The 72,089-nt window shown below is 41.5% G+C and overlaps 2 protein-coding genes and 2 pseudogenes across 4 annotated transcripts in view; 2 read left to right on the top strand and 2 right to left on the bottom strand.

Annotated features, from left to right (window-relative positions):
* The window catches only part of ZNF823 (zinc finger protein 823), a 17,523-nt gene extending 7,248 nt beyond the window's left edge, over window positions 1-10,275 (bottom strand). The window contains exon 1 of the mRNA XM_030820749.1: window positions 10,076-10,275. Within this exon, the coding sequence (XP_030676609.1) occupies window positions 10,076-10,078 (3 nt within the window). The 5' untranslated portion in view covers window positions 10,079-10,275. The remainder of the gene's footprint in view (window positions 1-10,075) is intronic.
* LOC100605838 lies at window positions 3,744-24,257 on the bottom strand (annotated as a pseudogene). Its single transcript, XR_001116348.2, has 3 exons — window positions 23,847-24,257; window positions 11,983-11,985; window positions 3,744-3,757 (listed from the first exon to the last, which is right to left on the bottom strand). The product of XR_001116348.2 is annotated as a 40S ribosomal protein S24 pseudogene (transcript).
* A 16,524-nt stretch (window positions 24,258-40,781) lies between these two features.
* Window positions 40,782-57,155, top strand: ZNF441 (zinc finger protein 441). Of its 2 annotated transcripts, XM_003275768.2 has the most exons (4): window positions 40,782-40,972; window positions 50,714-50,840; window positions 51,436-51,499; window positions 53,116-57,155. In XM_003275768.2, the coding sequence occupies exons 1-4, from the start codon at window positions 40,970-40,972 to the stop codon at window positions 55,001-55,003; spliced, it is 2,082 nt and encodes a 693-aa protein (XP_003275816.1). In that variant the 5' UTR covers window positions 40,782-40,969; the 3' UTR covers window positions 55,004-57,155. The 2 variants fall into 2 exon arrangements, with proteins under 2 accessions (XP_003275816.1, XP_030676604.1); XM_030820744.1 differs by lacking the exon at window positions 40,782-40,972 and having other exon boundaries at window positions 50,641-50,840.
* A 5,972-nt stretch (window positions 57,156-63,127) lies between these two features.
* On the top strand, window positions 63,128-66,177 carry LOC115836975 (annotated as a pseudogene).
* Window positions 66,178-72,089: the final 5,912 nt, after the last annotated feature.

Below are 72,089 nucleotides of genomic sequence, written 5' to 3'. Positions count from 1 at the left end.
CCAATAGGGCAAATGAATAACAGTGATGTTATATGAGATGGGAGGAAGGAATTTGGAACAGTAATACCAGCACTACTCCCAAAGCCAGTATAGCATTATTTGAAACTGAAGGTCCATTAGTTATAAATGGTAGACTACAAACTATAGGGAATTCACTAACAAAATTTAAGAAACAAGTAGACTTTCTATACTAATAGAAGCAAGCAAATAGAATCATAGAGAATGCTCAGTTAAAATGAAAGCAGAAAAAGTGGAGAAGTTGAAAAAACAGTCAAGTATAAGAATAGACAACAATTAACATATGTACATATTAATCCAATTATGTCAATACCACTTTGAATGTGTATTATCTCCATATACCAGTTAAAAAGACGTGTACTGGCTGAATAGAATAAAAAAACAAGGCTGGACGGGCACAGTGGCTCACGCCTGTAATCCCAGCATTTTGGAATGCTGAGGCGGGTGCCTTGCTTGAGGCCAGGAGTTTGAGACCAGCCTGGCTAACATGATGAAACCCTGTCTCTACAGAAAATACAAAAAAAATTAGCCAGGCGTGGCAGTGCGTGCCTGTAGTGTCAGCTACTTGGGAGGCTGAGGCATGAGAATCACTTGAATCCGGGAGGCGGAGGCTGCAGTGAGCCGAGATTGTGCCACCTCATTTCAGCCTGGGCAACAGAGCAAGACTCTGTCTCAAAAACAACAACAACAACAACAAATAAAACAAGGCCCAGCAATGTGTACATGAAAACCATTTTAAACTGAAAGATACAAATACATTAAATATAAAGGTATGGAGGAATATATGCCATTCTAGCCCTAATCAAAAGAAATATGGACTAGCTATTTTAAATTCAGATAAATCAGGTTTTAGGTCAAGGAAAGATACAAGGGATGAAGAGATTTCATAAAGATAAAGAAGTCAGTTATACAAGAAGACATAATAATCCTTAATATCTATGCTCATAAAACTAATCATCAAAATACATAAGGCAAAACTTATAAAACCACATGGCAAAATACACATGTACTAGATGGCTTCCCAGTACCTACTGGCTTTCGACGTGTGCTAACCTCTTCTTTCTGGGATCTCTAAATAATACATAGTTTCTGTTATTTCTTGCATTTTGTTGAGTTGCTTCCTCTGTGTCTTACCTGACCAATATACCTGAATCTAATTTCTACCCAGTCAGGGCTTTCTTTGTAAGATTATTTTGGCAGTGGCTATCTCGGTAGTAATAAAAGAAAAACTGGTTAGACAATGGGCCATAAGGTGTCTACCAGGAAAAACAAGTTTCCTCTAAGACGGAAACTTGGTCACTGGTCTGATATTTAGGCATTAGGTCACCTTGTACTATCCTACAAGTTACGTTTGGAAGGCTTTCAAATTAACCTGTTTGGGGAGGTCTTATGATCCAGGGCTTACATCTTGTCCCTGAGTAAAGAATTTTTTTTTTTTTCCTTTGAGACGGAGTGTTGCTCTTGTTGCCCAGGCTGGAGTGCAATCATATGATCTTGGCTCACTGCAACCTCTGTCTCCTGGGTTCAAGTGATTCTTCTGCCTTAGCCTCCTGAGTAGCTGGGATTACAGGCCTGTGCCATCATGCCCAGCTAATTTTGTATTTTTAGTAGAGACAGGGTTTCACCATGTTGGTCAGGGTGGTCTCGAACTCCCGACCTCAGGTGATCCGCCTGCCTCGGCCTCCCAAAGTGCTGGGATTACAAGTGTGAGCCACCGTGCCTGGCCGTTTTCTTATGCAAGAAAATAAAGTAGGTCCCAAAGGAAGAGACTGAGAAATTCAACTCTGAAAATTAAGAAGAGTTGTGCGTGACAGTTGTAAGTCACCTGTCATCCCAATACTCTGGGAGGTTGGGGTGGGAGGACTGCTTGAGTTTGAGACCAGCCTAGGCAACATGGCAAAACCTCATCTCTACAAAAAATTTAAAAATTAGCCAGGGATGGTAGCATGTGCCTGCAGTTCCAGCTACATAGGAGACTAAGGCAGGAGGATTGTTTGAGCCCAGGAATCTGAGGCTGTGGTGAGCCATGATCCCAGAACTGCACTCCAGCCTGGGTGACAGTGCAAGACACTGACTTAAAAATTAATTAATTAATTAATTAATGAGAAAATGGCTGAAAATTATTTCACAGTAGATGAAAGGCCATATAGAAAAAATGCTCAACACCAATGTTAATCAGTAAAAAGCAACATCTAATCACATGGAGATAAATATTTATAAGGAATAAACACACATGCACACATGGTCTGCCAGTTAATCCATACATGCCAACAGGTTTTCCTAGTACATTTAAATTTATCCATAATCTACAACCCAGCACATTTCCCCCCATATGTACAAAATGTATAGTGTTAGCATTTGGGGACAAAAACAAAGATGACATTGTCAACAAAGTCCAGCAAAAATGAAACAATTCAAGTCCTATGAGCCGTGGAATATGAGAGTGAAGTGGGTGACCCACGCCTCAGACAGCAGCACGAATCAAACAGACTGAGGCAAAGAAACTAAACAAAAACCGCCCGCGGCCGGGCACGGTGGCTCACGCCTGTAATCCCAGCACTTTGGGAGGCTGAGGCGGGAGGATCGCCTGAGGTCGGGAGTTCGAGACCAGCCTGACAAATATGGAGAAACCCTGTCTCTACTAAAAATACAAAATTAGCCAGGCGTGGTGGTGCATGCCTGTAATCGCAGCTTCTTGGGAGGCTGAGGCAGGAGAATTGCTTGAACTCGGCAAGCAGAGGTTGTGGTGAGCCGAGATCATGCCATTGCACTCCAGCCTGGGCAATAACAAGAGCAAAACTCCATTTCAAAAAAACAAAAAAACCTTTTCAGCATCATATTAATGGAATATTAAATGTAATATTAATTAATTGAAAACTCAGAAGAGAGAAAACTATGCATCTGGATTCATACATGATAAACATACACTGAGTAACAGTCGGTCAGTTAAAACTCTGACCTGTGGTGCCTCTGACTTCTGATAACAAAGGTGTGCTGTTCGCTGAACACCAACCAATTCTCCAGCAATAACTGGGTGTCCAATAGTTCAATTCTTATACCACCCAGAATTAACACAGATCCCACAAGTTTCTTGCTAGAGGGCTCAGTCCCACAACAGGCCCCCACTGCAGATGTCATTTGTAAGCCCCAGGAACTAACCTTTTAACCAACTGTGTATAAATACAACAGCACCATCCTCTGGTTCAATAACTGGCTAAAGGCCAGGCGCAGTGGCTCACGCCTGTAATCCCAGCATTTTGAGAGGCCAAGGCAGGTGGATCACCTGAGGTCAGGAGTTCGAGACCTGCCTGGCCAACACGGAGAAACCCCACCTCTACTAAAAATGCAAAATTAGCCAGGCATGGTGGCGCATGCCTGTAATCCCAGCTACTCAGGAGGCTGAGACAGGAGAATCGTTTGAACCCGTGAGGCAGAGGTTGCGGTGAGCTGAGATCGTGCCATTGCACTCCAGCTTGGGTAACAAGATTGAAACTCCGTCTCAAAAAAAAAAAAAAATTGGCTAAAACAACTCATGAAACTCAGCAAAACACTTTACTTAAGGTTACTAGTTTGTTATAAAGGATTTCTCAACAATAGCCAAGTGGAAAAGAGGTATTCAGCAAGGAAAAGGGCAGGGATGGGTAAAGCTTTCCCTTTTTTTTTTTTTTTTTTTTTGAGACGTAGTCTTGCTCTTTGGCCCAGGCTGGAATGCAGTGGTGTGATCTCGGCTCACTGCAAGCTCCGCCTCCCGAGCTCACGCCATTCTCCTGCCTCAGCCTCCTGAGCAGCTGGGACTACAGGCGCCTGCCACCACGCCCAGCCAATTTTTTTGTATTTTTAGTAGAGACGGGGTTTCACCATGTTAGCCAGGATGGTCTTGATCTCCTGACCTCGTGATCCACCCGCCTCGGCCTCCCAATGTGCTGGGATTACAGGCGTGAGTCACCGCGCCCAGCAAAGCTTTCCCTCTTGACACCACCTTCCTAGCACATCGACATGTTCACCAACCTGGAAGCTGTCCCAATGTCTTTGTTCAATACATTTTATACAACTTAATTTCTAGCCTCCCTCCATTTCCTGGGGTCAGAAGATGGGGCTTAAAGTTCCAGTCCTGTCATCATGTGTTTGCTCTTTCAGGTCACCAGTCCCCATCCTCATGTTAGTTACCTAGTGACCTCATGCTGAGTCACCTCATTAGCATAACTTCACCTAAGGTCTGACAAGAGCTTGCTGGGAATAACAAAACACATTCCCATCACTGGGAAAAATCCAAGGAGTTTAAGACTACTTTGCCAGGACCTAGAAATAATGACCAAGGCCGTGCGCAGTCGCTCACGCCTGTAATCCCAGCACTTTGGGAGGCTGAGGTGGGCAGATCATGAGGTCAAGAGATCGAGACCATCCTGGCCAATATGGCGAAACCGTGTCTCTAACAAAAATACAAAAATTAGTTGGGCGTGGTGGCACGCGCCTGTAGTCCCAGCTACTCGGGAGACTGAGGCAGGAGAATAGCTAGAACTCAGGAGGCGGAGGTTGCAGTGAGCTGAGATTGTGCCACTGCACTCCAGCCTAGCGACAGAGTGAGACTCCATCTCAAAAAAAAAAAAAAAAAAAAGAAAAGAAAAAAAGAAGCAATGAGTGACCAAATATTTTTTAGGCTGGGCATGGTGACTCACGCTTGTATTCTCAGCACTTTGGGAGGCCGAGGTAGGAGAGTCATCTGAGGTCGGCAGTTCAAGACCAGCCTGGGCAACATGGAGAAACTCTGTCTCTACAAAAAATACAAAAATTGGCTGGGCATGGTGGCACACCCTTGTAGTTCCAGCTACTTGGGGGGCTGAGGCAAAAAGATTGTTTGAGCCCAGGAGATGGAGGTTGCAATGAACCGAGATCATGCCACTGCACTTCAGCCTAGATGGCAGAACAAGACTTAGTTTCAAAAATAAAAAAAGACCAAATATTTTAAAAAATTATATCACAGACCCAAATAAACTCTCAGATTAATAAACCCTTTGTCCAGCAGGCAGAACCAAAAGGTGTCTTTTTCTAAGTCAGCCCCAACAGACTTTTAAATTTGTACAATACTCTGATTAAACAAACACAGTGAATGTAAAACCAGACTTCTAATAATGTTGAATTTAACCCCAGCTCTGTAATCCTGGTTAATAGCTAGAAGTAAATAAATCACCTTAGGCCAGATGAGGTGGCTCACATCTGTAATCTCAGTACTTAGGGAGGCCGAGGCAGCCGGATCACTTGAGCCCACGAGTTCAAGACCAGCCTGGGCAACATGGTGAAACCCCATCTCTATGAAAAATACAAAAATTAGCTGGGCCTAATGGTGCATGCCTGTAGTCCCAGCTACTCGGGAGGCTGAGGTGGGAGGATCACTTGAGGCTGGGAGGCGAGGTGGAGTTTTGCAGTGAGCTGAGATCATGCCATTGCACTCCAGCCTGGGAAACAGTGAGACTCTGTCTCAAAAAAAAAAAAAGAAAGAAAGAAAAGAAATCACCTCAGTCTTCTACCACCTAAGTCCTGTGTGTTCTGAACAAGCAGCTGAATGCAATGTAACACCCTCAGCATTGCTTCGACTATGCCCCCCTTTTAACCTGTAACAAGACCAAAAACCCCACCAAATTCCCACTTTGCCTCAGAAATGATTAGCTGAAACAATTTTATCTTCACCAACCAGCCTGCACAAAATTAATGTAGAGCAAACTTTCCTTAAGTTTCTCTCCCTCCTGCTGGACTCAGTCTGAGCCAGCATACAATTCTTCTTATTTATTTATTTATTTTGAGATGGAGTCTTGCTCTGTCACCCAGGCTGGAGTGCAGTGGCACGATCTCAGCTCACTGCAACCTCCACCTCCCGGGTTCAAGCGATTCTCCTGCCTCAGCCTCCTGAGTAGCTGGGACTATAGGCGTGTGCCACCACACTTGGGTAATTTTTGTATTTTTTAGTAGAGATGGGGTTTTGCCATATTGGCCAGGCTGGTCTTGAACTCTTGACCTCAGGTGATCCACCTGCCTCGGCCTCCCAAAGTGCTGGGATTACAGGCGTGAGCCATGCGCCCGGCCACAATCCCTCCTTTTTAACTTCTCCTAAGAACTGACTGAAGTCAAGGTGAAATATTCTGTGATGTAGGATCTGATTTTCACCTTCCATCTTACTCTCTCTCCTACCTTCTTTCTAATATTGTTTGCTCTTCACTTTGAAAAGCAATTTTCTGGCTGGGTGTGGTGGCTTATTCCTGTAACCCCACCACTTTGGGAGGCCAAGGCGGGCTGATCACTTGAGGTCAGGAGTTCGAGACCAGCCTGGCCAACATGGTGAAACCCCATCTCTACTAAAAATACAAAACTTAGCTGGGCATGGTGGCGGTCACCTGTAATCCCAGCTCCTCAGGAGGCTGAGGCAGGAGAATCACTTGAACCTGGGAGGTGGAGGTTGCAGTGAGCTGAGATCGCGCCACTGCACTCCATCCAGCCTGGGCAACAGAGCGAGACTCCATGTCAAAAAAAAAAAAAAAAAAAAGGAAAGCAGTTTTCTGCCTAAACTTTGAGATCCTTGTAGACCTTATAGTTGGTAGTTTTCTCCTTTTGTAATATGCTTTTAGAATGAAGTCACTTCTTACCCAAATCCAGATTTATTTTACTTGAGAATGTCTAGCAACAGCCCCACAACAGTAACAAAGACATCCTCAGACAGGGCATCACCCCAAATGGCTCTGCCTGTGGATCTCCAACTTTCCAGTGCTCTGTAGCATCTCTCAGTATAAAGGGCTCCTCCCATGTTTGGAATGAACAGGTTGGGACACCTGCCAGGGAGGTGCCCCAGGAAGAACCAACTCAACTGGGTCTTCAATGACCTCCCTTTGCAGGCTCCAGATTGACCTTAGCTCAGAGTCAGTGGCCTCAGGCTTCTCCACCCCAGTCAAGGCTACTCACTTACCCTTACATGCCTTACATGGGTATTAAAAAAAAAAAAAAAAATACCCATGTGTGATGAATCCAGTAAAATCACTCCAATCCAGGGTTTATGTTTATAGGAGGGAAGAAAACTACAACACATCTATATTTTATAGTTCAATAGAAAAAGCACAAGCATCTATCCGTTTCAGAAAACAAATGTCATTAATTTATCATTTTCCATAATAATAAATCATTTAGTAAATGAATAATGATATTTGAGTTCTTCGGCTGTTGGAAAGTCCTGTCCCACAGAATTTAGCATTAGTCTGTCAAGTCCACATAACAGGAACAGAAAGAGTTATCTATCCACTGTCTCAAATTCTCTACTCTACAAAGGAGAGGAACTAACATTTTGGTAAATCTTTATAATTCATCAATATATCCACCACACTTTCTTGCAAAAATGTATTCATTTTTCTGCAGTCATAAAGGAAAAGAGTTTTCCCAATTTCTTTTCACTGCTAGGCCTTGAAATTCCATTTGAAATTGTCCAATAAAAAAACAGACCTGAGGCTGGGCGCGGTGGCTCACTCCTATAATCCCAGCACTTTGGGAAGCCAAGGCAGGTGGATCACTTGAAGTCAGGAGTTCAAGACCAGCCTGGCCAATATGGTGAAACCTTGTCTCTACTAAAAATACAAAAAAATTTAGCTGGGCATGGTAGCATACGTCTGTAATCCTAGCTACTCAGGAGGCTGAAGTGGGAGGACTGCTTGAACCCAGGAGGTTGAGGCTGCAGTGAGCCAAGATCGCGCCACTGCACTCCAGCCTGGGTGACAGAGCGAGACTCCATCTCAAAAAAAAGTAAATAAAAGTTTAAAAAAGAAATAAAATATAGGACTAAATATGTAATTAGTTTTCTGAAACCCAACTTGTTTTTGCCTCTTTGAACATACTTTATCTTCTTTATTAAGCTCTAATGATAAAATGCATTTTGCAGTTAATAAAAGGCTGAAATGAGGGAACAAATCTTTTCAAGATGACAAATGCAGGGAGGGGCTGACTGGAACACAGACAAATCTGACTCAAGTGTCAGCTCAGGTCCTCTTATCACTTGGGACATCTCCCACCCCCATGCTGCTCACTGAACTGCTGAGTAATTACCCTCCAAGGAGAATCTCCCTCAATACCACCAACCAGCTGGCTCACCAGCCATGTGTCCCCAGGGAATGGAAACTGGGGTTGGGGAAGAAAAGCTGAATGCCTTAAGGGCTTTGCTTTTTGAGGAACAGTATACCAGGGAACTCCTCCCACCCCACAGCATCCAGCCGCTCCCCTATAAGGTCCCACCCCCCACCTCTGGCTGTCCTCTGGGAGGAGTGACTCAAAGCTGATATTCACTAGACACTACAAAAGACTTAGCAGCTATGAGCATCTTGGAGCAGCCCCAAACAGTTCTGTAACCCAGGACCAGGACACCACAGAGGGTGGGCTGAGGACAGATCACCCTGTGCCACTTGCAAAGAGGAACCTCGACTGAAAATATTCAGGTATCTCTGTGTAGACAAGATAAAGGACAGCCACACATGCACTATTTTTTTTTTCTTTTTCTTTTTCCTGAGACGGAGTTTCGCTCTTGTTGCCCAGGCTGGAGTACAATGGTGTGATCTCGGCTCACCGCAACCTCCGCCTCCCGGGTTCAAGCGATTCTCCTGCCTCAGCCTCCCAAGTAGCTGGGATTACAGGCATGCAGCACCACCCTGGCTAATTTTGTATGTTTAGTAGAGACGGAGTTTCTCCATGTTGGTCAGGCTGGTCTCGAACTCCCGACCTCAGATGATCCGCTCGCCTTGGCCTCCCAAAGTGCTGGGATTACAGGTGTGAGCCACAGCGCCCGGCTTTTTTTTTTTTTTTTACACTGGAGTCAAGTGGTTATTCTTTGCTTCCTCACATGTGAAATGTTCACAAACACAAAACACATCTTTTAAAAAGAGCGATACATTGCTATGTGAAAAGAAAGTGACAATTAAAATAATGCCTCCGTTTGAAATATTGCCTGAGGGACAAAGAGTTCATAAAGTTGCTGGGAATTGATGAGAGCAAGTTAGCCTGGGGAAGGCTCTGAAAACCAAGAGACTTGCCGCCAGCCCTAGGAGGAGTTAGGATGAGGGGATAGGGTGGTGGATTTGAGACCCTGCTGCCCACATCTTTGGAAGACTCGGAGGGGAACCGGTCACCTTTGGGAAGAAAGAAGGGACTGGGGAACCCACAGATCACAGCTCCTCTTCCAAAGCACAAAGCCCACACACACGAGTCTGGATTCTGCCTGGTGACCCTCCGTTGTCACCGTGCAGCGTCCTCACCGGGTTCACAGGAACTGCGAGCCAGGCTGGAGGCGCGATTGCAGTTAGATATTAACCAGGTGCCCTCAGCCCCGCTGCCTCACGGGGCCGCCTCCCTGATAGTCAGGTCACAGCAGACGCTGACCACCGGCTTCCTCATCGTGCGTGGGGATAAGATCTCTGAGAGTTGCTCAAGAGTCGCCTGAGTTCTTTCTCGAATCCTGAGTTGCAGCCGAAAGGCTGGCGCCAAGCAGGCTGAAGAGCCCACGAGGGAACCCACTCAGCAGAATGCGGTTTCTTCACCTCCAGTCCCAAGAGTCACCCCTCACTTCCCCACCAACCAGCGACCCCACACCCCAGCCGCCCCTGTCCACACCTCTAAACGCCCCATCCCCAAACCTCTCAGGGAGGCGGATCTGGGGTGTCCTCCCCTCTCCCCCATTAAACTGTTTCTGCTGCAGCCTTCGGCGTCTCGGTGCAGTGACTCGGGCCGCGAACCGGTGCCGGTTACAACCGCACAATATGGGGAGACGCGGAGCTGCGGGAGCGGAGCTGCCCAGAGAGGGCGCCGGGGCCGGGGCTGCAGTGGCCGCGCAGGGACGGGACAGGACGCCCGGGGTCCCGGCTGCCGCCCCAGCCCCATCTTGCGGCCCAGGGGACCAAGGGCAGAGCTGCGCCAGGGGCACTCGGGTTTGCAGACCCCGGAGTCGCCCAGGGCGAGGCCCGGGTCCCCTCACGGTCGGTTTCGGCCGGTTCCAACCTGCCCCTTCTTTGCCTCGGGACGCCGGGCCCCGCACACTCACCATTTCCCGGCTTCCAGGTGTCCGGGTGTCCTCCTTAAAAGCCAGCGTCCAGTGTGGGTCCCGGCGCGACAGACGCTGATACAGACCTTCCAGGGCGTCTCTCTCTCAGCCACAGAGCCGGGACTCAGAGCGCAGGGGCGTGGAGAAGACTCCGCGGGCTCTTTGAACGTCGCACCCTCCTCCCTGCAGCGTGCCTGATTGACAGTTCTCACAACCCCCGCCCCCTCGGCCCTGATTGGATAGTGCTCCAGGTCCCGCCCCTTGGTGGCTGATTGACAGAAGAAGCGATCTCACAGTGCTGAGTGGAGCCGGATGAACAGGTTCCAGACACGACCCTTGGCAAGGCGGGCTTCCTCCCAACGCAGTGACCTGACCCCTCCCGAAGTGACGTTTGCATTTTAGAATTTCCTGATTGTACTCAGTGGATTCTTCCTGCTTTTTCCTCCTGGACAGGGACTCACAAGTGTGTGCAGGGAATTCCAGGCTCCCTGTCCAGTGGAGCCATTCCCGGACCTCGGAGCAGGAGGGGAGCCCAGGGCACACAGGCCACCCTGCAGCAGGAGGGAGGGCCTGATGTCCTCCAGGGATCAGGAATTTGGGGTGAGGCTGTTGGCGACGTGGCCAAGCCTTTCCCTCACCTTATCTCTCAATCTACTCATTTTCAGCCCAGAAGATAAAAACAGGACGACAAAATAAAATAGTTGAGTATGTGGAAAAACTGGAATTATATGGCAGCAATATTTCATAAAGAATCAAAAGAGAAGAAAAGCAAAAACTTGAGCAAGCTCAGAGAAGCAGTCTACTGCCCTCACAGTTCACAAGCAGACCCCCTTTCAGGAGGTCAAACATATGCCCAAGCTGGGAAGCCAGATAATGATTCCTAAAATGGAGCCCCGGGGTGGATCAGAAGCTGATGATAAGGGAGGGACAATTAAGAATTTAACTCTGAGATCTCAAAATACCTGTCCCTTCTGCACAGCGTGGAAATGCTCCCTCTTTATGCCATTAAATGTTAATAAATTAAACGCTCCAATCAAAAGCCAAGACATCACACTTTGAATTTGAAAACATTAGCCTTTCTCCATATGTTTGTGAAGTAAGAATACTAGACTTAAAAGCGTTATGGCCGGGCGCGGTGGCTCACGCCTGTAATCCCAGCACTTTGGGAGGCCGAGGCGGGTGGATCACCTGAGGTCGGGAGTTTGAGACCAGCCTGACCAACATGATGAAACCCCGTTTCTACTAAAAATACAAAATTAGCCGGGTGTGGTGGCACGCGCCTGTAATCCCAGCTACTCAGGAGGTACGAGAGGCCGGAGAATTGCTTGAACCTGGGAGGCGGAGGTTGCGGTGAGCCGAGATTGTGCCATTGCACTCCAGCCTGGGCAACAAGAGCGAAACTCCGTCTCAAAAAAAAAAAAAAAAAAGAGGATCACGAGATCAGGAGTTTGAGACCAGCCTGACTAATACGTGTAACTCCGTCTGTACTGAAAATAGAAAAATTAGCCGGGCATGGTGGCGTGCGCCTATAATCCCGGCTACTCAGGAAGCTGAGGCAGGTGAATCGCTTGAACCCGGCAGGCAGAGGTTGCAGTGAGCCGACATCATACCACTGCACTCCAGCCTGGGCAACAGAGCGAGGAAGAAAAAAAGCCATCTCAAAAAAAAAAAAAGCGTTATGAACTAGAAGCTGGTACCCATGGCTAAATAGAAAGGAGCTGAACATGAGATGTCAATAGATGAAATGAAATCTTCAATTAACTTGTAGAAACTATAGCATTTTCTGCCAGGACAAATGGTCATGTTTAGAAAATGAATGAAAACAATGACGTCTGAGTATAACTAATGCATAAACTATACTGTTTCCTTAAAAAAAAATAAGCACACACACACACACACACACACACACACTCCCACAGTCTATTATGCTAGAAACTGCTCTCTGAAGAATAAACTACTATTTTATGAAATGCTCCACCCCTCACTCCTCACATTAACTGCTCCTGGAACAATGTTCTATTTATTTGTTTCCACACATATTAAAAGAGGGCACAATGTATCAAACTAACTGATTGTCAGGGGTTTATATACAGATTCTGTATATTTTTACAAATGGCAACAAGTAAGTAGTTGATTTCTGCAATGATTTAAATACATATAAAAGCTTCCAGACAAAAATAGCTGTTCACATTACCATGATGAAGGAAAAATCAACAATGGTGAGACCCACACCCCCTCCCCCAGAGAAAGTATAAAAGAAATCTTAAGAGAAGCTAGAAAGCCCAAAATTTGTATGTGCAAGTTTAAACACAATATAGAAAGTATTGCTGTTAGTTTCCTCACAGTCAGTTCTATGGCAACACCATTCTTTTCTGAGTTAGGATGTTTATTTCTGAGGTTTTTTGTTTGTTTGTTTGTTTGTTTTTTTCCTGAGATGGAGTTTTGCTCTTGTTGCCCGGACTAAAGTGTAATGGCGCAATCTCGGCTCACCACAACCTCTGCCTCCGGGTTCAAGTGATTCTCCCACCTCAGCCTCCTGAGTAGCTGGGATTGCAGGCATGTGCTACCACATCTGGCTAATTTTGTATTTTTAGTAGAGACAGGGTTTCTCCATATTGGTCAGGCTGGTCTCGAACTCCTGACCTCGGGTGATCTGCCTGCCTTGGCCACCCAAAGTGCTGGGATGACAGTCGTGAGCCACTGCACCCGGCTATTTCTGAATTTTTTAAAAGAAAACGAAACACATCTCCTTCCCCCAACCCTCTGTCACAAAAATATCCTCTAATATCTGCTGCTAAATGTACCATTTCAGTGTGAGTTAACTTTAATGCATGCAGTAAGGAGCTCAGTTCATGTTTCTGAAGGTCAATATTCAACTTCCTTAGTAGCTTGTTGGAAAGACTTTCCCCCTTTAATTTGTCTTGGTCTATTTGTTGAAAATTAATTAACTATCCATGAAGAGTGTCTTAGTCCATTTGTGCTGCTATAATGAAATACTGCCAAGTGGGCAATTTATAAAGAATATTAATTAGTTTTCTCATAGTTCTGGATACTGGGAATTCCAAGATAAAGGTGCCGGCACCTAGGGAGGGCCTTCTTACCGCGTCTTCTGGAGGGAAGGAACACTGCATCCTCACAGGGCAGAAGACAGAAGGGCAAGAGAGTGTGAGCCCCATCCATCAAACCCTTTATGGTGGCATTAGTCCATTCATGAGGGCTCTGACAAAAGACTGAAAGTACCTGCCTCCCAAAATTGTGGTGCTGGTGATTGAGTTCTAACCTATGAATTTTGAGGGGACACAAACATTCAAATGATAGCAAAGGGGGTTTTTTCCGGACTCTCAATTCTGTCATATTGATTTATTTCTGACATCTTCCCAGTAAGTCTGGCTACTATACTACCTTGACCTGATGATGGAGAGCCCCACCCCATTCCTGACAGTCATGCGTGACAATGACTGTCATGCACAGATAGAAAGGGTCCTAAAGCCACAGGAAGATCTCCTAGACGCCTCCTTGGACGACCTAGACTTACTGTCATTTTGAGAAGGCCTCTCTTAACACAATTGTAGGGAAAACATACTAACTGGTTTTGTTATAATTTCTCCACATGAAACAATTGAGGCACACTCTTTACTCACTGTAAAATCAGCCTGAGCCTCTAGCTCATTGCTCTTACTAGATCTCGCATGTTGGCAAAGGGGAAACTGCCACCATTGACACTGATTCCAGATATGCTTTGGAAGTCTTTTTTGCCATTGGCACAATCTGAAAATCCTTTGCATTTTCAATTTGTTCTGGTACACCCATTGCCAATGAACACACATAACTGGGGCACTATTAGAGGTTGTTCACCTCTCTACTAAAATGGCTATTGTTCACTGTCTAGCCCATACGAAGGGGACTTCTACTACATCTCTGGGCATTAAAAGACTGCTAAACAAGGCGGGGCGCAATGGCTCACGCCTGTAATCCCAACACTTTGGGAGGCCGAGGCAGGTGTATCACCTGAGGTCGAGAGTTCAAGACCAGCCTGGCCAACATGGAGAAACCCCATCTCTACCAAAAATACAAAATTAGCCGGCGTGCTGGCTCATGCCTGTAATCCCAGCTACTTGGGAGGCTGAGGCAGGAGAATCACTTGAACCTGGGAGGTGGAGGATGCGGTGAGATGAGATCACACCACTGCACTCCAGCCCGGGCAATAAGATCGAAACTCCATCTCAAAAACAAAACAAGACTGCTAAACAGGAAGCCAAAAATGGCACCTTATCTCCGCTGAATTTACAAACCTGCCTTTATCCTTGACTTATACTATCAAGTAAAAGTTCAATAATTGGAAAAACATCAATAGGTACAAAGGGGAGACAACTATTGCACAGATTATACATTAGGCCAATCACACTGTAGCTCCTTTCTTTTGATGTTTTGCCTTGTGCTAATCTTCCACTGGATTGGACATAGATGCAAATGATGGATACTTAATAGTTTAGAAGGCAACTGGCTCTGTCTGCCTTGGCATGCACAAAATTTCTGACCCAATTATTTCCCAGTGCGCTACTTGTAAACTTGCCCAATTGCTGGATGAAACCAACATACCTCAGAGAATCCTCCAATGCCCATGCTGCCCCTCACAGTATTCCAAATTGATTAGCTTCTCTCCAGCTTGAGACCATTCCCATTGTTTGGTGGTTGTCTGCATGTTTAATGGATGTGCTCAGTGCTGTACAGCTACACATGCTCATGTATGAATGGTGAAGTAATTAATAACTGAAATTATTTCTCATTTTAGCATGTCTTTGTAGGCTGAATCAGATCATGGAAGTAATTATTATTATTATTATTTATTTATTTATTTTTTTGAGAAGGAGTCTCACTCTGTCGCCCAGGCTTGAGTGCAGTGGCGCGATCTCGGCTCACTGCAAGCTCCGCCTCCTGGGTTCAGGCCATTCTCCTGCCTCAGCCTCCAGAGTAGCTGGGACTACAGGCGCCCGCCACCACGCTCGGCTAATTTTTGTATTTTTAGTAGAGATGGGGTTTCACCATGTTAGCCAGGAAGGTCTCGATCTCCTGACCTCGTGATCCTCCCACCTTGGCCTCCCAAAGTGCTGGGATTACAGGCGTGAGCCACTGCACCCCATGGAAGTAATTTTATAGCTGATATAAAACACATTCTTCCAAAAACTATGGAGGACTTATTAAAATTTTACACCAGCCTTAATCATCAGGGCAAATGTAAAAATCTAAACACACAGGGCAAGAGGTGCTTTAGGCTAATATCTGTCAGAACACTGGATATCAATGGCCAGAAGAAGAAAATATGAGCTGACATCTTGCTGGATGGAACATTATGATGTACCCTTGCCTGCCATCAAAATAAGAGCCATCGTCATTCAAAATAAGAGCCATGTTTTATATATAAGAGCCATAAATTCATGTAAGCCATGTCAAACTTGACATGTATCAGCATTTCAAGGACAATTGGAAGAACATTTCTACAGGTAACCACCAAGGAAGATCGTCAGAGCCAATTCCCAGGCTCCAGAAATAAATGACATCACAAAATATAGATAAAAACAAACAAACAAACAAAATGACCTGATTCAAAATAAACAAAGGACTTGAAATAAAGTTCTTCAGCCAGGCACAGTGGCTCACTCCTGTAATCCCAGCACTTTGGGAGGCTGAGGCGGGTGGATCACCTGAGGTCAGGAGTTGGAGACCAGCCTGACCAACATGGTGAAATCCCGTCTCTACTAAAAATACAAAAATTAGCCAGGCATGTTGGCGCATGCCTGTAATCCCAGCTACTCAGGAAGCTGAGGCAGGAGAATTGCTTGAACCCGGGAAGCGGAGGTTGCGGTGAGCTGAGATCATGCCATTGAACTCCAGCCTGGGCAATAAGAGGGAAACTCCATCTCAATAAATAAATAAAAAAATAAATAAATAAATAAATAAACGAAGTTGTTCAAAGAAGATATATAAATGACAATTATATACATGAAATGATGCTCATCATCATTGGTCGTTAAGGAAATGCAAATCAAAACCACAATGAAATTCCAATTCACAGCCATTAGCATGGCTATTATACAGCCAATGTGAGAGAAGATGGAAGAAATGGCAACTCTTGTGCATTGCTGGGGAGAATGTCAAATACTGCAGCCACTGTGTAAAACAGTATAAGTATTCCTGAAAAAGGTGAACTTAGAATTTCTCTGTAACCCAGCCATTCAACTCCTAAGTATACACCCAAAGAAATAGAAATCAGCAACACACACACACACGTAACCCAATTTCATGGCAGCCTTATTCACAATTCCCAAAACAGTATTGTGGATATAACCCATATGTTCATCAGCCTATGAGTGAAGAAGCGGAGTGTGGTTTACCCATAAAATAGAATATTCAGGCATAAAAAACTGAATCACTGGTACATTCTGCTACATGGAAGAAGCTTGAAAACATTTTGCTAGGTGAAATAAGTCAGACACAGAAGGACAAATATTGTAGGCTTTTACTTAGAAGTACCTAGAATTCATGGAGCAAGAAAGTAGAAGAGAGATTATCAGGGCCTGACGATAAGGTGGAATGAAGAGTTCTTTTATTTACTGGGTAATGAATTTCTATGTGGAGTGATGAAAAGTTCTGGAAATAGCTGCAGTGGTCACACTGAGTCATAAATGTATTTAATGCTACTGAATTGCACACGCAGTCGCTCACACCTGCAATCCCAGCACTTTGGGAGGCCGAGGCGGGCAGATCATGAGGTCAGGAGATCGAGACCATCCTGGCCAACATGGTGAAACCCCGTCTCTACTAAAAATACAAAAATTAGCCGGGCGTGGTGGCAGGCACCTGTAATCCCAGCTACTCAGGAGGGCTGAGGCAGGAGAATCGCTTGAACCTGGGACGCAGAGGTTGCAGTAAGTTGAGATCGCGCCACTGCACTCCAGCCTGGCGACAGAGTGAGACTCCTCCTCAAAAAAAAAAAATTTCAATGGCAAATTTTATGTTAGTATGTGTTACTTCAACACAATTTATAAATGAAAGACAAGACACAATTCCAGTTATTAGAGATGAACGTAACTATATCTGGGATAAAAACCATACACTGGATAGGACTGTGCATATTGGTATCTACCTGTAGCTACTCTGGAGTCTGAGGTGGCAAGATCACTTGAACTTAGGAATTAAAATCCAACTGTGGCAACGTAGCCAGACCTCACCTCTAAAGAGAATAATAATAAGATAATAATAATACACTGGCTGAAGCCACACATGGTGGCTCATTTCTGTAATTCCAACTACTTGGGAGGATGGTGTGGGAGGATCCCTTCAGGCCAGGAGTTCAAGACCTGCCTGGGCCACATAGTGAGACCTTGTCTCTAAATAAATTTTAAAACTTAGCACAATGTGGTGGTGCATGACTGTTGTCCCAGCAACTTGAAGGCTGAAGTGGGAGGATCACCTGAGCCCAGGAATTTGATGCTTCAGTGAGCCATGATCACACCACTGCATACCAGCCTGGGTGAGAGAGCAAGACCATGACAAAAAAAAAAAAAAAAAAAAAAGCAGAGAGGGACAGAATAGCAGTAGAAGGTATTTAAAATGAAACACCCACCAAAATATGACCAAAAAATATGAACAGAACATCAATGAGCTGTGTCCTGATGACTACACAGCTACAAGTAACTTTTTTTTTTGAGACAGAGTCTTGCTCTGCCGCCAGGCTAGAGTGCAGTGGCGTGATCTTGGCTCACTGCACCCTCCACCTTCCAGGTTCAAGCAATTCTCTGCCTCAGCCTCCTTAGTAGCTGGAATTACAGATGCCCACCACCACACCTGGCTAATTTTTGTATTTTTGGTAGAGACAGGGTTTCACCATCTTGGCCAGGCTAGTCTTGAATTCTTGGCCTCATGATCCACCTGCCTTGGCCTCCCAAAGTGCTGGGATTACAGGCGTGAACCACTGGCGCCCGACCAACAAGTAACTTTTAAAAAATGATCAGAGGCCGGGTGTGGTGGCTTACGCCTATAATCCCAGCACTTTGGAAGGCTGAGGCAGGTGGATCATCTGAAGTCAGGAGTTCAAGACCAGCCTGACTGACATGGTGAAACCCCATCTCTATTAAAAATACAAAATTAGCTGGGTGTGGTGGCACATGCCTGTAATCCCAGCTATTTGGGAGGCTGAGGCAGAAAAATCGCTTGAACCCAGGAGGCGGAGGTTGCAGTGAGCTGAGATCACGGCATTGCACTCCAGCCTAGGCAACAAGATGAAACTCCATCTTAAAAAAAAAAAAATTAAATAAATAAATAAATAAATCAGACTGTCAATGAGTTGTGTGATGGGACAACTACAAGGACTCCTAAAAAGGCAGGAGGAAGCATAGAATAAAAATTTTTGTTAAAAATATATCAGCCATGGCCAGGTGCAGTGGCTCATGCTTCTAATCCGAGCACTTTGGGAGGCCAAGGCAAACAGATCACTTTAAGGCCAGGAGTTCGAGACCAGCCTGGCCAACATGGCGAAACCCCATCTCTACTAAAAAATACTAAAATTAGCCAGGTGTGGTGGTGCATGCCTGTAATTCCAGCTACTCCAGAGGTTGAGGCACGATAATCTCTTAAACCTGGGATGTGGAGGTTGCCAGTGAGCTGAGATTGTGCCACTGCACTCCAGCCTGGGTGACAGAATGAGGCTCTGTCTCAAAAAAAAAAAAAAAAAAAAAATCAGCCACACATTTTCCAAATTGGATGAAAACTATAAACCTTGAAATACAAGAAGCTCAACAAACCACAAGCACAAAATATATGAAAAAAATCTACACTAAGACACATCATCGTCAAACTGCTGAAAGTCAGAGATAATGAAAAAATTTTAAAACTGGAGAAAAAAGACACCTTAACTATAGAGACACAAAGACTGATTACATACTTATTATCAGAAGCAATCCAAACCAGAAGACCAGAGAAAAATTTTTAAGAAACTAAAAAAACAAATATGCCAACCAAGAATTCGATATTCAGCAAATATCTTTCCAAATAAAGGGAAAATAAATACTTTACTCAGTCATGCTAAAAGTGTTTGTAATCAGCATACTTGCTGATTGTCAATTGAATTCCTGGAGCAGAAGAAAAATGTTACCAAATGGAAATCTGTGAAGAATGAAAAGCACCAGAAATGCTAACTACTTGAGTAAATACAAAGGAGTTTTTACTATTGTCTATTTTAAAAATAAAAGATCATTGAATCTGTAAAAAAAAAAAAAAAAAAGTTGGGGGGCAAGAAAAGGAAAGACAAATAGCAATTTATTATGGCATTAAACAATATGGAAAGGATCTGCAATAGGCAAACAAATAGCCAAACAATTCTAAGCAAAACAAATGAACAACAAAAAGATTGGAGGACTTAATGCTGAATCAAGATAATGTGGCTTTGGCACAAAGACAGATGAATACGTTGATGGAATAGAATCATACCAGAAATATGCTCACACATATGATCTAGTGGTTTAGGATGAAGATTCAATATAATATTGTAGAGTTACACTATGAATTATGAATCTATTTAAAAATAAGGGGTATGTGTATGAAATGTTAAATGAAAATAGCAAGATGTATAGTAACATGTATACAATGATCCCATCCTATGTGATTTCTAGTTTGAACAAGCACTAAGAAGTGGTCTGGCCGGGCGCAGTGGCTCACGCCTGTAATTCCAGCACTTCGGGAGGCCGAGGTGGGTGGATCACCTGAGGCCAGGAGTTCGAGACCAGCCTGACCAACATGGAGAAATCCCATCTCTACTAAAAATACAAGAAAATTAGCTGGGTGTGGTGGTGCATGCCTGTAATCCCAGCTACTTGGGAGGCTGAGGCCGGAGAATTGCTTGAACTTGGGAGGTGGAAGTTGCGGTGAGCTGAGATGGCGCCATTGCACTCCAGCCTGGGCAGCAAGAGCAAAACTCTGTCTCAAAAAAAAAAAAAAAAAAAAAAAGAAGCGGTCTCACAGAAGGGCAGTTTCAGTGATTACACCTGGCAGTTCCAAGGGTAACACTGCCCCCAGGCAACATCTTACCATTTATTTGGAATACATTTCAATATAAGCTATTCTCATGAATACTCTAATGAAACAGTTCTCCAAGGTCCCCAGTGACCAAGCACTTGCCAAACTCTACAGTTAACCTGCATTCCTTATCTTATTCAAATTCTCAGTGACCTGTGACACAGTTGACCACTGTCCCCATCTTGAAATGCCTTCTCCTGCAAGCTTCCAGGATAGGACACCCACCTATTCTCCCTCCCACCTCACTGGCCTGCCCAGTCTTTTGCAGGTTCTTCCTCTTGCTACGCTCAGAGGTGGACAGCCTCTGGTCTCCTTCTGAACCCTTTTCTTCTGCTGTATTTTGTCCGTTACTCTGAAACCAGGTGACCTCTTCCAGAACCAGGGCTTTAACTAGTCTCCATGGTAGGGTGCAGTGGCTCACGCCTGTAACCCCGGCACTTTGGGAGGCCAAGGCAGGCGGATCACTTGAGGTCAGGAGTTTGAAACCAGCCTGGCTAACATTGTGAAACCCCGTTTCTACTAAAAATACAAAAAATTATCCGGCTTGGTGGTGCGTGCCTGTAATCCCAGCTACTCGGGAGGCTGAGGTAGGAGAATCACTTGAACCTGGGATGTGGAGGTTGCAGTGAGCCGAGATTGCGCTATTGCACTCCAGCTTGGGCAATAAGAGCGAAATTCCATCTCTAAATAAATAAATAAATAAATAAATAAATAAATAAATGGTCTCCATATGCTAAGGACTTTCAAAGTTGCATCCAGAACTTTCTCCCAAGCTCCAGACTCCTAGGTCCAATGGCCTGTTCAACACCTCCCTTGTTTGGCTCAAACTTATCATGGCCAGATGCAAATATAACCCTTGACTTCCCCTCCAATAATCTTCCTTGAGCCTTCCTCCTCTGAGTAAGAGGCAGCATTCAGGGACTCTGGAAAATAAAATTTATCCTTGACTCTTCTTCACTACATCAGAAATCCTATAAAACCTATCTCTGCCTGTTTAATTCTGATTTATTTTCGTTTGTTTTTGGTTTTATTCTTTGTTTTTCTAAAATTATTATTTGGTTGTTTAAAATTTTTTTATTTTTAATTTTTCTGAGTACATAGTGGTGTATATATTTATGAGTCACATGAGATGTTTTGAAACAAGCATACAATGTCCAATAATCACATCATGGGGAATGATTTATCCTTCCTGGGGCAGAAGAAATATGTTACCAGATGGAAATTTGTGAAGAATGAAAAGCACCAGAAATGCTAACTACTTGGGTAAACACAAAGGAGTTTTTACTACTGTCTAGTTTTAGAATAAAAGATCATTGAATTTGTAAAAGAAAAAAAAAGTTGGGGGAAAGCATGGGAAAAAATGGGAGAAGCATTTATCCTTTGGGTTACAAACAATCCAGTTTTATGCTGTTAATTATTTTAAAGTGCATAACTAGATTATTGTTAACTATAATCACCTGTTATGTTATCAAACAGTAGGTATTATTTAATCTTTCTATTTTTATGCCCATTTGCCATCCCCACCTCTCCATTACCACCCCACTACTCTTCCCAACCTCTAGTAACCATCCTTCTACTTTCTATCTCCATGAGTTCAATTGTTTTGAATTTTAGATCCACAAATGAGTGAGAATATGCAATGTTTGTATTTTTGTGCCTGGCTTATTTCATTTAACATAATGATCTCCAGTCACATCCATTTGTTGCAAATGACAAGATCTCATTCTGTTTTCTTAAGGGAAAATAAATTTATTAAGAAAGTGAAGGAATAAAACAATGGCTACTCCATAGGTAGAGCAGCCTCATTCTTTTTTATGGCTGAGTAATACTCCATTGTGTATATATATAGTATTTTCTTTATCCATTTATCTGTTTATGGACACTTAGGTTCTAAATATTAGCTATTGTGAACAGTGCTGCAACAAACATGAGACTGCAGATGTCTCTTGAATATACTGATTTCCTTTCTTTTGGGTATATACCCAGCAGTGGGATTGCTGGATCATATAGTAGCTCTATTTTTCATTTTTTGAGGAACCTCAAAAATGTTCTCCATAGTGGTTGTACTAATTTACATTCCCGCCAACAGTCCATGATGGTTCCCTTTTTCTACCTCCTCTCCATCATGTGTTATTGCTTGTCTTTTGAATATAAGCCATTTTAACTGGAGTGAGATGATATTACACTGTAGTTTTGATTTGGATTTCTCTGAAGATCAATGTTGTTGAGCACCTTTTCATATGCCTGTTTACCATTTATTTGTATGTCTTCTTTTGAAAATGTCAGGCTGGGCGTGGTGGCTCACACCTGTAATCCTAGCACTTTGGGAGGCCTAGGCGGGTGGATCACCTGAGGTCAGGAGTTCAAGACCAGCCTGACCAATATGGTGAAACCTCGTCTCTACTAAAAATACAAAAATTAGCCAGGCATGGTGGCTTGCGCCTGTAGTCCCAGCTACTTGAGAGACTGAGGCAGGATAATTGCTTGAACCCGAAAGGCAGAGGTTGCAGTGAGCCGAGATTGTGCCACTGCACTCCAGCCTGGGTGACAGAGTGAGACTCCATCTCAAAAAAAAAAAAAAAGTCTATTCAAATGTTGTCCCATTTTTAATTGAATTATTAGATTTTTTCCTATAGAGCTGTTTGAATTTCTTATATCATGTGGTTATTAATCTCTTATCAGATGAGTAGTTTGCAAATATTTTCTCCCAATCTGTGAATTGTTTCTTCACTTTGTGGATTGTTTGCTTTACCGTGCAGAAGATTTTTAACTTGATGTAATCCCATTTGTTCATTTTTGCTTTAGTTGCCTGTGCTCATCAGATATTACTCAAGAAATCTTTTCCCAGACCAATGTCTTGGAGAGTTTCCTCATTGTTTTCTTGTAGTAGTTCCCTAGTTTGAGGTCTTAGATATAAATCTTTAATCCATTTTGATTTTATTTTTGTGTGTGGTGAAAGGTAGGGGTCTAGTTTCATTCTTCTGTATATAAATAACCAGTTTCCACAGCACCATTTATTGAAAAGACTGTCTTTTCCACAGTGTATGTTTTTGGCACCTTTGTCACAAATGAGTTCACTGTAAGTGTGTAGATTTGTTTCTGGATTCTCTATTCTGTTCTAATGATCTATGTGTCTATTTTTATGCCAGTACTGTGCTGTTTGGATTACTATAGCTCTGTAGTATAATTTGAAGTCACGTGATGTAATTCCTCCAGTTTTATTCATTTCACTTAGGATGGCATTGGCTATTCTGGGTCTTTTATGGTTCCATATAAATTTTAGAAATTTTTTTTCTGTTTCTGTGAAAACTGTCCTTGGTATTTTGATAGGGATTGCATTGAGTCTGTAGATTGCTTTGGGTAGTATGAACATCTTAAAAATATTGATTCTTCCAATCCATGAACATGGAATATCTTTGCATTTTTTGGGTGTCCTCTTCAATTTCTTTCATCAATGTTTTTATAGTTTTCATTATACAGATCTATCGCTTCTTTGGTTAAGCTCATTCTTAGGTATTTAATTTTATCTGTGGCTATTATAAATGGGATTACTCTTTGGATTTCTTTTTCAGACTGTTCTCTGTTGGCATACAGAAATGCTACTGACTTTTGTATGTTGATTTTTTTTTCACATGAAGTTTTTAGTTTATTAATGTTCTCGTGAAATCCACAGTGGCCACAGATAACATCATTGCAGCACCTTTACTCCTTCAGCTTTTTGCCAGCACCAACATTGGCCATTGCAGTCCCCCTGACTTTCTTCATTCTGTTCTTGCGTTCCTTTCGTTGCTTTCTTGAGGTCTTTTTCTTCTCATACAGGCCATGTCTTGCAAGTCTATGTTTGGGTTCATTTTTCTTTGCATAATCCATAATCCAGGGAATCATAAATCACGCCAAAGCCAGTTGTCTTGCCACCACCAAAATGAGTTCTGAATCCAAATACAAAGATGACATCTGGTGTGGTCTTGTACAGTTTGGCTAGTTTTTCCCGAATTTCTGTCTTAGGCACTGTTGCCTTCCCGGGGTGAAGGACATCAATGACCATCTGTTTCCTCTGAAGTAGTTGGTTGGTCATGAACTTTCTAGTGTGGATAGTTACGGTGTCATTCATGATGGTGATCTATCTTCAGACAGCCAAGGAGGAAAAGAGCATATGTTGATTTTTTTATCCCACAACGTTACTAAATTTGTTCACAGCTCTAATAGTTTTTTATAGTCTTTGGGTTTTTCCAAATAAAAGAACCTATCATCTGCAAACAAAGATAATTGGATTTCTTCCTTTCCAATTTGGATGCCCTTAATTTCTTTCTTTCTGTCTTTCTTCTTGTCTGCTTCAGCTAGGACTTTCAGTACTTTGTTGAATAACAGCAATGAAAGTGGGCATCTTTGTCATGTTCTGGATCTTAGAGAAGACTCAATTTTTCCCCCATTCAGTATGATACTAGCTGTGGGTCTGTCATATATTGCTTTTTTTATGTTGATATATGTTCTTTCTAAACCCAATTTTTTGAGGGCTTTCATCATTAAGGGATGTTTAATTTTATCAAATGCTTTTTCAGTATTAATTGAAATGATTATTTGTTTTTTGTCCTTCATTCTATTGATATGATATATTCTATTGATTGATTTGAGTATGTCAGACCAAACTTGCGTCCCAAGGATAAATCCCACTTGGTCATGGTGAATAATCTTTTTCATGTATTGTAGAATTCAGTTTGCTAGTATTTTACTGAGGATTTTTGCATCAATCAGATCAGAGATATTGACCTGTAGTTTCTTTTTCTGATGTTTTTTGTAGTTTTGGTGTCAGAGTAATACTGGCCTTGTAGAATGGGTTTGGAAGAATTTCCTTCATCTCTATTTTTTTTGGAATAGTTTGGGTAGGATTGGTATTAGTTCTTCTTTAAATGTTTGGTAGAATTCACCAGTGAAGCCACTGGGTTCTGGGCTTTTTTTTTTCCTGGGAGAATTTTTATTACATCTTCAATCTCATTACTTGTTATTGGTTTGTTCAGGTTTTGGGTTTCTTCATGCTTCAGTCTTGGTAGGTTGTATGTGTCTAGGAATTTGTCCATTTCTTCTAGATTTTCCAATTTATTGGCATATAGTTGCTACAGTAGCCACTAATGATCCTTTGAATTTCTGTGGTATCAGTTGTAATGTCTCCTTTTTCATACCTTATTTTATTTATTTGGATCTTCTCTCTTTTTTCTTAGTGTGTCTAAAAGTTTGTCAATTTTGTTTAATGTTTCAAAAAACTAACATTTTGTTTTATTGATCTTTTGTGCTGTTTTCATTTCAATTTCAATTATTTCTGCTCTGATATTTATTATTTATTTTGTTCTATTGATTTTGGATTTGGTTTGCTCTTGCTTTTCTAGTTTGTTAACATGCATTTTGTTTATTTGAAGTTTCTCTTTTTTGACTTATAGCTTATAAACTTATAGCTACAAACTTCTCCGTCAGTACTGCTTTTGCCATATCTTATAGGTTTTGGTATGTTGTGTTTCCATTAGGGTTTTTTTTCTAGAAAGTTTTCAAATTTTCTTCTTATAGTCTTTTTTGACTCACTGGTCATTCAGGAGCCTATTTTAAATTTCCATTTATTTGTATAGTCTCCAAAATGCCTCATTATTGATTTTTAGTTTTATTCCATTTTGGCCAGAGAAGATGCTTGATACTATTTTAATTTTTTGAATGTTTTAAGACTTGTTGTTTGACCTAACATATGGTCTGTTTTTTTAGAATTATCTATATGCTGGGGAAAAGAATGTGTATTTGGCAGCCATTTGATGAAATGTTCTGTAAACATCTATTAGGTCCATTTGGTCTACAGTGCAGACTAATTCTGATGTTTCTTTGTGGATTTTCTGTCTAGAAGATGTGTCCAATATTGAAAGTGGGGAGTTGAAGTCTCCACTATTATTATATTATTGTATTGGTGTCTATCTCTCTCTTTAGCTCTAATAATATTTGCCTTATATATCTGGGTGCTCCAGTGTTGGGTGTATATGTATTTAAAATTGTTATATACTCTTGATAAATTGATCCGTTTATCATTATATAGTGACCTTCTTTGTCTCTTGTTATAGTTTTTGTCTTGAAATCTATTTCATCTGATATAAGTATATCTGCTCCTGGTCTTTTTTTTGTTTCCATTGGCATGTCATATCTACCTTTTTCCATCACTTGCTTTTCAGTCTGTGTGTGTCTTTATAGGTGAAGCATGTTTCTTATAGGCAACAGATCATTGGATTTTGCTTTTTTATCCATTTAGCCAGTCTATGTCTTTTTACTGGAGAGTTCAGTCCATTTACATTCAATGTTATTTTTGGTAAGTAAGGACTTACTCCTGCCATTTTTTCATTTGTTTTCTGGTCTCCTTTCCCTTCTTTCCTTTCTTCCTGTCTTCCTCTTTGTGAAGGTAATTTTTTTCTAATGGTAGAATTTAATTTCTTGCTTTTTGTTTTTTATGTATCTGTTGTACATTTTTAAAAATTTAAGGCTACTGTGAGGCTTGCAAACACTCTCTTAGAACCCATTATTTTAAACTGATGACAACTTAACAGTGATTGTATAAACAAACAAGAGAAAAGAAAACTCATGAAAACTCTACACTTTGTCCCCCACTTTAGAACTTTTTGTTGTTTCTATTTATATCTACCATACTGTCCATGTCTTAAAAAATTATAGTTATTATTTTTTGAGTGATTCATCTTTTAGTTTTTCTACATAAGATTAGGTCACACACCACAATTACAGTATTATAATATTAATATTTTGTGTTTTTCTATGTACTTACTACTACCAGGGACTTTTTTTACCTTCAGAGGATTTCTTTTTGCTCATTATCATCCTTTTCTTTCTGATTGAAAAACTCCCTTTAGTATTTCTGTTGGGATAATCTGGTGTTCATGAAATCCCTTAGCTTTTGTTTGTCATGGTAAGCCTTTATTTCTCCTTCATGTTTGAAGGATATTTTCACCAGATATACTACTTTAGGGTAGAAGTTTTTTCCTTCAGCACATTTAAAATATGGCCATGCCACTGTCTCCTGGCCTGTAAGGTTTCCCTTAAAAAGTCTTCTGCCAGACATTGGAATTCCATTGTGTTTTATTTGTTTCTTTTCTCTTGATGCTTTTAGGATCCTTTCTTTATACTTGACCTTCGGGAGTTTGATTATTAGATGCCTTGAGGTATTCTTCCTTGGGCTAAATCTGCTTGGTGTTCTACAACCTTCTTGTATTTGGATATTGATATCTTTCTCTAGATTTAGGAAGTTCTCTGTTATTAAATCTTTGAATAAACTTTCTACCCCTATCTCTTTCTCACCCTCCTCTTTAAGGCTAATAAGTCCTAGATTTGCCTTTTTGAGGCTATTGCCTAGATGTCATAGGTGTGCTTCATTCTTTTTTATTCTTTCTTTTGTCTCCTCTGACAGTATTTTCAAATAGTCTATCTTCAAGCTCACTAATTCTTTCTTCTGCTTGATTCATTCTGCTGTTAAGAGGCCATGATACATTCTTCAATATGTCAATTGCATTTTTCATCTCAAGATTTCTGCTTGATTCTTTTTAATTATTTTAATCTTCAGCTCAAGATTCCTGCTTGATTCTTTTTTTTTTTTTTTTTTTTTTTCGAGACAGAGTCTCACTCTGTAGCTCAGGCTGGAGTGCAGTGGCGCGATCTCGGCTTACTGCAAGCTCCACCTCCCGGGTTCACGCCATTCTCCTGCCTCAGCCTCCTGAGTAGCTGGGATCACAGGCGCCCGCCACCATGCCCAGCTAATGTTTTGTATTTTTAGTAGACATGGGGTTTCACCATGTTAGCCAGGATGGTCTTGATCTCCTGACCTCGTGATCCGCCTGCCTCAGCCTCCCAAAGTGCTGGGATTACGGGCGTGAGCCACTGTGCCCGGCCTCATACAAGAGTTTTGGTTAATTCACATAGTTGCCAGCATTTGTTATTTTGTTGTTCTTAGGTAGTAGCAAAATAATGAAGGTGAGGGTGTATGGATGTCATTGCGGTTTTGATTTGCATTTCCCTAACCATGAGAGAGAGATGTTGAACATCCTTATGTGATTATCACATATTTGTATACTTTGTTAGAGGAATGTCTATTCAATTCCCTAACATATTTTTCAAAGTAATTGTATTTTACCCAGCAAGTGCTGCTGAAACAAAATACCAAGTACTAAGGGTATTAACCCACCAACTTTTAATTCTCACTGTACAAGAAATTATTAAGTAAGTCCAAGGTCAATGTAATGGCAGATTCAGTGCCTGGTAAGGGTCTGCTTCATGGTACAAGCAAGGCTGTCATCTCATTGAGTTCTCATATGGTGAAGAGCAAAAGAAAGCTACCTAGGGAACGTTATAAGCCCATTCATAAGGGACTACCCTCATGATCTCATCTAATTCTAACTACCTACCTGAGATCCCATATCTTCATTCCATACATTAGGAAGTAAGGCTTCAACACTTGAATTTCAGGAGACAAACTCAATAATTTTCTACCCTGCCTCCCCAAATTTGTACCCCTACATGCAAAATACATTTATTTCATTTCAACAGCATCGAAAGTCTTGAGTCAGTCCACAATTAGCTGTAAAGCCTAAACTCAAACTCAATTAAATATCATCTGACTCAGATATGGGTGAGAGTTGAGGTAACATTCATCCTGAGGCAACATTCTTTTCCAAATATGGAGCCTTAGAAAACAAACCGGTTGTGTGCCCTAGTGTTGAGACAGGCTTAGGAAAAGCACTTCTATTTCAAAGAAGAGAAATACGAAAGGAGGAAGTGGTGACAGTTCCCAAGCAAGCAGAAACCCAGAAGTTAACCTTCATATAAGAATAATCCTCTTTGGGCTGGGCGCGGTGGCTCACGCCTGTAATCCCAGCATTTTGGGAGGCCGAGGCAGGCGGATCACGAGGTCAGGAGATTGAGACCTTCCTGGCTAACACGGTGAAACCCCGTCTCCACTAAAAATACAAAAAATTAGCCGGGCATGGCTGTGGGCGCCTGTAGTCCCAGCTACTTGGGAGGCTGAGGCAGGAGAATGGCGTGAACTCGGGAGGCAGAGCTTGCAGTGAGCTAAGATCGCGCCACTGCACTCCAGCCTGGGAGACAGCGAGACTCCACCTCAAAAACAAAACAAAACAAAACAAAATAATCCTCTTTGACTCAATATTCTGGAAAAGAGATTGGTGAGAAAGGCTGTCCGACGTGATCGAGGATGACTGAAAAACTTACACAAAAGCAAAGACAAATGTTTACTAACAAGGAACTCAAAAGATCTGCTGAAATCCTCTAAAATGACAACAATAATGACATTATGATGATGTAGAAGATTAAGAAAATGCAGAGCCATTGATTGGGACATGAAAACATTGCAGCAGTTTTTCAACAGGCAGAGGTGTTAAAGATTATTATCCTCAAGTAAGATTCCTCAGTGGAGCAAAGTCTCCACCTCACCTGAGTAATTACAACATGCCTACAAACACATTTGATGATTCCAAGAAATAAAGGAACAAGATTCCTATAACAATGTTTCTAACTACACATTTGCATTTATGAAGATTGAACCCTCAGTACTTACAGATCTTCAGCCCTCAAGCCAAACAGATCCTGACTGTATTATTTAGCCTCCTCCAAAGAGTCAACATCTGCAGTCAGAACCTTGTTCTTGTAACATAGATGATTGTTCTGATGTTCTGTCAGCAGATTCCATTTAACCTGATCTCTCACTACTTATCTACAATACTACACGTCTAGTCACCTCAACAAATCACAATGTTAGGCACCATACGGTGATCATCATCACTATCACTATACCTGGGTAATCAAGACAGACAAACTAGGATTTTGCTGAATATTAACATACTCTTTCAGGTCAATTATCAAAAGGAATCTGTGTGTACTGAAGGAAATTGTAACTTTCTGGCTGACATGTACTGTTTAGGGAGGCCTGTGATGGTTGCCCTGTACTGAATAAGTATAGACTTTTTCTCAATAATTCCCTAAGCAATATAATAACTATTTACATAGTATTTACAATGCATGAAGTATTATAAATAATCTAAAAATGATTTACAGTGTACAGGAGGATGTGCATAGGTTACATGCAAATATGTCATTTTTAAAAAGGGACTTCAGCATCTGTGGATTCAGGTATCCTTGGGAGGTGATAAAACCAATCTCTTGAATATATCAAGAGATAACTATATTCAAAATAAATGGAAACTACTTAAGTCTTTATAACATCTTTACATTCTTTTTTTTTTTTTTTTTTTTGAGACAGAGTCTCGCTGTCGCCCAGGCCGGAGTGCAATGGCACGATCTCGGCTCACTGCAGGCTCTGCCCCCCGGGGTTCACGCCATTCTCCTGCCTCAGCCTCCCGAGTAGCTGGGACTACAGGCGCCCGCCACCTCGCCCAGCTAATTTTTTGTATTTTTAGTAGAGACGGGGTTTCATTGTGTTAGCCAGGATGGTCTCGATCTCCTGACCTCGTGATCCACCCGCCTCGGCCTCCCAAAGTGCTGGGATTACAGGCGTGAGCCACTGCGCCCGGCTCATCTTTACATTCATAGGGCTTATCTCCAATGTGAATTCTTCCTCATATCTTAAATAAAATAAGACTAGTGAATGCTTCTCCCACATTCCATACATTTAGAGGGTTTCTCTTTAGTGAGTCCTTTTATGTCTATTAAAGGAAGTGGGAGAACTGAATGCTTTTTCACATCCCTTACATTCATACAGCTTCTCTCCAGTGTGAATTTTTCATGTATGCAATGGGAACTGGAAAAACTGAAGGCTTTACCAAATTGCATACATTCATGGTTTTGTTTCCAGTGAGTTCTTTCACGCCTTAGGAGGGAAAAGGACAAAAAATGCTTTCTTACACTCCTTACGTTCATGGAGTTTCTTTCCAGTGTGAGTCCTTTAATGATTTCAAAAAGAACAGACATCATTAAAGGCTTTTCCACATTTACATTTACAGTGTTTCTCCCCAGTGTGTGTCCTTTTATGTCTTTGTAGAAACCTGGAAGAATCAAGGGCTTTCTCACATACCTTGCATGTCTGAGATCCTTCTCCAGTGTGCGTTTTCATGTGTCTTTGAAAGCTTGTGCATGAAAGAAGGCTTTCCCACATTGCTTACATTTATAGGGTTTCTCTTCAGTGTGAGTTCTTTCATGTCTTTGAACTAAATTGAGATAATGAAAGCTTTTCCCCTTTTCCCACATATCTTACATTTATGATTTCTACTTCCAGTGTATGTTCTTGTGTATATTTGAAAGCCTCTGAGATGATAAAATGCTTTTACACATTGATTACATTCATAGGGTTGTTTTCTAGTATGAGTCTTTTCAAGTATTTGAGTGTAACAGAAACAAGTGAAGGCTTTCCCACATTGTTTGCATTTATAAGGTTTCTCTCCAGTGTAAGTTCTTTCATGTCTTTGAAATGGTCTGTGAGAATTGAAGCCTTTCCCACATATCTTACCTTTATGAGGCCTATCTCCACTGTGCATTCTCATGTGTCTTTGAAAGCTTCTGAGATGACTAAGTGCTTTCTCACATTCCTTACAGTCACTAAGTTTCTTTCCAGGGTGAGGCCTTTAATGTATTCAAAGGAAGTGGCAATAACTGGAGGCTTTCTCACATTGTTTATGTGTATGTGGCTTCTCTCCATATTCCTGATACTCATGTGGCTTGTGTTGAGCATGAGCTCTGTGGTAGCAATTAAGACGAATGACCTACACTGACTTCTCCACACACACTGCTTTCACATGGTTTTGCTCAAGGGAGACTTTTTTTTTTTTTTTTGAGACGGAGTTTCATTCTTGTTGCCCAGGCTGCAGTGCAATGGCGGATCTTGGCTCACTGCAACCTCTGCTTCCTGGGTTCAAGGGATTCTCCTGCCTCAGCCTCCCGAATAGCTGGGATTACAGGCATGTGCCACCACGCCCAGCTAATTTTGTATTTTTAGTAGAGACGGGGTTTCTCCATGTTGGTCAGACTGGTCTCGAACTCCCGATCTCAGGTAATCTGACTGCCTCGGCCTCCCAAAGTGCTGGGATTACAGGTGTGAGCCACCAAGCCCGGCCTCAAGGGAGATTTTTGTTGTTCACAATACCACCTGGAATCTGGCTGAAAGTTTCTCCAAATTATCTACCTCCTTTACTTTCCCAGAATCAGTACACCACATGATATCTGTAAAAACAGAGAAGTACAATTACTACAGGTTTGTTTATAAGTGTTTTTTATATATATTAATAGGTCTTAAATTTACATTGTTAACATTATCATGCAAAGCTTAGGTGTTATGCCCTGTTTGAACATGAATGGACTGAACGCTGTGCAAGATAACTCAACTGCAGCTATCATCCGAACAGTAATAGTCACATGGGAATTCTTTTTTTTTGTTTTTTTTTTTTTTTTTTGAGACAGAGTCTTGCTCTGTCGCCCAGGCTGGAGTGCAGTGGCGCAATCTCGGCTCACTGCAAGCTCTGCCTCCCGGGTTCACGCCATTCTCCTGCCTCAGCCTCTCTGAGTAGCTGGGACTACAGGCGCCCGCCACCACGCCCGGCTAATTATTTGTATTTTTAGTAGAGACGGGGTTTCACCGTGGTCTCGATCTCCTGACCTCGTGATCTGCCCGCCTCGGCCTCCCAAAGTGCTGGGATTACAGGCATGAGCCACCGCGCCTGGCCTCACATGGGAATTATTAGTACTGCTTTCCAAGGAAATTATTTTGCAGACACACTTAATAGCTATGTCCCATTTAAGTATGTTTTTGAAGAAAATTTTCTAAGAGTGAATAAATTTAAGCCAGGATTATTCTTTTTTTTTTTTTGCTTGTTTTAAAAATTTCCTGTCTTTTTTTTTTTTTTTTTTTTCAGACGGAGTCTTGCGCTCTCACCCAGGCTGGAGTGCAATGGCATGATCTCAGCTCACTGCAACCTCCGCCTCCCAGGTTCATGCGATTCTCCTGCCTCAGCCTTCCAAGTAGCTGGGATTACAAGTGCACACCACCACACCTGGCTAATTTTTTGTATCTTTAGTAGAGATGGGGTTTCACTATGTTGGCCACACTGGTCTTGAACTCCCGACCTTGTGAACCGTGCCCCACCCCCCTACCCTTTCAAAGTGCTGGAATTACAGGCGTGAAAAATTTCCTGTCACTTTAAGAATTATTCCAAAGACATATCTTTCTCTTCCTAGTGCAAATTACCTTAGATTTCTTCTGGGAATTTTGTACTAATCTTTATTGTTTTGGTCTTCCCATTTCATTCCTAAAATGTAGACCCAGAAGAATCACTATATATTATTATAAAATTATATTAAGGCCGGGTGAGGTGGCTCACGCCTGTAATCCTAGCACTTTGGGAGGCTGAAGCAGGTGGATCGTCTGAGCTCAGGAGTTTGAGACAAGCTTGGGCAACAGAGTGAAACCCTGTCTCTACTAAAAAATACAAGAAAATATTAGCCGGGCATGGCGGCAAGCACCTGTAGTCCCAGCCACTCGGCAGGCTGAGGCAGGAGAATCACTTGAACCCAGGAGGCAGAAGCTGCAGTGAGCCGAGATCGCGCCACTGCACTCCAGCCTGGGCGACAGAGCAAGACTCCGTCTCAAAAAAATAATAAAAAATAAAAACAAAATTATATTAAAAATGTAAGATTTTATGTAGACTGCAATTATGGATGATTTATTCACCAAACCATAGTTGACTCTTCAACAACACAGGTTTGAACTGCATAGATCTCCTTATATACAAATTTTCTTCAGTATCTGCTACTACTGAGACAGCAAGAACAAACCCTCCTCTTATTCAGCCTACTCAATGTGAAGACAATAAGGATGACAACATTTACGATGCTCCACTTCTACTAAATGAAAGAGTAAATATAGTTTTTTCTCCTTGTGATTTTCTGATTAACATTTTTCTCTGCCTTAGTTTATTGTGAGAAAACAATATGTAATGCACATGACATATAAAATATGTGTTAATTGAATGTTTATCTTACCAGTAAGGCTTCTGGTCAACAGTAGGCTATTAGTAGTCAAGTTGTGGGGGAGAAAAAAGTTATTTGAAGATTTGTGACTGCATTGAGGGCTGGTGCCCCTAATCCCTGCATTGTTCAAGGGTCAAACATATTTCCTTTATATTCTAAATCTTTGAACAGCATTGGTGACCAAGAAACAAATATCCGTAATTGACTAAGTAAAGACATGATGTCACCCTTACCTATACAGTCTAGGTTCCTGATGGTTTCCTGTAGCACATCTCTGTAGAGACTCTTCTATGATGGACCCAGCAAAGCCCACTCCTCTCAGGTAAAAGTTCACAGCCACATCCTCAAAGGCCACTGAGTCCTGAAACACCCCACATGTGCAGAGGAGGAAAGCTGAAACTGACAGCACTGGGAATCTGTACTCACTACATAAATGTCACATGATGCTGTGGTGTCCAAACACTTATGCAACGACATGATAATCCAACTCTTACCCTCTTTCTAAACTCATTTTCTCCCAGAATGCAATTCTAATACTAGAATTAAATGTGTTTGGTAAAATAACGGTCGAATTATAAAATGCCACTCCTTGGTGAGTTAAAGCAGTGACACTTATTGCCTAGATCACCCATGATATCTATGTGTACAGGGTGTTTGTAATTCCTGATGTGACAAAGTCCTCCCACCTATTGGGTAGAAGAGTTAACATGAGCAGTCCTGAGACTGCATATTGTTACAAATGCTTGCTCACAAAGTTGAACCTTTCACTATATCTAGGAACTGAATTTAGTTAAGGGGCTTCACCAACATAACCGATAATGGAGGCTGAGTGTCCCTAAACTGTGCAAAAAATATGGTATCTGCTGAACTCCTATGTTCCCTCTGAGAGTTCAGAATTTTGTGACATGCTTGGCAGAGGGAGCATACCTGATCATTCACTGCTAGCTTTTTTGTTTGTTTGTTTGTTTTTGTTTTGTTTTGTTTGAGACAGAGTCTCACTCTGTCTCCAGGCTGGAGTGCAGTGGCGCAATCTCAGTTCACTGCAATCTCTGCCTCCCGGGTTCAAGCGATTATCCTGCCTCAGTCTCCCGAGTAGCTGCGATTACAGGTGCACACCACCATGCCCAGCTAATTTTTGTATTTTTAGTAGAGATGGAGTTTCACCATGTTGGCTAGGATGGTCTCGATCTCTTGACCTCGTGATCTGCCCCCCTCGGCCTCCCAAAGTGCTGGGATTACAGGAGTGAGCCACCGCACCCGGCCATTCACTGCTAGGTTTGAATGTTTGTCCCCTCCAAAATGCTCGTGGAAACATAATCCCCAATGTGGCACTAATGAAAGGTGAGGCCTTTAAGAGGTGAGTGGATCTTAAGGGTTCAGACCTCATGAATAAATTAATCCATTCATGAATTCATGGCTTACTGAATTAATGAGTTATCTCAGGAGTGGGACTGATGGCCATATTAAAAAAGAAAGGAACCTGAGCTAGCACATTCAGCCCATTCTCCATGTGATACCTTCAACCACCTAGAAACTCTGCACAGTCCCCATGACCAAGAAAGCTGTCACCAGATGAAGCCCTTTTACTTGCTAGGCTCCAGAACTATAATAAGTAAATGTTGTTTTTCTGTTTTTTGGCTTTTTTTTTCAGATGGAGTCTAGCTTTGTTGCCCAGGTGGGAGTGCAGTGGCACGATCTCGGCTCACTGCAACCCCTGCCTCCTGGCTTCCTGAGTAACTGGGACTACAGGTACATGCTACCATACTGGATAATTTTTGTATTTTTAATAGAGACAGGGTTTCACTATGTTGGCCAGGCTGGAAGAAATATTGTTTTTTAAATAAATTACTCAGCTTCTAGTATTTTAAGCAACAGAAAACATACTAGGATAAGCATGAAAAAACCACTCAGCACTGGGTCTCTTATGAACCTTTTTGGTAGATAACATTTCCCACATTTTGTCACAACCTGTTACTTGAGAGATAAAGCTCGTCCAATCTGAATACATTATAGGAGAATATTTGGAAAGTGGCATCTGCTTTCCTCTAGACCAAATTCAGTTAAGTATGACAAAAGACTAATGAAAGATATCTCACTATCCCAATGGGAAACTTAAGCTTTTTATTGGGTAATAACAAAGGATAATAAAGAAGGAAAAAGATTGCACATGTTCATGCCTGTAATCCCAGCATTTTGGGAGGCTGAGGCGAGTGAATCACCTGAGGTTAGGAGTTCAAGACCACCCTGACCAACATGGAGAAACCCTGTCTCTACTAAAAATACAAAAAATTAGCCGGACATGTTGGCGCATGCCTGTAATCCCAGCTACTCGGGAGGCTGAGATAGGATAATCGCTTGAAGAACCTGGGAGGCGGAGGTTGCAGTGAGCCGAGATCATGCCATTGCACTCCAGCCTGGGGAACAAAAGCGAAACTCCATCTCAAAAAAAAAAAAAAAAAAGGAAAGAACTCAATATCACCTCTCATAAATATCTATGCTAGTCCCTAAATCCCTAAAACAGTTGTTTTAGTAGTGAACAAAAATTACATTAGCAAATCTAGTAGGAATCACAAATGTCTAAAAGTGAGAAAAATGTTGGAAGAGGAACACGAAATCTTGCCTGAAATACATAAGGCATTCAAGGGCGAAATATGCAAGACACTATACTATTAACCGAGAGATAAACAAATAGAAATAGGAATATGAATAACGGTAGGAAAGCCTAGCAGAGTTTTTAAAATTTCTTCTTATTCTAATCTCTCCTCCACTTCAGTGTCAGTCTTGAGGACAACAGCCTAGGTTCCCAGTGTGAGATCCTGGTCACTGATTCTAAAGAGAGCAGATCAGATTTCATGTGCAAATTATTGCCTTTGTATGTTACAATCTGTTTTGGGCCTTTCCGAAGGTCTCAAACAAGGCTGTCTTCTCTGTTTCATCTATGTGGGGAGCCAATTAGAATCAACACTAGCAGGAATGTCTTAAAAATTTTACGAAATACATAAAAAGCCTGCAACCACATTGGACTACAGATTATGATTAAGACATACATTGACCATCTAATGGCCAGGAAGAAAAGCTGTAGAGAAAATTTCCCTCCAGCTCCATCCATGTTTCTGCAAAGACATGATCTTGTTCTTTTTTATGGCTGCATAGTATTTCTTGGTGTATATGTGCCAAATGTTCTTTATTCAGTCTACTGTTAATAGGCATTTAGGTTGATTTCATATATTTGCTATTGTGAATAGTGCTGCAATGAACATAGGTGTGCATGTGTCTTTATGGTAGAATGATTCATATTCCTTTGGGTATGTGGATCCAATACCCATTTACTGGGGTATTGGATTGCTGGGTCAAATGGTAATTCAGTTTTTAGTGCTTTGAGGAATCACCACACTGCTTTCCATAATGGTTGAACTAACTTAAACTCCCACCAGCAGAGTATAAGCATTCCCTTTTCTCCACAACCTTGCCAGCATCTGTTATTTTTTGCCTTTTTATTAATGGCCATTCTAACTGGTGTGAAATGGTATCTCACTGTGGTTTTGATGTGCATTTCTCTAATGATTAGTGATATTGGGCATTTTTTTTCATTTGCTTGTTGGTTACATGCATGTCTTCTTTTGAAAAGTTCTTTAATCCATCTTGAGTTGATTTTTGTATGTGGTTTAAGAAAGGGGTTCAGTTTCAATCTTTTGCATATGGCTAGCCAGTTATCCCAGCACCATTGATGAGTCCTTCTCCACTGCTTGTTTTTGTCAGCTTTGTGAAAGATCAGGTGGTTGTAGGTGTGCGGCATTATTTCTGGGCTCTCTATTCTGTTCCATTGGTAATGTGTCAGTTTTTGTAAAAATACCATTCCGTTTTGGTTACTGTAGCCCTGTAGTGTATAGTCTGAAGTCTAGCAGCATGCTGCCTCCAGCTTTGTTCTTTTTGCTTAGGATTGCCTTGACTATTCGGGATTTTTTAAGTTATTTTTTTCCAAGAACCAACTCTTGCATTTGCTGATCTTTTGTATGTTTTTTTGTATCTCAATTTCCTTCAGTTTAGCTCTGATTTTGGTCATTTCTTGTCTTCTGCTAGCTTTGGGATTCGTTTGCTCTTGCTTCTCTAGTTCTTCTAGTTGTGATATTGGGTTATTAATTTCAGATCTTTCTTTTTGATTTGGGCAGTTAGTGCTATAAATTTCCATCTCAACACTTCTTTAGCTGTGTCCCAGAGATTCTGGTATGTTGTATCTTTCTTCTCAGTTTTGAAGAATTTCTTGATTTTTGTGTTAATTTCATTATTTACTCAGAAGTCATTCCGAACCAGGTCATTTAATTTTCTTTTTTCTTTTTTTTTTTTTTTGAGACGGAGTCTCGCTCTGTCACCCAGGCTGGAGTGCGGTGGCGCAATCTCGGCTCACTGCAAGCTCCGCCTCCCGGGTTCACACCATTCTCCCGCCTCTGCCTCTCCGAGTAGCTGGGACTACAGGCGCCCGCCACCACGCCCGGCTAACTTTTTTTTGTATTTTTAGTAGAGACGAGGTTTCACTGTGGTCTCGATCTCCTGACCTCGTGATCCGCCCGCCTCGGCCTCCCAAAGTGCTGGGATTACAAGTGTGAGCCACCGCGCCTGGCTAATTTTCATATAATGGTATGGTTTGGGGAGACTTTCTTAGTCTTGATTTCTATTTTTTATTGCACTGTGGTCTGAGAGTGCAGTTGGTATGATTTTGTTTGCTTGTTTTTTTAATTTGCTGAGGGTTATTTTATGTCTGATTATGTGACTGATTTTAGAGTATGTGCCATGTGGTGAGGAGAAGAATGTATAATCTGTTGGTTTTGGGTGGAAAGTTCTGTAGATGTCTATTAGATCCATTTGGTCAGGTGTTGGTGGAAGGAGGAGCAAAGGCAAATGTTACATGGCAGCAGACAAGAGAGCATGTACAGGGAAACTGCCCTTTATAAAGCCATCAGATTTCATGAGACTTATTCACTATCACGAGAACAGCGTGGGAAAACCGCCCCCATGATTCAATTACCTCCTGCTGGATCACTCCCATGACATGTGGGGATTATGGGAGCTACAATTCAAAATGAGATTTGGGTGAATAAGTCTCATGAGATCTGATGGCTTTATAAAGGGCAGTTCCCCTGCACATGCTCTCTTGCCTGCCGCCATGTAACATTTGCTTTTCCTCCTCCTTCGCCTTCCACCATGATTGTGAGGCCTCCCCAGCCATGCTGAACTGTGAGTCAATTAAACCTCTTTTTCTTCGTATCGCCATGGGTGCCAGCTCCCAGTTCATAATGCTTTTTTTTTGTTTGCTTTTAAATAGAGATGGGGGTTTCACCACATTGCCCAGGCTGGTCTTGAGCTCCTGAGCTCAAGCAGTCCACCCACCTCAGCCTCCCAAAGTGGTGGGATTGCAGGCATGAGCCATGATGCCTGGCCTCATAATGCTTTTATATCTGGTATTCTTCATAAAAATATGAAGACGAATGTTTTCAAATTCAAAGTCTAATGTCTCAGCCTTTGATTGAAGCATTTAATTCAATAACATTTAAAGGCTTGATGGAAGGAGCATTTCCACACTGTGTTTAGGAGAGAGGAGGGCAAATTGAACTCCCAGAGTTAAATCCATTAGTGCCCCTGGATCATTCCCAAGGTTCTGATCCACTCTAGGGCTCCATTTCAGGAATTAACGTCTGGCCTCCAAGCTTTGGAATATGTTTGGCCTCCTGAAACGGGTTGACTTGTGAACTGTGGATGCAGCAGGCTGCTTATCTGAGCTAGTTTTTGAGCTTGCTTATCTGAGCAAGTTTTTGCTTTATAAAATATTGCCGCCATATAATTCCAGTTTTTCCACACATTTAACAATTTTATTTTTTTATTTTTTTCTTTTTTTTGAGACGGAGTCTTCCTCTGTCTCGCCCACTCTCTCACTGCAGCCTCTGCCTTCCGGGTTCAAGTGATTCCTCTGTCTCAGCCTCCTGAGTAGCTGGGATTACAGGCGTGTGCCACCACATCCGGCTAATTTTTGTATTTTAGAGACGGGATTTCACCATGTTGGGCAGACTGGTCTCGAATTTCTGACCTCAGGTGATCCACCTGCCTCGGCCTCCCAAAGTGCTGGGATTACAGGTGTGAGCCACAGTGCCCAGCATTGTTGGGGTGTTTTTATCTTCTGCACTGAAAATTAGTAGATTGAGACATAAGGTGGGAGAAAGGCTTGGCCTGTGCAGCCAACAGCCTCATCCAAAACTCCTGATTCCTGGAGGACATCAGGCCCTCCCTTCTGCTGCAGTGTGGCCTGGGCTCCCTTCCTGCTCTTAAATCAGGGGATAGCTCCACTGGACAGCGAGTCTGGAATTTCCTGCACAGACTTGTGGGTCCCTGTCCAGAAGGAAGAAGGAGGAAGGTCAGGACATACTGCCTAAATGCAAATGTCCCCTGGGAGGCGGTCAGGTCACCGCGCAGGGAGGAAGCTAGTCCTCTCAAGGCCTGTCTGGAATCTATTTATCAGGCTCCACACGCTGCCCTAGATTGCTTCTTCCGTTACTCAGTCCCCGGGGGAGGGACCTGGCGCACTATCCAATCAGGGCAGCGGGGCGGGGTCGTGAGAACTGTCAATCAGGCGCGCTGACCGGAGGAGGGTGCAAGGTTCAAAGAGCCCGCCGAGTCTTCTCCACGCCCCTGCACTGGGCTCCGGATTCTGTCACTGAGAGACTCCCTGGAACGTCTGTGGCAGCTTCTGTCTCGCTGGGACCCGCACTGACTGCGGGAGGCAGAGGGAGGAACCTGGACACCGGAAGCCGGGAAATGGTGAGTGTGTGAGGTCTGGTGTCCCGACGCGTGCGAGGAGAGACTGGTTGGAACCGGCCAGAACCGGCTGTGGTGGCACCAGGGCTTCCCCGCCGGCGACACCCTGGCGCAGCTCGGCCCTCGGTCCCCTCGGCCGCAGGATGGGGCTGGAGCGGCAGCCGGGACCCTGGGCGTCCTGTCCCGTCCCTGCGCGGCCACTGCGGCCCTGGCCCTGGCGGCCTGTCTGGGCAGCTCCGCGCCCGCAGTCCCGCGTCTCCCCAGATTGTGCGGCTGTAACCGGCACAGGTTGGCGGCCCGAGTCACTGCACCGAGACGCCGAGGGCTGCAGCAGAAACAGTTTAACAGGGGGAGAGGGGAGGACACCCCAGATCCGCCTTCCTGAGAGGTTTGGGGATGGGGTGTTTAGGGGTGTGGACGGGGGTAGCTGGGGCGTGGGGTCGCTGGATGGTGGGGAAGTGAGGGGTGACTTCTGGGACTGGAGGTGAAGAAACCGTGTTCTTCTGCTGAGTGGGTTCCCTCGTGGGGTCTTCAGCCTGGTCGTCGCCAGGCTTTCCGCTGGGATTCAGGATCTGAGAAAGAACTCAGGCGACTCTTGAGCAACTCTCAGAGATCTCATCCCCAAGCACAATGGGGAAGCCGGCGGTCAGCGTCTGCTGTGGCCTGACTCTTGGGGAGGCGGCCCCGCGAGGCAGCGGGGCTGAGGGCACCTGGTTAATATCTAACTGCAATCTCGCCTCCAGCCTGGCTCGCAGTTCCTGTGAACCCGGTGAGGAGGCTGCACGGTGACGACGGGTCACCAGGCAGACTCGTGTGTGAGGTTTGTGTGTGGGAGGAGCTGTGGTCTGTGTAGTCCCCGGTCCCTTCTTTCTTCCCAAGGGCGACCCGTTCCCCTTCGAGTCTTCCAAAGATGTGGGCAGCAGGGTCTCAAGTCCACCACTGTGTTCTCTCATCCTAACTCCTACTAGGGCCGACAGAAAATCCCTTGGCTTCCAGAGCCTTCCTCAGGCTTTCTCTCCTCAATTCACAGCAACTTTATGAACTCCTTGTCCCCCAGTTTATATTTCAAACAGAGGCTAGTATTTTAATTGTCATTTTGTTTATACATAGCAATATATGGCTCGTTGTAAAAGGTTTTGTGTTTGTAAACATTTCGCATGTGAGGAAGCAGAGAAAAACCACCAGACATTTCGCTGTAAAAAAAATGAATATTAATACATAAAATCTTTGTTACTCCCTTCATCATCCCTAGACAGAGACACCCTTTGAGAATGTCTTTGGATTAAGGTTCCTCTTTGGAAACGTTACAGAGTGATGAGTCCCCAGCCCATCCTCTATGGTTTCCTGGTCCTGGATTTCAGAGCTGCCTGGGGCTACCCCAAGATGCCCACAGCTGCCAAGTCTCTTGTAGTGTCAAGTGAATATCAGTCCCTTTGTCACTCCTCCCAGAGGACACCCTGAGGTGGAGATAGTGGGACCTTGTAGGGAAGCAGCGTGATGCCCTGTAGTGGGAGGAGTCTCCTGGTATACCCTTCCTCAAGAAGCTACTAACGGCCGGGCGCGGTGGCTCACGCTTGTAATCCCAGCACTTTGGGAGGCCGAGGCGGGCGGATCACGAGGTCAGGAGATCGAGACCATGGTGAAACCCCGTCTCTACTAAAAAATACAAAAAATTAGCCGGGCGTGGTCGCGGGCGCCTGTAGTCCCAGCTACTCGGAGAGGCTGAGGCAGGAGAATGGCGTGAACCCGGGAGGCGAAGGTTGCAGTGAGCCGAGATTGCGCCACTGCACTCCAGCCTGGGCGACAGAGCGAGACTCCGTCTCAAAAAAAAAAAAAAGAAGCTACTTCCTTAGAACACTCAGCTTTTCTTCCCCCATCCCTTCCTTGGGGATATATGGCTAGTCAGCCAATTGAATGGTGGTATTAAGGGGACAGGACTGAAATGATTCTTCCCTTCTGATGTTCTCAGACTAATGAAGGGAGAAAACTATCCCTAAGGACAGGAAAACCAACCCCACTGAGGTGCTGCAAGAACCTGAAAAGCTAACAATGTAGTGTCTCCTGGGATCATGGTTACTGAGCACTTCAGTGAGCAGCATCGGGATTGGGGATGTTCCAGGTGATAGGAGGACCTGACTTGACACACTGCACCCATAGGGAGGTGGTGAAAGAAGATGATGGTATAAGGGATGCATATGGATCAACCAAATTGAAGAACTGGGAGAAGATAGAGAACTAGAAACTGTGTCAAGGGTCATAAAACCCCTTTTTTGGTATGAAAAAACAAAACCATATTCAAAATGGAAGCTGAGGTAACAAACTGAGTAAAAATTAATGAAAACTGGAAAGTCTATAGTTAGTTGATCATTGTATATGGAGATGCTGGGCAGAAGATGGATTATTCTCCTTTAGATAACCATTTGTCTCCATCATTTCTGTTGAAGTGTCCCTCATTTGTATAACTGCCTGGCAATACCTGCTGTGTCATAGGTTCTTGTACCTTAAGTAGATGCTCTTGTTCCAGAATTTGCTATTTTTCATTGGTTTATGTATCCATCAGTCTGCTAATATCATACTCTCCTGATTACTGTAGTCTTCAAAGCCTTGATGTGTGGATGAGAAAGACCCTTCCTAACTTAGTCCTTTGGGTTGCTATAACAAATTACCATAGACTGCATGCCTTAAACAACAGATATTCATTTCTCAAAGCTGTAAAGGCTGAGAATTTAGTTTCAAGCAGCAGGTCAGTTGTCTAGTGAGGGCCTCTTTCTTTTTTTTTTTTTTTTTTTTTTGAGATGGAGTCTTGCTCTGTTGCCCAGGCTGGAGTACAGTGGCATGATCTCAGCTCACTGCAACCTCCACCTCATGGGTTCAGGTGATTCTCCCTGCCTCAGCTTCCCAAGTAGCTGGGATTACAGGCACATGCCACCACGCCCAGCTAATTTTTTGTATTTTTAGTAGAGACGGTGTTTCACCGTGTTAGCCAGGATGGTCTCGATCTCCTGACCTCATGATCTGCCCACCTCGGCCTCCCAAAGTGCTGGGATTACAGGTGTGAGCCACCATGCCAAGCCTGGGCCTCTTTCTTGATTTGCAGATGGCATTCTTCCTATTATGCCCTCAGATGGTGGAGATATGTCTGTAATGTCTGTCTAGTTTTGGTATTAAGGCAGTTGTATTAGTCCATTTTCACACTGCTATAAAGAACTACCAGAAAAGAGATTTAATTGACTCACAGTTCCTCATGGCTGGGGAGGCCTCAGGAAACTTACAATCATGGTGGAAGGGGAAGCAGGCACTTCTTACATGGTGGCAGGCAAGACAGCATGTGAAGGAGGAACTGTCAAACACTTATAAAACCATCAGATTTCATGAGAACCCACTATCACAAGAACAGCATGGGGGAAACTGCCCCCATGATCCAGTCACCTCCCACAGGTCCCTCCCTTGATACATGGGGATTATGGGGATTACAGTTCAAGATTAGATTTGGGTGGCGACAAAGAGCCAAACCATATTATCAGTGTTGGCCTTACAACATGAATTAGAAAGTGTTCCCTCTGCTTCTATTTTCTGAAAGAAATTATAGAGAATTGGTGTCATTTCTTCCGTAAGTGTTTTCCAGAATTCAACAGTGAAACCATGCTGGCCTGTTCCTTTTTCTTGAGACTTTTTGTTTGTTTGCTTTAAATGGAGTTTTGCTTTGTTGTCCAGGCTGAAGTGCAGTTTCATGATCTCACTGCAACTTCTGCCTCCTGGGATCAAGTGATCCTCCCACCTCAGCCTCCTGAGTGGGTGGAACTCCCACTACAGCCTCCTGAGTGGCTGGATGTGCCACCCCATCCTGCCAATTTTTTGTGTTTTCTGTAGAGATGGGGTTTCACCATGTTGCCCAGGCTGGTCTTGAACTCCTGGGTTCACGCAGTCTGCCGATCTTGGCCTCCCAAAGTGCTGTGATTACACGTGTGAGCCACCATGCCTAGCCTACCACTGCACTATAGCCTGGGCAACAGAGCAAGACTCCATCTCAAAAAAAAAAAAAATTGAATGCAATCTCTAGAAAGCAAAGATATAAAACCAATGCTTAAAAACCTTCCACTTTAGGAAACTAAAGAAAGAATAGCAGGATTCATGTAGATCGAGCAGAGGAAAATAACAATGAGAGAGAGAGAAGGTATTAATGAAATAGTAAGCAAGAAATCAGTAGAAAACATCAACAAACCAAAAGCTGGTTCCTTCAAAAGATCAATAAAATGAATAAGCCCATAGGCAAGCTAACTCAGAAGAAAGGGGGGTTATGATTACTAATCTCGTGTACATTAAAGGACCTCAAAGGAGTATTAGGAACAACTGCATGCCCACATAGTTGATAAATTACATGGAATGGACCAATTCCTTGAATGACACAAACTACCAAAACTCACAAAAGGAGAAATAATTAATATGAAAAGGCTTATAACTATTGAAGAAATTGAATCAATAAATAATAAAAGTCCTAGGCCAGGCTGGGTGCACTGGTAGGCTAGGCGTGGTGGCTCACACATGTAATCCCAGCACTTTTAGCTGCTAGCATTCAGGAAATCTGTCAGAATACTGGATGAACACAAGCTAAGGGAACAGAGACTTCAGTGACTACACTGGACAGAGAATACAGTCTCTGCAAACATACTCTGAAAATGTTACTAAACAAATGAATAATTAAAACCTTCCACAATCCCAGCACTTTGGGAGGCCAAGATCGGCAGACTGCTTGAACCCAGGAGTTCGAGACCAGCCTGGGCGACATGGTGAAACCCCATCTCTACAGAAAACACAAAAAATTATCAGGATGGGGTGGCACATTCAGCCACTCAGGAGGCTGAGGTGGGAGGATCACTTGATCCCAGGAGGCAGAAGTTGCAGTGAGATCATGACACTGTACTTCAGCCTGGACAACAAAGCAAAACTCCTGGATTCACGCCATTCTGCTGCCTCAGCTCCCGAGTAGCTGGGATTGCCGGCGCCCGCCACGACGCCCGACTAATTTTTTGTATTTTTAGTAGAGATGCAGTTTCACCTTGTTAACCAGGATAGTCTCGATCTCCTGACCTTGTGATCCACCCGCCTCGGCCTCCCAAAGTGCTGGTATTACAGGTGTGAGCCACCGCGCCCGGCCTGCATTCAATTCTTTACGTTTCCTTCTAAGCACATTCTAAAAATTTTGCTATGATATACTCTTTTTTTTATCAACATTGCAATATTTATATTTGCTTGAGAATTCTCTTTGACACTTTTATAGTTGAGAGGCTTGTGACTTAAATCTCCAGATTTTTTAGGCTTTTCAAGTATGTTTCTGTTATTTATTGCTACCTTAATTATAATATAGTTTGATTGCATATTTTATAGAATTTCTGTTTTTAAAAATGTGTTCAAGTGTGTTTTATGATTCAGAATATAGTCTGTCTTGGTGTATACTTCATGTGGGCTTGAAAATAATGTGTAGCCTGCTGGTGTAAAATGAAAGAATCTGTAAATGCACATCAATTAAATCTAGTTGATTAATAGTATTCTTGAGTTCACATGTATCATTAGTGATTTTCTGCCAAACTGATCTGTCAATTATTGAAAGAGGTGAGTTGTTTTTCTCCAACTATCGTTGTAGATTTGTGTATTTTGTCTTGTGGTTTTATAAGTTTTTGCCTTATGTATTTTCATGATCTGTGTTTATGGGGATAAATGTTAAGGATTATTATGTCTTGTAGGATTGACCCCTTTATCATTATGAAATGTCTCCATCATGTGTAATTTTTTTGACCTAAAATCTTATTTGTCTGAATTTAGTATCGATGTTCCATATTTCTTTTGATTGGGGCTAGAATCGCATATATTTATCCAAACCTTTCTGTTTAAAATGGTTTTCTTGTGCACATCGATGGGTCTTCTTTTTCATTATACTCTGCCAGTTCCTGCCTTTTTTACTGTTGAATATAGGTAATACACATTCTATGTCATAACTATATAATCATAATCCATAACTGATGTAATTGGATTAATATCACATATATGTTATTGTTTTCTGTTTATTGTACATTATCTGTTTTTTTCAACTTTCTCCTTTCTGCCTTCTTTCATTTTGACTGAGCATGTATATGATTCCATTTGCTTGCTTCTATGAGTATAGTAAATCTATTTGTTTCTTAAATTTTATTAGTGAATTCACTAGAGTCTGTAGAATACCATTCACAACTAATGAGCCTACAGTTTCAAATAACACTATACCGGCTTCAGGGGTAGTGCTGGTATAACAAACTATTCTGAATTCCTCTATTGTATTGCCCAATACATTGCTGATATTATTATGTTGAACAAACGTGTATCTATTATATTAGATCAGATAGGTATAAGAAAACCAAAGAATTTCAAATGTCTTCATTTAATTCTAACACTCTTCGTGTGTGTGTGTGTGTGTGTGTGTGTGTGTGTGATCCAAATTTCTAATCTATATAATTTTTCTTCTCTCCGACGAACTTCTTTTAACATTACTGGCAAGGCAGTTGTATCAATCATACATTCTATCAATTTCATTCCTTTTTCTTTTTTTCTCCTTAGTCTAAATAACTTCAATTGTTCTATCTTCATTTTAGCTGATTTTTTACTTTGGTTGCTCACATCTGTTGAACATCTATAGAGAAATTTTCATTTTAGATATTGTCCTTTGCAGTTGCATAAATTAAATATGGTCCAGTTTCTAATTTTGTATTGATATGATTTTATCCATACATCCCTTTTCTGGTTTTCTTTTAGTTCTTTGTTCATAATTGCCTTTACCTCATTGAACATATTTAAGACAGTTGCTTTAAAGTTTTTATTCAATAAGTCTAATGTCTGAGGTTCTCAGAGATGGTTTATCTAAATTAAATTTTTTTCCATTGATGAACTATATTTTCATTCTTCTTTATAGTCTTTGTGGATTTTTTGTGTTGTAAAGCAGACATTTGAATGTTATAATCTGGAAATCAGATTCCCCTTCACTGTTTGCCCTTTTGGTTTGTGGAAGGTTTTAATTATTCATTTGTTTAGTAACATTTTCAGAGCATGTTTGCAGAGACTGTATTCCCTGTCCAGTGTAGTCACTGAAGTCTTTGTTCCTTTAGCTTGTATTCATCCAGTATTCTGATAGATTTCCTGAATGCTAGCAGCTAAAAGTAAAAAAGACATGCCAAACAAAAACCTGACCTCTTCCAGTCTTTGTGGATGGGTCTGTGATGTAGTATTTAGTGAACACTTAGCCAGACTGCTTAAAACTCTGCTTTAGCCTTCCCTTTCTGTTTTACCAAACTGAGAGATGATGCAGAGCTGAAAATGAGGGCCTCCCCAGGTCTTCTGTGAAAATGAGTTTTTTCCAGTGCATGCATTTCCAGTGCATGCATTCTCAATTCCCCAAAACACTTGAGTGCTTTTGAATGCCCCCTTTTTTTTTTTTTGAGACAGAGTCTTGCTCTGTCGCCCAAGCTGGGGTGCAGTGGCGCAATGTCGGCTCACTGTAAGCTCTGCCTCCCAGGTTAATGCCATTCTCCTGCCTCAGCCTCCAGAGTACCTGGGACTACAGGTGCCCACCACCACACCTGGCTAATTTTTTGTATTCTTAATAGAGACGGGGTTTCACCGTGTTAGCCAGGATGGTCTCGATCTCCTGACCTCGTGATCCGCCCACCTCGGTCTCCCAAAGTGCTGGGATTACAGGCGTGAGCCACCACGCCCAGCCTTTGTGTGTGTGTGTGTGTGTGACGGAATCTGGCTTTATCGCCCAGGCTGGAGTGCAGTGGCTCAATCTCGGCTCACTGCAACCTCTGATTCCCAGGTTCAAGCGATTCTCGTCCCTAAGCCTCTCGAGTAGCTGGAACTACAGGTGCCCACCACCACACCTGACTAATTTTTGTATTCTTAGTAGAGATGGGGTTTCGACATGTTGGCCAGGCTGGTCTCAAACTCCTGACCTCAGGTGATCCACCTGCCTTGGCCTCCCAAAGTGCTGGGATTACAAACGTGAGCCACCACGCTCAGCCTGAATGCCCTGATTTCTGAGGGAAATTATTCTCTCCTTTTTTATTCCCAGGACATAGATGTTCTACCATATGTCTTAATCATATTTGTTGTCCCAGTTTTTGAAGGTTTTTTATGTATTTTGCAATAATTTGAAGCAGTTCCTGCCAAGCTTGACCTAATTAGCTCCATCATTGATCAAATAAAAAAGAGAGCTTTCTTTCAGATCTTTGGATAGTCCACAGATGGATTGAAAAATACAAAGGTGCAATAACTTACAGATAAGATCTGATCTGCTCTCTCTAGGGATCCACATTGGAAATTTGGTCTGCTGTCTTCAAGACTGGCTCTGATGTGAGGAGGGATTGAGACAAGGACAAATAAAAACTCCACAAAGCTTTCCTACTTCCTTATTCTATTTGTTTATCTCTGTGTTAATAGTACAGGGTGCTGAATATAATATATTCACAATACTTTATCTGTTTTTAGAAAGCTCTTGCTTTCTTGGTTAGAAGGATTTTAGCATTTTTAGATGTTTGTGACTTCTATGACTTCTATTAGATTTGGTCGTGTAATTTTTAATGATGACAAAAAGGTCTGTTTAGGGATTTAGGGAAATATTATAGATATTCATGAGAGATGACATTGAATTTTTTTCTAAGAACATATACAATCTTTGCCCTTCTTTTCTTCTTCTTTGACATTACTTAATAAAGTTTAATTTTTCCATTGGGATGGCAAAATATCCTTATTAGTCTTTTGTCATACTTAACTACATGTGTTCTACAGTAAACCAGTTGCTAGCTTCCAAATGTTCTCTCTTAGTGTAGTCACATAGCACAGGCTAAATCCCCCAAGGCACAAGGGGCACTCATTACAGACACAGTGACCAGAGTGTTTTTTCCTTTTTTTTTTTTTTTTTTTTTTTTTTGAGACGGAGTTTCTCTCTTGTTGCCCAGGCTGGAGTGCAGTGGCGCGATCTCGGCTCACCGTAACCTTCGCCTTCCGGGTTCAAGCAATTCTCCTGCTGCAGCCCCCCGAGTAGCTGGGATCACAAGCATGCGCCACCATGCCTGGCTAATTTTTTGTATTTTTAGTAGAGACAGAGTTTCTCATGTTGGTCAGGCTGGTCTCGAACTCCTGACCTCAGGTGATCTGCCTGCCTCGGCCTCCCAAAGTGCTGGGATTACAGGTGTGTGCCACTGTGCCTGGCCTCAGAGTATTTTTTTCATGGCTGTCTTAGTCTTTCTTTTGTTGCTTATAACAGAATACTTTAACCTGGGTAATTTATAAGAAATGATATTTATTTTTTATACTTCTGGAGGGTGGGAAGCCTAGCATCAAGGTTGGGCATCTGGTGAGAGCCTTCTTGCTGGTAACTCTCTTTTGCACAGTAGGTAGTAGGACTTTGTCATGACAAGAACTGCAGACCCACTGTAGAAATAGAAATGAGGAGTAATTCAGGCAATAAGACTCACTTTCTTAACTCACCAACAAGAGGTGTGTTCTTATTCAACTGTTACTTTACAAAACATGTTCAATTCTAGCATCAGAATTGTTGTTTGGGATAAAATGAGTGTAAAGAGAAAGTAAGAGTGGGTTTACCATGTTTTTGAATAAATGCTTGGAAACCACAGCATCATGTGAAGGTTATGAAGTGAATATACATTCCCAGTGCCTTCAGTTTTAATCTTCCTCCTCTGCACATGTGGAATGTTTCAGGACTCAGTGGCATTTGAGGATGTGGCTATAAACTTCACTTGTGAGGAGTGGGCTTTGCTGGGTCCATCACAGAAGAGTCTCTACAGAGATGTGATGCAGGAAACCATCAGAAACCTGGACTGTATAGGTAAGGATGTCATTGTGCCTTCACTTAGTCAATTAGAGACATTTGTTTCTTGGTCATCAATGCTGTTCAATTATTTGAAATATGGAAAGGGTATATAATTGGCCCTTGAACCAGCCACCCAAGCAGTCATACATCTTCTTCTCCCCCACAACTTAACCACTAGTAGCCTACTGTTTACTGGCAATATTACTGGTAACATAAACAGTTGATTAATACATGTATTATATGTCATATGTATTACATGCTATATATTCTCACAGTAAAGTAAGCTAGAAAAAGAAAATATTCATTAGGAAACCATAGGGAAGTGGAACATTATTTAGTATTCATAGAAAGTGCATCATTACAAAGTTTTCATTCTGATTGTCTTTACATTGAGTAGACTGAATAAGAGGAGGGGTTGGTCTTGCTGTCTCAAGAGTAGCAGAGACTGAAGAAATTCATATGTAAGTAGACCTGTGCAGTTCAAACCTGTGTTGAAGACTCAACTGTAGTTTGGTGTGTGAATCATGCATGATTGCAGTGTACATAAAATCTTACAGTCTTTCTATAATTTTATAATAATTTATAGTCACTTTCTGGTTCTAACTTTTAGGAATGACATGGCAAACTCATGATATAGAAGAAGATCAGTACAAAGATCTCAGAAGAAATCTAAGGTAATTTGCACTCACAAGAGAAAGCTGTGTCCTTGGAGTGATTCATAATATGCCAGAAATTTTATTTTGTTTGTTTTAGAGACAGTGCCTTACTTTGTTGCTCAGGCTGGAGTACAGTGGTATGATCATAGCTCGCTGTAGCCTCAGACTCCTGTGCTCAATGGTCCTCCCCTTTCAGCCTCCTGAGTAGCTAGGGTTACAGGCATGCACCACCACATGTGGCTACATATTTAGTTTTTTTAGAGATAGGGTCTTGCTATGTTTGACCAGACTCATCTCAAGCTCCTGTCCTTAAGCATTCCTCCTGCCTTGGCCTCTCAAAAGGCAGGTATTGCAGGCATGAGCCACTGTGACCAGCCCAAAATTTTAAAAAGAAGCAAGGAAAATTAACAAGCCCACCTTAAATTTATTTATTCTTAGAAAATTTTCTTCAAAAACGTATACTTAAATGTGACATGGCTATTCAGTGCCTGCAAAATAGTTCCCTTGGAAACAGTATTAAGAATTCCCATATGAATGTCACTATCTTCAAAACAGCTGGGGTCGAGTTATCTTGTACATCATTCTGTCCATTCATGTTCAAAGAGGGCATGAAACCTACACTTTGCATGATAATGTTAGAAATGTAAATTCAGGCCAGGTTCGATAGCTCACACCTGTAATCCCAACTATTTGGGAAGCTGAGGCAGGAAGACTGCTTGAGCCCAGGTGTTCAATCAGCCTGGGCAACGTGGCAAGACGCCCTTTCTACAAAAAATACAAAAATTAGCTAGGCATGGTGGCCTGTGCTTGTGGTTTCAGTTACTTGGGAGGCTGAGACAGGAATGTTGCTTGAGCCCAGGAGGTCAAGGCTGCAGTAAGCCCTGTTCACATCACTATACTCCAGCCTGGGCAACAAAGGAAAACCCAGTTTCAAAAAAAAAAGAAAAAGAAAGGCTGGGTATGGTGGCTCACCCTTGTAATCCCAGCACTACAAGAGGTCAAGGTGGGCAGATTGCTTGAGCTCAGGAGTTCAAGACTAGCCTGGGCAACATGGTGAAACCTCTTCTCTATAAAAAATACAAAAATCTAATCTCAGCACTTTGGGAGGCTGAGGTGGGCAGATCACGAGATCAGGAGATCAAGACCATCCTGGCTAACACGGTGAAATCCCGTCTCTACTAAAAATATAAAAAATTAGCCAGGCGTGGTGGCAGGTGCCTGTGGTCTCAGCTACTTGGGAGGCTGGTGTGGAGGAGGTCCCAGCTACTTGGGAGGAGAATGGTGTGAACCCGGGGGAGGTAGAGCTTGCAGTGAGCCGAGATTGCGCCACTGCACTCCAGCCTGGGCAACAGAGCGAGACTCCGTCTCAAAAAAAAAAAAAAAATCAGCCAGGTGTGGTGGCATATGCCTGTAGTCCCAGCTATTTAAGAGGCTGAGGTGGGAGGATGGTTTGAGTCCAGGAGGTGGAGGTTGCAGTGAGCTGAGATCACACCACTGCACTCCAGCCTGGGCAACAGAGCGAGAACCTGTCTCAGAAAAAAAAAAAAAGAAGAAAAGAAATGTAAATCCAATACTTATTAATACAAAATCATTTATAAACAAACCTTTACTAATGTACTTCTTATTTTTTACAGATGTCATATGGTAGAGAGATCCTGTGAAATTAAAGATAATAGTCAATGTGGAGGACCCTTTACCCAGATTCAAGACAGTATTATGAACGAGAAAATATGTGGAGTAGATCCGTGGGAAAGCAGTGAGTGTACAGACGTCCTTATGGGTCGTTCATCTCTTAATTGCTACATTAGAGTTGATAGTGAACACAAACCATGTGAGTATCAAGAATATGGAGAGAAGCCATATACACATACACAATGTGGGACAGCTTTCAGTTATCAGCCCTGCTTTCAAATACATGAAAGGCCTCAGCATGGAAAGAAACTCTATGATTGTAAGGAATGTGCAACCTTCAGTTCTCTTGAAAACCTTCAAAGACACATGGCAGCACACCATGGAGATGGACCTTGTATATGTAAGTTGTGTGGAAACGCCTTTATTTGGCCTAGTTTATTTCATATGCTTAGAAGATCTCACACTGAAGAGAAACCATATGAATATGAGCAGTGTTCTACAGCGTTTCCTGCTTATAGTTCCACTCTAAGACATGAAAGAACACACAGTGGAGAGAAATCCTATCAATGTAAACAATGTGGGAAAGCCTTCAGTTGTTCCTGTTACACTCAGCTATATGAAAGGACTCACACTGGAGAACAATCCTATGAATGTAAGCAATGTGGGAAAGCATTTTATCATCTTGGAAGCTTTCAAAGACACATGATAGTGCACACTGGAGATGGACCTCATAAATGTAAGATATGTGGAAAAGGCTTTCTTTCTCCCAGTTCAGTTCGAAGACATAAAAGAACTCACACTGGAGAGAAACCGTATGAATGTAAGTATTGTGGGAAAGCATTCTCTGATTGCACAGGTTTTCGAAGACACATGATAACGCACACTGGAGATGGACCTCATAAATGCAAGGTATGTGGGAAAGCCTTTGATTCTCCCAGTTTATGTCGAAGGCATGAAACAACTCATTCTGGGGAGAAACCCTATAAATGTGAATGTGGGAAAGCCTTTAGTGATTTCTATTACTTTCGAAATCATGAAATTACTCACACTGGAGAGAAGCCATATAAATGTAAACAATGTGGAAAAGCCTTCATTTGTTGCACTTACCTTCAAATACATGAAAGAATTCACACTGGGGAGAGACCCTATAAATGTAAACAATGTGGAAAAGCCTTCAGGTCTTCCAATTACATTCGAGTACATGAAAAGACTCACACTGGAGAAAAGCCCTATGAATGTCAGCAGTGTGGAAAAGCACTTTCTCATCTGAAAAGCTTTCAGAGACACATGATAATGCACACTGGAGACGGACCTCATAAATGTCAGATATGTGGGAAAAGCTTTGATTCTCCCAGTTCGTTTCGAAGACATGAAAGAATTCACACTGGGGAGAGACCCTATAAGTGTAAACTATGTGGGAAAGGCTTCAGGTCTTCCAGTTACATTCAACTACATGAAAGGACTCACACTGGAGAGAAACCCTATGGTTGTCAGCAATGTGGGAAAGCATTATCTGATCTCTCAAGCTTTCGAAGACACATGCTAACACATACTGGAAATGGACCTCATAAATGTAAGATATGTGGGAAAGGCTTTGATTATCCCAGTTCAGTGCAAAGACATGAAAGAACTCACACTGGAGAGAAACCCTATGAGTGCAAGGAATGTGGTAAAGCCTTCAGTCATTCAAGTTACTTACGAATACACGAAAGAGTTCATACTGGAGAGAAGCCGTATAAATGTAAGGAATGTGGGAAACCATTCCATTGTCCCAGTGCCTTTCATAAACATGAAAGGACCCACAGTATGGAGAAACCCTATAAGTGTAAAGAATGTGGGGAAGCATTTCATTGTATCAGTTCCTTTCATAAACATGAAATGACTCACTAGAGAAAACCCCTATGAGTGTTGAACATGTGGGAAAGCCTTAAGTACCTTCAGCTTCTTACAAATACATAAAAGAGACTCACACTGAAAAAAGCTGTATGAATATAAAAATGTACTAAAACCTTCCATTTTTTTAGTACCTTTTGAAAACATGACCAAATTCATACTTCAAAAAAGTATATATAATGAATGTGAGGAATATGAAAAAGCTTTCTTTCTCTAGCAAACTTTCAAAGGTGGATATTGTGACATGTTAGAAATGGACCTTACTACTGTAAGGAATGTAGAAATGCATTTACTAGTCCTAATTCATTTCAGTTACATGAAAGATTTCAAACTGCAGAGAACCACTATGAATGTAAACAATGTGATAAAGCATTTAGTAGCTTCAGTTTCTTTTGAATACAGTCCTCCCTAGTTTCTGAGGTGAATTGATTCCAGCACCCTCAGGAATACCTATATTCAGAGATGTTCAAGTCCCTGAAATTAAACAGCATTTTTGCATATAACCTAGGCACATTTTTCTGTATATTTTAAATCATTTCTAGATTACTTATAATACACAATGCATTGTAAATTCTGTATAAGTTGCTTTTGTATTGTTTAGGGAATTATGACAAGAAAAAGGTCTACATGTTCAGTACAAATACAACTGTCATTGTCCTAAGTACATGTACATGTCAGCAACAATGTCAGGATCTGTGGAGTTTGCGAGTATAAGATCTTTAAGTATTGAAGGTTTCATCTCCATAATTGCAGCTGCTTTAGCTACAAATATTACAGGAAGCTGTTCCTTCTTTTTCTTTACATCACCAAACCTTCCAGTGGTTATAGGCATTTTGTTATCCTTCAAGTGACCTGGAGCCTTTGTTGCATGACAGGATTGTACCTGAAGATCACATTCTTTAACAGTTGTACCTACTGAATCTGTAAAACTACTAGAAGAAAACATATTGAAAATACTTCAGGACATTGGTTTAGGCAAAGATTTTATGGCTAATACCTCAAAGCACAGACAACAAAGACAAAAATAGACAAATGAGACTATATTACACTAAAAAGTAGCTGTGCAAAGTAAAGGGAACAACAAGAGTGCAGAGAAAACCTGTTGAATATGAGAAAATATTTGCAAACTATGTGACAAGGGACTAATATCCAAATATACAAGGAACTCAAACATCTCAACAGCAAAAAATATAAATAATCCCATTAAAGTGGGAAAAGGACGTGAATAGACAGTTCTCAAAAGAAGACATGCAAATGGCCATATGGAAATATGTTCAACATCACTAATGATTAGGAAAATCCAAATTGAAACCACAATGAGATACTGTACTTAGAACTGTTCTTACTAAAAAAGATAAAAAACAACAAATGCTGATGAGGATGTGGAGAAAAGAAAACTTTCACTGTTGGTGAAAGTATAAATTAGAACAACTACTGTGGAAAACAGTATGTAGATATCTCAAAAACCTAAAAATAGAACTACCATATGATCCAGCAAACCAGGTATATCCACAGGAAAAGAAATCAGTATATCAAAGAGATACTTGCACTTGCATATTTATCACAGCATTATTCATGATAATAAAGATATGCAGTTAACCTAAGCATCCATCAGTGGACACATGGATAAAGAAAATGTTTATGTACACAGTGGAATGCTATTTGGCCATAAAAAAGAGTAAAATGTTATTGCTAAGAACATGGATGGAACTTGAGGTCATTATGGTAAGTGAAATAAGCCAGGCACAGAAAGACAAATACCACATGTCCTCACTTACATGTGGGAGGTGAAAAACTTGATCTCATGGAGATAGGGAATAGAATAACAGTTATCAGAGGCTGAGAAGGGGAAATGAAGAGAAATTGGTGAATACATACAAATTTCCATTTAGATCAAAGGAATGTTAGAAAGCAGGCTAAAGTGAACTATAGTTAGCAACAATGTATTGCATATTTCAAAGTAATTGGAAGAGAGGACTTGAAATGTTACCAACACATGGAAATGGTAAATACTCAAGATCATGGATACCCCAAATACGCTGACTTGACCATTACACATTCTATGCATGCAACAAATACTCGTGTGTACCTTATATATATGTAAAATATGTATCAATAAAAGAAAATATATAAAATAGTTTTAAAATAACACTATTGTCAGGTGTCTGTGGGCTGAGGAACAGCTTAAGGTGTAAACTTAAGTTCTTCTCAGGTCTTTTCTTAGTTGCGCCTGTCCCTGGGCATGTGTGGTAACTGTCCAATTTTCTCTGTATGTATGGTTATTTTTGCACAACCTAATCTTCAGTGGCTCTCAAAAGGAGAGGAATAAAAACATTAAGGGAAAAATAAAAGGCAGCAGCCTGGAAGTGACTTCAGATGGGGAGGGGAAGGGCCTTCAAAAAATGGAGAGAGATGCAGCAGCAACAATCACCACCACTTCTTTGTAACTCTGTGATCAGAAGCAACAATTATCAAGCAGTGCGCAGATCCCCAATATTTGGAAGACAGGTCCTTTTTGTCCACCATGGCCCCCCAAAACTGCATGCAAACTGCTGTTAGAACTTATGCACAGCTACCTGTCATGGAGCTGAGGAGGGAGAATGAGTCAGGGCTGCTGACTCAACTAAGAGTTGAAATTGACTGAAATTAACCAAATTTTATTAGCCAATTATTTCCCTGGAAGCTGCAAGCTTTTAATAGTATCCGCAGTTTCAAAATAGCTACATCAGTTGGATTCTGCCAGTGCAAATCCAGGTGGGGGATACAGATTCTTCATGCTTTTTATTCTGCCATCTTCCTTGAATCCTCTGACCTGACTTTTTTTTTTTTTTTTTTTTTTTTTTTTTGAGACGGAGTCTCGCTCTGTCACCCAGGCTGGAGTGCAGTGGCGCGATCTCAGCTCACTGCAAGCTCCGCCTCCCGGGTTCACGCCATTCTCCTGCCTCAGCCTCTCCGAGTAGCTGGGAGTACAGGCGCCCGCCACCACGCCTGGCTGATTTTTTTGTATTTTTAGTAGAGACAGGGTTTCACCGTGGTCTTGATCTCCTGACCTCGTGATCCGCCCGCCTCGGCCTCCCAAAGTGCTGGGATTACAAGCGTGAGCCACCGCGCCCGGCCGACCCGACTTTTTATACTAATACATTACTTCAGGTCCCATCCCACATGTCACCTCCTCAGCAAGTCTTTCTTTCACCTCTGCTACTCTTTTCCATATATACATTTTTTTTCAATACACTTTTCAGAGTCAGGGAAATCCAATCCAAGTTCACAGACTTTACTGCTTTCTTAACAACCTATGAAAAGTCAAATCATATAAATGCACCAAACTGAATAGTGTCACTGTTACTTTTATGAAGTGTTATCCTGTAGATAAAAAAAAAAAAAAAAAAAAGCTGGGCGCGGTGGCTCACGCCTGTAATCCCAGCACTTTGGGAGGACGAGGAGGGTGGATCACCTGAGGTCAGAAGTTCAAGACCAGCCTGGTCAACATGGTGAAATCCCATCTCTACTAAATATACAAAAATTAGTCGGGCGTGGTGGCAGCTGCCTGTAATCCCAGCTACTCGGGAGGCTGAGGCAGGAGAATCGCTTGAACCCGGGAGGCGGAGGTTGCAGTGAGCCAAGATTGCACCATTGCGCTCCAGCCTGGGCAACAAGAGCGAAACTTGGTCTCAAAAGAAAAAAAAAAAGAAAAGAAAACTGCTTTGCACCGATTTGCAGAAAAAGAGACAATGAACTCCCTCTTGTGGTGAGGATGGCATTAACATCCACACGTAACTCCTTTAGGGTGTGGATTTCTGAATTGTGCTGAGATCTCCAGAATTTACAGCAAGTGATGGTCAGTTTAAAATATTCTGTGCCTTCAATGAACAGATGGTGTAGCAGGTTAGGGAGAAGAGAAGCAAATAAAATGGATGAGGTCCTCACTTAGGATATCACAATCTCTCCTGGAAGACAATTTCAAATGAATAAATCAAGGAACATGAGAGAGCCACAAGGGAGTTCAACCTGAAGTCCAGTTAGACTCCTTGAAAGGGAAAGCTATTTACAGAATACTTCGGATTTAGCTGCGGAAATGATTTGATGGGTCAGTGGTGGTGGAGTGAGGTTGAGACCGTTTAAAATAGGTGACGTAAACATGTGAAACCTCAGACACAGAGCCCTTGGTGTTAACCATGATCTGTTGAAAGTCAGAAGAATGAAGCAGAGGGAATTGTTGGAAGCTCACATTTGATTAGCTTTTTTACATATAACAATGTGTTGACAAGGCCAGGAGCGGTGGCTCACGCCTGTAATCCCAACACTTTGGGAGGCTGAGGTGGGCGGATCACGAGGTCAGGAGATCGAGACCATCCTGGCTAACACGGTGAGACCTCGTCTCTACTAAAAATACAAAAAATTAGCTGGGCGTGTCGGCGGGTGACTGTAGTCCCAGCTACTTGGGAGGCTGAGGCAGGAGAATGGCATGAACCCAGGAGGTGTAGCTTGCAGTGAGCCGACATGGCACCACTGCACTCCAGCCTGGGCAACAGTGCGAGACTCTGCCTCGACAACAACAACAAAAAAAAATGTGTTGATGTAGAAATTATTTATTGACATCTTTTTCTCAAACTAATAATTATTTTGAAGGGTTTTTTTTTTCCACCATGTAAACGTAACCAACTCCTAGGAGTTTCCATGTGTATATACTTAAATGTATAATATGTGTAAAAGTTCTATCAGACTTAAATCATCCATTTATCACACTTTAAACACCTATGAATGACCAGCCTGGGCAATATACCAAGACCTAATTTCTACCAAAAAAAAATTTCTTTCTAATGATCCAGGCATAGTGACATGTACCTGTAGTCCTAGCCACTCCAGAGGATGAGGTGGGAGGATTGCTTGAGCCTAGGAGGTTGAGGCTGCAATGATCCGTGATGGCGTCACTGCACTCCAGCCTGGGTGACACAGTGAGACCCTGTCTCAAATAGAAGAAAATGTCAAATAAGATGAATGTCATTGCTTAAACTCTTCCACACAGAAGAATTTATCAAGATGGTCTTCAGAGGTAATATCATGAGGAAGCAGTACAGTGCAATGAGGAAAAAACAACAAAAAACAAGTGAAGGGGGCAGAAGACCTCAATTCTACTCTTTACTCTCCCTAGATGTGAAACAACCTTGGGCAAGTCACTGCGCCTCTTTGAGCCTGTTATTTCATCTGTAAAAAGCTGAGATAATTAATATATCATAGATAATGTAGTGTTCTTAGTAGAAACTGAAACGGCACTCTGAGATCAAACTCATTAATATTCCTACAACAAAATGAGTAAATACCTGAAACAGAACAAAAAAGCCAATAAATAGCCTCTTATTTCTTGATGTCAGGTTCATGCCTACCTTACAAAAAAGAGTTGTCAGAGCTTTTTGGTTTGTAGAACTGAAGAAAAGGGACTGTAGACTCATGGAAGTGTCTAATGGCAGAAAGTCAGATTTGTCAAAGATGAATTTCTGAAATTAAAACATTTTATTTGGGAAGAAATACTTGTAATTCAGGGCATACACACAGACCAAGTGGTCTTTGGTATGTCTGAAAAACAGAGAACATTGGCGGTTTCATGAAAAGAAGTGTTACATATGGTTCTTCAAGAAAGTTCATTGGCACTAGTAAGGTTTTTGGGAGTTGGAAAGTTCTGATCGGGAAATGATGGCAATGAGTAAAACTATTCTTAGAGTCACAGCAAGTTGTTTCAGTAACTATTAGATAAAACCGGTTTCAGGATACAACTGGCTGTTTCAGCAGCTTGGCAAAGAATGACAAACTTGGAGCATTGGTATGTGCCCTGAGTGCTTTTCCCCCTTGGCCTGTTGACTCTTATAGTTGAGTTTGGCAAGAATGACCCAATTTATATGATCAACATTCAGTTTGCTAATTCACAACGAAACACTTTTCTGCCACTCCATGACTAATGTTTTTAAATAGCCCTCAGCCTTTGGCTTGAACTTACCAAAGGACTTTTCAAACTAAACCATGTCCACTCTTTTTTTTTTTTTTTGAAAGAGTCTCGCTCTGTCGCCTAGGCTGGAGTGCAGTTGTGCAATCATGGTTCATTGAAGCCTTGACCTCCTAGGCTCAGGTGATCCTCCTGCCTCAGCCTCCTGAGTAGCTGAGACCACAAGTGCATGCCACCATGCCCAACTAATTTTTATAGAGACAAGGTTTTGCAGTGTTGCCCAGGCTGGTCTCAGACTGCTGGGCTCAAGCAATCCACCTACCTCAGCCTCTCAAAGTGCTAGGATTACAGGCATTAGCCAAACATTTAAAGAACTAATACCAATCCTACTCAAATTATTCTGAAAAATAGAGGAGGAGGCCAGGTGTGCTGGCTCACGCCTGTAATCCCAGCACTTTGGGAGGCCGAGGCGGGCAGATCACGAGGACATGAGTTCGAGACCAGCCTGACCAACATGGTAAAACCCCGTCTCTACTAAAAATACAAAAATTAGCCAGGCACGGTGGCACGTTCCTGTAATCCCAGCTACTCAGAAGGCTGAGGCAGGAGAATCGCTTGAACCTGAGAGGCAGAGGTTGCAGTGAGCTGAGATCGCACCACTGCACTCCAGCCTGGGAGAAAGAGCAAGACTCCGCCTCAAGAAACAAAAAAATAGAGGAGGAAAGAATACTTTCAAACTCATTCTATGAGTCCAGTATTACCCAGATACCAAAACCAGGCAAAGACACATTAAGAAAACTATAGGTCAATATCCCTGATGAATATTCATGCAAACATCTCAACAAAATACTAGCAACCGAATTCAACAACACATCAAAAAGATAATTTATCATGACCAAGTAGGATTTATCCCAGGGATGCAAGGATAGTATGTGATACATCATATCAACAAAATGAAGGACAAAAACTATATGATCATTTTAATAATGCTGAAAATGCATTAGATAAAATTTGACATCCCTTTATAATAAAAAACCTTAAAAAAAACCGAGTATACAAAGAACATACCTCAACATAATAAAAAGTCATATATGACAGACCCACAACTAGTATACTGAATGGAGAAAAACAGCCTTTCCTCTAAAATCTGGAAGAGGACAAAGATGCCCACTGTCACCACTGTTATTCAACTTAGTACTTGAAGTCCTAGTTAGAGCAATCAGATAAGAGAAAGAAATAAAGGGCATCCAAACTGGAAAGGAAGAAGTCAAATTATCCTTCTTTGCAGATCACATGATCTTATATTTGGGAAAAACCTAAAGACTTCACAAAAAAACTACTAGAACCAATAAATTCAGTAAAGTTGCAGGATACGAAATCAACATATAAAAATCAGTAGCATTTCTTCAGAACAAGGATCACTGGGAGAAAAAAAATTAAAATTAAAAAGCCAAAAATGAATAGCATTTCTGTATGCTAACAGTAAACAATCTGAAAAAGAAATCAAGAAAGTCCTCTTTACAATAGCTACAAATAAAATAAAATACCTAGGAATTAATTTAACCTAAGAAGTAAGTGAAAGATCTCTACAATGAAAACCATAAACCACTGATGCAAGAAATTGAAAAGGACAAAAAATGGAAAGATATTCCATGTTCATGGATTAGAATAAATATAGTTAAAATGTGTCTACTTCCCAAAGCAACCTACAGATTAAATACAATTGCTATCAAAATATGAAGGACATTCTTCACAGAAATAGAAAAAATAATCCTGAAATTTATATGGAACCACAAAAGACCTGGAATAGCCAAAGCTATCCTGATCAAAAAGAACAAAACTGGAGGAATCACATTACTTGACCTCAGATTATACTACAGAGCTATAGTAACCAGAACAGCATGGTCCTGGCATAAAAACAGATACATAGACCACTGGAACAGAATAGAGAACCTAGAAATAAGTCTATACATTTACAGTGAACTCATTTTTGACAAAAGTGCCAAGAATGTACATTGGGGAAAGGACAGTCTCTTTAGTAAATGGTGCTGGGAAAACTGAATGTTCATATGCGGGAAAAAGAACCTAGACCCCTATCTCTCACCATATACAAAAATCAGATCAAAATGATTAAAGTTTTTTTTTTTTTTTTTTTTTTTTTTGAGATGGAGTCTCGCTCTGTCGCCCAGGCTGGAGTGCAGTGGCGCGATCTCGGCTCACTGCAAGCTCCGCCTCCTGGGTTCACGCCGTTCTCCTGCCTCAGCCTCCCAAGCAGCTGGGACTACAGGCGCCGGCCACCTCGCCCGGCTAATTTTCTGTATTTTTAATAGAGACGGGGTTTCACCGTGTTAGCCAGGATGGTCTCGATCTCCTGACCTCGTGATCCGCCCGCCTCGGCCTCCCAAAGTGCTGGGATTACAGGCATGAGCCACCACGCCCGGCCAAAATGATTAAAGATTTAAACCGAAGACCTCAAGCTATGAAACTACTGAAATGAAACATTGAGGAACGTCTCCAGGACATTGGAGTAGGCAAAGATTTCTTAGATAATACCCCACAAGCATAGGCAGTGAAAGCAAAAATGGACAAATGGGATCACATCAGGTTAAAAAAGAAACAACACAGTAAAGGAAACTGTCAACAAAGAGATAACCCATAGAATAGGAGAAAACATTTGCAAACTATCCATCTGACAATAGATTAATATCCAGGATATATAAGGAGTTCAAACAACTCTAGAGAAAAAAATCTAATAATCTGATTTTAAAATGAGCAAAAGATCTGAATAGACATTTCTTAAAATAAGACATACAAATGGCAAACAGACATATAAAAAAGTGCTCCACATCACTGATCATCAGAGAAATGCAAATCAAAACTACAATGAGCTATCACCTTCCCTCAATTAAAATAGCTTTTACCCAAAAGACAGGCAATAACAAATGCTGGTGAGGATGTAGAGGAAAAGGAACCCTTGTACACTGTTAGTGGGAATGTAAATTAGTACAACCACTATGGACAACAGTTTGGAAGATTCTCATAAAACTGAAAATAGAGCTACCATACAATCCAGCAATCCCACAGCTGGGTGGGATTGGAAATCACTATATCAAAGAGAAGGAAAGGAAATCAGTACATCAAAGAGATACCTGCACTCCCATATTTATTTATTACAATAGCAAACATATGGAATCAACCTAAGTGTCCATCAATGATGATTGGATAAAGAAAATATGTTATATATACACAATAGAATACTATTCAGCCATAAAAATAATGAAATTATGTCATTTGCAACAACGTGGATGTAACTGAAGGTCATTGTGTTAAGTGAAATAAGCCAAGTGCAGAAAGACAAACTTCACATGTTCTCACTTATTTGTGGGAGCTAAAAATTGCAACAGTTGAACTCATTGAGATAGAGAGTAGAAGGATGATTATCAAAGGCTGAGAAGGGTAGAGGGGGTGGGGAATGGGAATGGTTAATGGGTACAAAAAAAAAGAGAAAGAATGAATAAGACCTAGTATTTGTTAGCACAACAGGGTGACTATAGTAAAAAATAATTTAGTTGTACATTTTAAAATAACTAAAAGAGTATAATTAGAATGTTTGTAACATAAAGGGTAAATACTTGAGGTGATGACCCCATTTACCCTGATGTGATTATTATGCACTGCATGCCTCTTTCAAAATATCTCATGTAACCCATAAATATATACATTTACTATGTACCCACAAAATTAAAAATAAAAAAGGAAGTGAAAAAAATTTAAATTTTATTCATATAAGTTTATGTAAGGCCAAGACACAGTGGCTCACCCCTGTAATCCTAGCAGTTTGGGAGACAGAGGTGGGCGGATTGCCTGAGCTCAGGAGTTCAGCCTGGGCAACACGGTGAAACCCCGTCTCTAGTAAAATAAAAAAAAATTAGCCAGGTGTGGTGCCTGTGGTCCCAGCTACTTGGGAGGCTGAGGCAGGAGAATCACTTGAACCCAGGTAGCAGAGATTGCAGTGAGCCGAGATCCCGCCACTGCACTCCAGCCTGGGTGACAGAACGAGACTCCATCTCCGAAAAATAAAAATAAAAAAAATTTATGTAGTACTAGTGTAATTTTGTAACATGGATATATTTGCATAGTGGTGAAGACAGGGCTTTGAGTGTATCCATCACTGGAAAAAAGTACATTGTATTCATTAAGTAATTTCTCATTGTCCCCTCCCTTCCCACTCCCCACCCTTCTAAGTCTCCACTGTCTATTATTTCACACTCTATGTTTATGTGTACACATTACTTAGCTCCCACTTACATGTGAGAACATGCAGTGTTTGTCTTTCTATGTCTGAGTTGTTTCACTTAAGATTGGGCCTCCACTTCTATTCATGTTGCTGCAAAAGATATAATTTTATTCTTTTTATGGCTGAATAGTATTCTATTGTGTATATATAACACATTTTCTTTATCCAGTCATCTATTGATGGACACTTAGGTTGATTCCATATGTTTGCTATTGTGAATAGTGCTGTGATAAACATACAAGTATAGGTATCTTTTTGAAATAATGATTTCTTGTTTTTTGGGTAGGTACCCAATAGTGGGATTGCTGGATCAAAGGGTAGTTCTATTTTTAGTTCTTTGAGAAATCTCTATACTGTTTTCCATAAAGATTGTACTAATTTACATCCCCATCAACAGCATATAAACATTCCCTTTTCTCTGCATCCTCACCAACATCTGTTACTTTTTCCTCATTTTAATAATAGCCATTCTGACTGGTGTAAGATGGTATCTCATTTTGGCTTTAATTTGCATTCCTCTGATGTTAGGGATGCTGAGCATTTTTTCATATGCTTGTTAACTATTTGTGTGTCTTCTTTTGAAAAATGTCAGCTAGGCATGGTGGCTCATGCCTGTAATTCCCACACTTTGGGAGGCCAAGGCAGGAGAATTACTTGAGGCCAGGAGTTTGAGACTAGCCTGGGCAACATAGTGAGACTCTCTTTTTTTTTTTTTTTTTTTTTTTTGAGACACAGTCTCACTCTGTTGCCCAGGCTGGAGTGCAGTGGCGTGATCCCAGCTCACTGCAACCTCCGGCTCCTGGGTTCAAGCGATTCTCCTGCCTCAGCCTCCTGAGTAGCTGCGATTACAGGCACGTGCCACTATGCCTGGCTAATTTTTGTATTTTTAGTAGAGACATGGTTTCACCATGTTGGTCAGGCTTTACTCGAACTCCTGACCTCATGATCTGCCTACCTCAGTCTCCCAAAGTGCTGGGATTACAGGTGTGAGCCACCACACCTGGCCCAACCCTGTCTCTTAAAAAAAAAATTAACTTGGTGTCATGGCATGTGCTTGTAATCCCAGCTACTCAGAAGACTGAGGCAGGTGATCTCTTGAGCCCAGGAATTTGAGTGAGCTAATATTGTACCAGTGAATTCTAGCTTGGGTGACAGAGGGAGACACTGTCTCTGAAAAAAGGAAAGAAAGGAAAGAGAAAGAAGAAAGAAAGAGAGAAAGAAAGAGAGAGAGAGAGACAGAAAGAGAGAAAGAAAGAAAGGAGAGAGGAAGGAAGGAAAAGAAAAAGAGAAAGAAAGAAAAGAAAGAAAGAAAGAAAGGGAAAGGAAAAGAAAGGAAAGGAAAGGAAGGAAGAAGGAAGGAAGAAAGGGGGAGGGAGGGAGAAAAGAAAGGAAGGAAGGAAAAATGTCTATTTATTTCCTGAGACCACTTTTTACCTTTTTTTGTTTTGTTTTGTTTTGTTTTGTTTTGTTTTGTTTTTCTGAGACAGAGTCTCTCACCCAGGCTGGAGTGCAGTGGCGTGATCTCAGCTCACTGCAACCTCTGCCTCCCAGGTTCAAGTGATTCTCCTGCCTCAGCCTCTTGAGTAGCTGGGATTACAGGCACCTGCCACCACACCTGGCTGATTTGTGTATTTTTGGTAGAGATGGGGTTTCACTATGTTGGCCAGACTGGTCTTGAACTCCTGACCTCAGGTGATCCGCCTACCTCGGCCTCTCAAAGTGCTGGGATTACAGATGTGAGCCACCACACCCAGCCTTTACCACTTCTTAATGGGGTTGTTTTTGTTGTTGTTGAGTTGTTTGAGTTCCTTGTATATTCTGGATATTAGTGTTTTGTTAATGTATAGTTTGCAATTAATTTCTCCCATTCTTCAGGTTGTTTATTCACTTTATTGATTATTTATTTTGCTGTGCAGAAGCTTTTCCATTTACTTAAGTCACATTTGTCTATTTTGTTATTGTTGCCTGTGCTTTTGAGGTCTTACAGGCATTTTTTGCCTAGACCAATGTCCAGAAGAGAATTCCTTAGATTTCCTTCTAGTATTTTTATAGTTTTGGGATTTACATTTAAGTACATTTTGAATTGATTTTTGTATATGGAGAGAGATCAGGGTCCAGCTTCATTCTTCTCCGTATGGCAATCCAATGTTCCCAGCACCGTTTATTGAAAAGGGTGTCCTTACCCCAATGTATGTTCTTGTTGACTTTGTAAAAAACCAGTTGAATGTAAATATGTGGATTTAGTTCTAGGCTCTCTATTCTGTTTCATTTATTTCTGTATATATTTTTATACCAGTACCATGCTGATTTGATTGCAATAGCCTTGTAGTATAACTTGAAGTTAGGTAATGTGTTGCTGTCAGAGGCATTAGAACCAGAGCGACTCCATTCTGAGGGCTAGGAAAGTGAGGCTGGGAATTGCTGGGCTTCATTCCCGGAAAGTTAGGCATAACTAGCCTCTAGATGTTTACAGTTAAGGGAATAAATTAATAATGTTTATTAAACAGATCCAGACTTGGTAGTGTCCAGATATCCCAATATCTAGAGAACAAAGGCATTTCTAATTTTGCTTTAAAGACAATAATATAGATTCTCGCAAAATAGAGTAATTAAGAAAATTAATCCTTTATCATGAACCCTTGTAGCAGAGCACATCTGCCCATATATACAAGCATCATTGTACTTAGGGTGGATGCGTTCCTCCTCTTACTTACAGAAACATCCAACTCTTTCTGTGGAGTAGCTGTTCTTTCACCACTTTACTGTCTTAATAAACTTGCTTTTACTTTGCACTGCAGACTCGCCTTGAACTCTTTCTTGCAGGAAATTCGAAAACTTTCTCTTGGGGTCTGGATTGGGACCCCTGTCCTGTAACATTGCCTCCAACTTTGTTCTTTTTGTTTAGGATTGCTTTGGTTATTCAGGCTCTTTTTTGGTTCTATATGAATTTTAGGATTGTTTTTCCTAATTATGTGAAAACTAACATTGGTATTTTGATAAGAATTGCATTGACTCTGTAGATTGCTTTGGGAAGTATAATCATTTTAATGATATTAATTCTTTCTGAATAATTAATGAAATTAATTCTTCTGATATTAGTTCTTTCCATAAGCATGAAATGTTTTTTCCATTTGTTTGTGTCATCTATAATTCTTTTAATCAGTGTTTTATAGATTTTTTCTTGTTGTAGAGGCCTTTCACCTCCTTGGTGCAATATATTCCCATGTGGGGTGGGGTGTTATTTGGCACCACTTTTGCTTTCTTGATTTGGTTCTCAGCTAGATTGTTATTGGTGTATAGAAACACTGCTGACTTTTGTACATTGACTTTGTATCCTGAAACTCCTGAATTAATTTATCTAATCTAAGAGATTTTTGGTGGAATCTTAAGGGTTTTCTAGATGTAAGATTATATATCACTGAACAGGAATAATTTGACTTCCTCTTTTCCAATTTGCATGTCTTTTATTTCTTTCTCTTGCCTGATTGCTCTGGCCAGGACTTCCTACACTAGGGTTGAATAAGAGTGGTGAAATTAGGCATCCTTAATCTTGTTCTAGTTTTTATCATTCAACTATTTCCCCATTCAGTATGATGTTGGCTGTGTGTTTATCATGTGTGGCTTCTATTATTTTGAGATATGTTCATTCTATACCTAGTTTTTTGAGCTTTTATCATGAAGGATGCTGAATTTTATCAAGTGTGTTTTCTAAATCTGTTGAGATGATCATATGGTTTTTATTCTTCATTCTGTTTTTGTGATGTGTTACATATATTAACTTGTGTATGTTGGACCATTTTTGCATTCCTGGTATAAAACCTACTTTATCGTGCTGTATTATCTTTTTAATGTGCTGTTGGATTCAGTTTGCGAGTGTTTTGTTGGGGATTTTCACATCTGTGTTCATCGGGGATATTGGTCTGTAGTTTTGTTGTTGTATCCTTGTCTGTTTTTGGTATTAGGATGTTACTGGCCTCATAGAATGAGTTAGGGAGATTTCCCTCCTCTGTGATTTTTAGGAACAGTTTGAGGAGTATTAGTATAGTTCTTTTTGTATGTTTGGTATAATTTTTTTAATGTTAATTTTTAAATTTTTATTTTTTTACTTAGAGATGGGGTCTTGTTATGTTGGCCAGAGTGGTCTCAAACTCCTGGCCTCAAGCAATCCTCCTGTCTCAGGCTCCACAGTGCTATGATTACAGGCATGAGCCACCACATCTGGCCTATTTGGTACAATTTAGGTATAAATCCGTCTGGCCCAGAGCTTTCATTTTTGGGAATTTTTTTATTGCCGATTCAATATTGCTACTTATTATTGGTCTGTTCAGGATATCTGTTTCTTCTTGGTTCAATCTTGGGAGGTTATACGTTTCAAAAAAACCTTTAGGTTTTCTAGGTTGTGAGCATATAGTTGTTCATAGTAGTCTCTGATGGTATTTCTGTGGTATTGGTGTAATGTCTTCTTTTTAAATTCTGGTTTTGTTCATTTGAATCTTCTTTTTTTCTTGGTTAGTCTAGCCAGCAGTTTATTACTTTTGTTGATATTTTCAAAAACCAACTTTTTGTTTCGTTGATCATTTGTGTTGTTTTTTAGTCTTGATTTTGTTTAATTCTGCTCTGATCTTTGTTATTTCTTCTTTTCTGCTAACTTTGGATTTGTTTTATTCTTGTTTTCCTAGTTCCATGGGGTACCATGTTAGGTTGTTAATTTGTGATCTTTCTACTTTTTTGACAGAGGCATATAATTCTATAAACTTCCCTCTTAGCATGACTTTTCCTATATCCCAGAGGTTTTGATATGTTGTGTTGCCATTTTTGTTCATTTCAAACAAAATTTTTATTTTCTGTTTTTATTTCTTCTTTGACTCAGAGATCATTCAGGAGCACATTGTTTAATTTCCATGTATTTATACAGTTTTCAAAGTTCCTCTTGGTATTGATTTTTAGTTTTATTCAGTGGTCTGAGAAGATGCTTAAAATGATTTTGACTTTAAAATTTGTTGAGACTAGTTTTGTGGCCTAACATATGGTCTACCTTGGAGAATGTTTCACGTACTGATGAGAAGAATGTATATTCTGCAATTGTTGGGTTCTGTAAATGTCTGTTAGCTTCATTTGGTCCAAAGTCCAGCTTAAGTCCAATTTTTTTGTTGATTGTCTGTCTTGATGATATATCTACTACTGTGTGTGAGGTGCTGAAGTCCCCTACTATTATTGTATTGCTATCTATATCTTTCTTTAGGTCTAGGAATATTTGCTTTATTAATTTGGCCTCTCCAATGTTGGATGCATATATATTTAGTATTATTATATTGTCTTGCTGAATTGATTCTGTTATCAGTATCTCATGGTCTTCTTTGTCTTTTTGTACTGTTTTTTATTTAAAGTCTGTTTTATCTGATACAACGATCACAACTCTTGCTCACTTTTAGTTTCCAATTGCATGGAATATGTTTTTACACCCCTTTACTTTCAGTCTATATGTGTCTTTATAGGTAAGGTAAGTTTCTTGTAAGGAGCATATAGTTGGACCATATTGTAAAAATTCATTCCACCAGTCTATATCTTTTAATGGAACCATTTAATCCATTTACATTCAAGGTTAATATTGATATGTGAGGTTTTGTTCCTGTCATGTTGTTAATTGTTATCTAGTTGGGTTTTTGTTTGTTTGTTTTTAGATGGAGTCTCACTCTGTCACCAGTTTGGAGTGCAGTGGCATGACGTCGGCTTACTGCAACCTCTGCCTCCCAGGTTCAAGTGATTCTCCAGCCTCAGCCTCCCAAGTAGCTGGGACTACAGGTGCCCACCACCACACCCAGCTAATTTTTGTATTTTTAGTAGAGATGGGGTTTCACCATGTTGGCCAGGATGATCTCAATCTCTTGACCTCGTGATCCACCCGCCTCAGCCTCCCAAATTGCTGGGATTACAGGTGTGAGCCACTGTGCCTGGTCATCTAGTTGTTTTTATAAATTCTGTGTTTCTTTCTTTTTCTCTGATGTTTGATTTTCTGGTTTGGTGGAATTCTTTTGTGCTGCCATTTGATTTCTTTCAGCTCAGATTGTGTGGTCTGACCCCAGCCCATAGGGGAGTAACACAGAGGCAGGGATTGTGTTAAGGATAAAAACCCCCTGGTCTCCTTTATTCTCTGTACACTTGCGATCTTAATTGACGCAGTGACACCCTTCTGCAAAAAATAAATTGCCTTGCTGAGAGGATTAAACTTTTGCCTGAGTGCTGGTTTTACTTCACGGCACTGAGCATTTATTCCTGGAGCGTTTTATATCCAACAGTAGGATAGAAGAGACACTGCTGCCTTCCTCTACAAATACTAAACTACAGTCTAATAAACTATAGGCACCAGAATGCAGTGCAGCACCAGCACACATGTCTAATTGCAGGATCTGAATTTCATTCTGTGGTTTGGTTTCCAAAGATTTCACAACGCCTACTACGGCCAAGTTCCAATCCATTTCCCTATATGCCACATGACACTATCTCACTATCTGTAAAAACTACTGTTTTTAATAGAAACCTTTCAAAAATCTGACATTCTGGTGGAGCACTTCCCAAAATAAGCTTTAGATTACCTGAAAATTAGTAATGTGCTACAATTGGCTGGGAAGAAAAGAAAAGCACTTCCAGGATTTTTTTTTTTTTTTAGAAATGGGGTCTTGCTCTGTTGCCCAGGCTGAAGCACAGTGGCGAGATCATAGGTCATTGAAGCTTCGAACTCCTGGGCTCAAGGTCTTCCCACCTCAGCCTCCCGAGTAGCTGGGACTACAGGTTCAGGACATCACGCACTGCTAATGTTTTAATTTTTAGTACAGACCAGGTGTGGCTAC

This window comes from Nomascus leucogenys, chromosome 10 (genome assembly GCF_006542625.1).
Source record: "Nomascus leucogenys isolate Asia chromosome 10, Asia_NLE_v1, whole genome shotgun sequence".
Lineage (NCBI taxonomy): Eukaryota > Metazoa > Chordata > Mammalia > Primates > Hylobatidae > Nomascus > Nomascus leucogenys.
The sequence above is the reverse complement of the archived record's forward strand: the minus strand, read 5'-3'. Positions and strand labels throughout refer to the sequence as shown.

What these genes read in the sequence shown, in the direction of transcription:
- ZNF441 (XM_030820744.1), top strand. Translation starts at nt 50,705, where the DNA reads ATGTTTCAGGACTCAGTGGCATTTGAGGATGTGGCTATAAACTTCACT. An exon ending in CAGAAACCTGGACTGTATAG is followed by an intron (nt 50,841 to 51,435) that starts GTAAGGATGTCA and finishes TCTAACTTTTAG; the next exon opens with GAATGACATGGCAAACTCAT. An exon ending in GATCTCAGAAGAAATCTAAG is followed by an intron (nt 51,500 to 53,115) that starts GTAATTTGCACT and finishes TATTTTTTACAG; the next exon opens with ATGTCATATGGTAGAGAGAT.